Genomic DNA, 65,693 nt, shown 5'->3' with positions numbered 1-65,693 from the left:
GACTCAGCCCCAAGGCTGTCTGTCTGGAGCCCTGCCTGGGTCTCGTTTGAAGGTGTCGGTCCTCTGGTGTGCTTCTCCCTAAGAGGGGTCTCTCCGATAACACGAGCGTGATGCCTTCTGGAGGCAGTGAATGGCATAGAGGGACTCCTGGGGTCACGGCAACACCAGAAGGGGCATCTGCTGGCACCTTTGATGGAACCCCCCCGAAATGGGTGATGGCATAAAGCTTTCCTCCCAGGTACCGAGCAAGGCACCTCACCGTCCCCGGGACTCCCTGGGACGCTCTGCTCCTCGGAGGCTTTGCAGGCGGCCCTGCCCCACTGTAACAGGGAGGGCAAAGGTCGTGGAGAGGGAGAGGGCGTGTGTAGGGAGATAGGGAGATGGGGGGCTGGACGTGCACGTGCATAGAGCCTGCTGCTCACCAGACACCCTGGCTGCCAGGGATCTGCTATTTTGTGTTTCAAAAATCATTTTAACATGACTTCAGAATATTTGGTTAAGAAAAACGTGTGATGCATACGACCACAAAGAGAAACCATCCAGAAGGCAGATGCATGTATTTATAAACATAGCATTTTATTAACAAAAACGTTTACACCCTTCCTACAATACAACAAATTTTGTAGTGATGGAGCACGTTATCCTCTAGAAAAGTTGATGACAGAATATTCAAGCTAAAACAACACATTTTTAAAGCGTGTCAGACCAACCACCATTTGCAAACAAGCACCAGCGTAAATAAAAACAGAAAAGTCTTACGACGAAAACCCAAAGACCTAGTTTTCTCTTGTCAGCATCTACCAACAGTGCAGACACCCTACGGTTCACCTGTCGGCTCGGGTCCAGCCCAAGGTTAAGACGGCAAAAATTAAGTCTTTGAACATCCAGAGAAGCGTGGCAAACCGTCAGCACAACACTTCACTGCAGGGCAGCCAGCGGGGCGTCATGCCGGGCGGCGCGGGCGTAAATCGCGGCTGTTTATAGCGCTACCGAGCGGCTGGGACGGGAAGCAGCTCCGTTTTATTTTTTCATAAAGACACTGTTATAAAAAGGCACAAACATCTCATCCCCTGCACCAGGTCTTGAAAAGGCATGACATTCTTAGGAGAAAGAAGAATTGCTGGTATAACGGCCTAAAATTTTTTTTAACATTTCACGTCTTGGCTCACTTCCACACGCCACAGCCGCTGCTCTCCAAGACGGTGGCCTCGGACCTTTACACCCTGTGACAAGTGCTCTATGACAACCTAAGAAAGTTGTGATAACTGCACGATCCCACCGCCCACGGCAGAAGACACTGTCACCCCATCCCGCTGCCACGGCCTCTGAAACACGGGAGTCCTTCACCTAAAATGAGCCTTGTTCTCAGATGACCCTGGCTGTGATCGCCTCCCTTGCCGGATGTGGCAAGCGCACCCTACCGCGGTCGGCACGGGAGCACAAGGAACGCCACGCAGGGGGTGGGGGTGGGGAGGGGGACGGGCGAGTGCCCCGCGTCTGTGAGGGAGAGCCCACTGCAAAAGGAGAAAAGGAGAAATAAGGCAGGAAGTCCGCTTCGATCACAGAGAAGGCAAGACATCAGTTCTTAAGAAGGTCGGAGGCATGACCGACCGCTGTGTGAGCGGCTCACACAGGGAAATGATGGAGAGACGGGGCTGGATGAGGGAGGAAAGCTCTGCCCACACAGTACGGCAAACGGCTTAGAAATCAGCCATCGGCCAGCCAGCAGTCGCTCCGACCAGCCGGCCCCCGAAAATGTTTCCTGCAGTGAAGTGACCGGTCGCTCTGACATCAGGAGCGTGATCCATAGTAGGGAAGGGTTTCATATACTGTGTAAGACCCTCATGTGTAAAGGAGCAGGATGCACACAAACTCAAGCCCTGCCTTTGAGAATTTTCAGGGGCTGAAACGGACCATTCACGGGGAAAATGAATGAAAACATTCGTAAAGGACGGATGAGATTAGGGCTAAGCCCTGAAGTGAAGTCACACGCTGCCGTGTGCCGACCCTGTTCGCAAGTGGGCACACGGGCTTCCTGCACCCCCCCCCCCCGGCCTTTGTGGGAGTTTCCTGGACGATTTCAGTTCTGCGTAAGAGGATCGGCCTGTGCACAGAACGCTCTCTGGAAAATAATTTTCTCCAAAGTAGCACTGATAGTCAATAGATTGCTTCCGGAAACACGGATAAGTTCCTGAATCAAGAAGTGGCATGGGAACCAGCATGTTTTGTTCTGTTGCCTGATTAAGAAGAACATTAAGTCTACTGTGGAAAACCACCAATTAAAGGAGGCTCTTTCAAAAAGATCATTGCTGTCTTAGGGTTTCCCATTAATTGGCTGAATTCTTGGCACTTGAATTCCTGTTCATAGAGAGCAACCCAGAATTGTTTCAGTTATGAAGCATTTTGACGAGGCACTGGGCACCCTCGTAGCATCTGAAAACGAACTGGCAATAAATTCAACATTGTTTTTGTTGTTACATTTAAGGCTCAATGATCTTAATTCCAGTGTCTACTAATGACACTTTCTAATTTTATTATCTAAAATGTCCAACGTAATAAAAAGATGAAAGGTTTTTCTTTTTATTGAACTTCTGAATCTTTTTGTTTCGAAGCCCCCAATATTCTAGCATATCCATCATTGATTATTCTGTACAGTAAAAGAACACAGATATTAGTTATTCCTACGGTACAGATCACCAAGTTAAAGTTGATCTATTCGTCTGGAGGTCCCTCCTGACTTGGGAGGTAAATCACTTTCCCCTACACTAAGAGAATCCTGAAGGACAAACTGAGAAACCTAGACATTCTTGGTTCTACTTACTCCCCTTCTTCATTATGTCTAATGAAACCTCGTCACACATCTCTCTTACCCTCCTCTCAAAGTGAAAAAGTGGAGGCCCCTGAGAAATGCAACGCCCTTCTAATATTTTTTAGGCTTTCATTTGCACAAAGAACAGGACAAAGGCCCCAGACTTCCATGAATGTTTCTTGCAAATGGATAATCAGATCGCCTGGATTTCTGTGACTGGAAGTGAAGATGGAAGTGAAGACAGAGAAGTCCGTGTCCAGAGGAACGGGCAGAGGTGGTTTCTTCCTGTCCTGTGCTAAGCCCCACCCCCAAGCCCCTCTTCTAAAACCATACGGGACGTCTACTGCCTGGTCAGTCGTTGCCTGGACTATTCTTCTTAGCTCCTGAACATGACCTTGAATCACTTCAATATTGTTGATGGACCGAGCTAAGTGAAGGCAGGTTTGCAGTGACAACTTGACCCCTGAAGGTACCTTCCATTCCTTCCTTCAAAAAACACGAGCTGTTCAGAGGCAGACTGTCTCCTAAGTCGGACAGTAAGCAGAAGTCATGCTGCCAGTCCCTCTAAAACAAACTTAAACACAAGACTGTCCACAGGTTCCCACTGCCCGGCCTATGAGAGGCCTGTGTTTGGGGGCCCTCATTCCCCCAAAGTGTACGAAGGCAGGGTGCCCAGTAGAGACCAGTCAAAAGGCTTCCGCTGATCTTCCCCAAAGGGAACGGACTCTCTCATTGCTTCTACAGCTTCTTGCAAAGGCTCCTGGGTGTGTGATGCATGTTACATGCTCTGCACCTATATCTTACACATGGAGGGGCCATGAGTCATGTTTCCAGTTTTGAAACAACGCCTGAAAAATGCCGATAGGAATGAACATAATCTCTCCTGCGATTCTTTCTTAGGATGTAGCAAATGCAGACGAACAAATGCCTTTTCAAGCTCTGAGGCCGATCAGCCCGCTGGCGCGGCAGGGTCTGCGCTGAGCCCGCGTGGGGCCCCCGGGCAGGTGCTCTGGCCTCCCCTCTGCAGGCCAGCTGCGGCCCAGGTGCCTGCCGCTCCCGGTTCAACTCAGAATGCCTCCTGCACCTACTTCCTTCTTGAGAGCAGAAAAGAAACACATGGAAGACTTAAAAACAAGTTGAGAAATTAAATGTAATTTTTTCCCCTTTTTATATATTTAAAAATAATAAAAACTGATAACCTTAAGGACAGTAGCCCCCAAGCGGAGGGGATCACGCTTCCCACATAAAAGGCTTGATCCTTTCCAAGGTGGGGACGCGGGCCCTTCAAACAAAATCATAAGTGGGCAGCCAAGGAGGGTGTGATTTTAAAGGAACGCCACGTTTCCTTCGCTGTGGCTAAAAAGCAGGTGATGGAGGGTCCATTTGGACCTGCGGGGCCTGCATATAGGTACGTCGCCCCAATCACTTCTTAAAGAGAAATTACAACGAAGGGCACTTGATCATACTCTTAGTTTGTTCTTTTGATCACCAAATGATAGTTAATTAGTTACCAGAGGATCAGAAAAACACTCGTGTGGAAGGAGCCTTCTGGAGACCCACGGTTCCTAGGACCAGACACCTGCGAAGAGCTTATTTCAGTGTCTCTGAGAGGACTCAATATACATTTGCAGCTAATTAATGACATTTCTCTTTTCAGTCCCGAACATTAAAAAAATGGCCCTTTGTCATACAGGAACCAGAAGATGATTTTTACAGATGAGTTATACCTCAATCCTTTGAAATCTAGCCTTCTCTCCTAAGAAATAAGAATAAAGACGCTATGAAATGTGTATTAGATCATTGCTCAGCCGGGTTAATACCTGAAGTGTATTCAAAATAAAACACTGCTTCTGACCTTTAATATTCATCTCTGTATTTCATAAGCAAACAGAACGAATGAAAATGTGTTTTCTCCGTTTCACTGTGTACGTATCATGGAGCTGAGAGCGTTCTGTTGCTGTTACGGATTAAAAAGATACCACATGAGAAAGGGAGTCACGTCAGTTTCTGGACAGGCGGACAGAAGTGAGGGGCGAAGAGGCCCCAGAAAGGCATGGGGACAGGGGCGGTGTGAAGCCACAGGGCACCCGTTCTCTTAATAAACGTGTGGCTACAACAGAGGGAGTCACTCTACAGGCAGCAGGTATCTGAGAAATCCCGGGGCACGGGCTGCAGGGCCGCAGGGCCGGGTCTGTTTGGGGCCGAGGACGGCCAACGTCACAACAGGGTCAGAGGCGCGCACGGGCCTCTCCAGCAGGACGAGGCGCACCGCATTTTGCTCCCCCCGGGCACCCAGACATGAAATTGTCAGCAGGACAGGCAGGTCCGGTGGAAATACTGGGAAGGCCACAGAGCTGCATCATCTCTTGGTAAAATAGGCGAGAAAGGGCCACCCACACACGCATGGCCTCTTCGGTAATGACTCAAGCCACCTCTGTTTTTATTTTGTTGTCGTGGAGATAAGAGGCCCAGAGTGGGAAGGCTGGCGACATACCGGGCAGCGGCCAGATGCCCCAATCCAGCTGGACGTGTAGGAAGTAAAGTTAGGCCACCTTCAGGCTCGAAGAGCTCAGCCCTTGGAATTACTTTTTCTCTCTAAAGCTCCCAGAGAGGGAAGCAAGACGCTGGGAGGGTGGGGGTGGTATAGAGAGTCCACATGTATTTTAAACACAGCGATGTTAGAATTTTCACTAACTACATTCCTTCCATCTGATTTCAGTAAGAAAATAAACAACTTCACATGCTAAGATATCCACCATGGAGTAAGGAGCTGCTTTCTGACTTCATCTGAGTTGTAATTTTCCCATTAAAATCCATATCCATATCAACTGGAGTGCACCAAGAAATAACAATTATTTTTAAAAGTTTCGACTGTTCAGTTTAAGGAGAGCTCTGAAAACAGGATTTAGTTTGAGATTCAGGCTGTTTCATTTCCTACTGAATCTTCTGCGTTTCCTTCCTTTACAATGCTCAGGTTGGCAGGGGCCACACCGGACCAGGCACAAGTTCTCACCAACGTCACGGCAGCGCGCTCTCGTTAGATGACGCTACAGAGCTCACTGGGCTCCCCGAGCGAGAAGAGCGGGGCCCACGAACACAGGCGGGGGGGGGGGGGGGGGGGGGAGGGGACAGGGAAGCTAAGCTGGTAACGAGGACAGCTCTGCCCAGTGGGTCTGAGGCTGCTGCAGAAGCGAAGAGAAGCGTGACGCCGAGAGCCGGCCGAAGACGCTCCCAGCTTCCTCTGTGAGCCAAGGCGGAGGTGGCCGGTCCGCCTTGCCCCAGTGGCAGCCGTCGGCACTACCCTCCCCCGACGGGCGGGCGGGGGAGCCGTTACAGACCAGGCGCAGGCTCTGGGCCTCCACGCCCACTGCGCTCTGAAGAGTCCCCTGCGAGCAGGCCGCAGGCGGGTGGGCATATGCAAGACGGGGCAGGATGAAATGGAATGAAACATAGAATTTATTCATGTATTTACATAATTTATACTTTTTAAGCAATGGTCTCATAAATATAGGCTATAACTTTACATAGGCTAAGCAACAGGTAACTGTTTTCCCACCGAAATACCCGGGTTAAATAAAAAATTGACAGCATTTACACCACTTTCTTTACTTTCTTGTTCCTTTTAAAACCAGTTAGTTGGCTTAAACATATGCAATCCAGCTGATTCCAGGCAGCGCCCCTGCCACCAGCATCCTGGTCCTGAGAGCGATCACACAGGCGGCGGCAGCGCGTCTGGCGGCACGTGCTCTCCGGCGCCGCACGGGCGCCCCGTGTGTGCGATGGGACGTGCGCCGGCGGGGGGCGGCTGTGGTCACCTCATCAGCCCTATAAAGAGCCATGTTTTACCTGCAGACAGTAATTGCCGTCCCTCCGCTTCACCGTGTCCTGCCCCGCTTTCGACGACACGACTCCCCAGAGGTCTGCATTCCTCACGAACCGCCAAAGTGCCCACTTTCTCTTTACAAACGTTACATAACATCTTGATTATAAAACTACTGAACGATTTGATCCCACCAGCCATACAGTTCCATGTTCCCTTTCAGCAAGGTCAGAGCCCCTGACGGGAGCCCCTCTGTACCCCAGAGAGTCTTTACATAACACAAGTCCAGACTGAAACATTCCTGCTGCGGTCTTCACAGGGGAGAAGACCGATCAATTTCTGTGACTCTTTTTTTGCACGAAGAAGACCCCAGACCAGCTCGGCTGAGCCTGGCGGCGGCCCCCCCATCCTGCCGGCTGTCGGGACCACCTACTTCCTCGCCGAGCCCGAGGGGCGGAGGCCCGGTCAGCAGCAGATCCGCTTCGGCTCTGAAGGCTGCCTCCGCAGCTTGAAGCCCTTCCCGCCGCACGGCGGGCTGGAGTCCGTAGACGGGATCCTTCGACCTAAAACCGAGAGGACAGGCGGGAAGGGAATGAGCACTAACTTTCCAGATCTGCTCCTCATCAGACACAACAACTTTGTAGATGCAATTTGACATGTTTCATTAACATAAAGTTTTTGTGGAATGGTTTAAAGTCACAGAAAAGTTGCAAAGATGATACGGAGAGTTGCTGTACTCCCCTCACCCGGGTCCCCTAATGCTAATATCTTATCTGCCACGGGGCACCTGTCAGAGAGAAGACGTCAACACTGGCGCATTGCTAGTTTCCCACTGGTGCTCTGCTTCTCTGCCAGCGTCCACATGGGGATATCACGTGGCATTCAGTAACATTTTTTTAATCGAGAAAAAAAAGTTACCTGTTAAAAAACATCTTGTTTTGAGTAGGTAATACCCACATGGTAAAAAAAATTAGTTCAGCAGCCCCTCTCTATATCGCAGTTCACTTATCGCGGCCTCACTGTATCGTGGGATTTTTAAAAATATGATATTTAATTATTTATCGCGGATTTTTCGCTCTGTCGTGGGATTTTGCGGTCCTGTATACGTATGTTGTAAAAGTGACGTAGGTTTAAGAGTGTAGAATAAACGTAAGGTTCCTACTTCACGGGGGGTCTGGAACGTAATCCCCGCGATAAGTGAGGGTACTGTACAACACGCCCGTCCCTCTGTCCAGGGCTAGGGGTGCACAGACACACACACCTCAACCCGTCCCCCTTCCCAAACCTGACAAGAGCGAGCGGGGTGTGTGGGTGTCCGTCTTGCCGTCTTCGCCCCACACCCCGGGCCTGCCCAGCACGGGGCTCACAGAGCTGCCGCCTCTGTCTAGTGGCTCCCGGCAGCGCGTGGACTGGCCATGACCGCAGTATCCCCTTGTTGACGGGCATTAGTTTGTCTGCAATGTGCTGACGGTACTAACAGTGGCGCAGAAATACCTTTGAACCTGAGCGCACGTGCTGCGCACGCTAACGGAGTGGGAGAGCCAGGCCGCGCTGTTCCACTGCCGGGCGCTGACCCGACGTGTCCCCTGGGGCCCGGAGCCGCCCAGCAGATGCCGTAAGGACGTGCGGTTTGAACTCTGACAGGTGCTGCCACTGTGTCCTGGCACCAACGACGTGTGAGAACGAACAGGTTTCACGCTGCTGCCCCACGAAGCGCAGTGTCAGTTCCGAGGGAAGTCGAAACCACCCATCTGCCCACGTCCCTGCTAAGTTCAGAGGTGCTTCTCGTACGGGTTTTCCTGACAGCCCCCCGCCCCCGCAATAACTCTCGAACGTCTCCGGCACTAAAATGCACCAGGACGCTGGGAGCACGAGGTCACGTACTCGCTCACACAGCGACCTCCCTCAGGTTAGCCCCTCAGCCCTCCAAAGGACGAGAGCCCCCCTTTCCACCTCTGCTTCCGGGATTGCTCAGCACAGGGCCTGGCACGGAGCTGGCCTGGCACGGAACGGGCCCGTGCACCGGGGGGATGAGCAGGCCGGCAGGGAGCCTGCAGGCTCCTGGGGCCTTGGCCGCCAAGCCTGGAGCTTCCAGTCTGCAGATCTGGGTGAGTAGTACCCAGCTCGGCCTCCACGCAACTAGAAAGTGTCCCCCAGGATATCCTGCCAATTTTCCAAATGTCTGTACATGCTGTTGTGAATAAATTGCAAATTAATTTAAAAGCTTACTGAAGCTTCTTGTCATTACATATTTCCCAATAAATGGATACTGGAAATACAGCTGGGACCACAGTCATCTCTGGAACATTTTTAAAGGTTGTATTTACTTCATAGAGAGAGGGAGGGAGGGAGGAAGAGAGGCAGAGAAACACTGATGTGAGAGGGAAACACCGATCAGCTGCCTCTCGTACGCGTGCATGCCCCAACCGTTGACCTTCGCTTTGCGGGACACCACCCAACCCGCTGAGCCACGCCTGTGAGGTCAGGGCCAGCTCTGACATGTTTTCAGAGGAAAGCAGAGAACGTCCTCCTGACCTGGGGACAGGCACCGACTTCTCAAACCGCGGCCAAAGAGCGCTGCGCAGAAAGGAACACAAGGACCAGTGGGACCCTGTTAATTGCATATGGGTGGCGAGAATTCTCGTCTTTTCTAAAAGGCATTTAAATACCCCAGTACGCAACGTGTGAAGATGAAGGCCATCAAAGGAGTTGGTGCAAAAATGGAAGTCAGGCCACAGAGCAGAGACCTGTCACTGCGCAGGCATCAGCGAACCCATCCTCAAAGGGAACTGCAGTCGCTCAGGAGAAGGCGGGGCGCGGAACAGGGACATGGGCCGACTGTCCCTGAGAGCATATGCCAGTGTCCACTAGCACCTGCAAAGGCGCTCAGCGTCAGGGACGGCCACGGAGACACAGACTGCCACTGTCCGGAGACAGAGAGGCGACATGCGCCCTGGTGTGAGCGCCAGCGTGCGAGTGTATACTGAGCACATGAACCCCCGAGGGCCCGTCACTCCTCTCCTGCCACCAGTCCTCCTACCAAGACCGTGCACTGCTGTGGACCCGCTGGACACAGGGCAGAATGCTCAGAGGGGCACCATCTGTCACAGCTCTAAACTGGAAACAGCCCCCAGACGCCCATCAGCAGGACGGACAGCCAGCCCGCGGGTATCTCCCCACTCCCGACTCTGTCACTGACAGATGCAGCACCACAGCGACCACATGGGTCACGAGAGATGCGGATGGACCTAAAAGCGCATGCAGAGATAAGGGAGCCAGACACGAGAGTGAACACAGTATGCTTTAGGAAATAGGAAATACGAAAACGGGCAAAACAAGTCTGAAGAGCCGGTTGTCAGGACGGTGGTTCCCTTGGGGCTGGGTGGGGTGTTCCGGGGGGCCTGGGTCTTGCTCGGGGTGCAGACTGCAGGAGCAAACCTCCCTGGAGCGCTCGGTGGAGAGCAAGGAGGCTGGGTGCGGTGCTAACGCAACTACACGCCCAGGACCACCCCGGTTCCCCCTCACTTGCAGGACCCCCCCCCCCCGGCTCTCCTGATCTGTGCGGACGTGAGCCGAGGCGAGTGCGCGCGCCCCGCTGTCCTCTGCGGGCTCTCACGCCGGCAGTGCCCCTGCCGCCCTGTCAGTGCCACTGGGGTCAGGCCACTCGGAAAGCGTAAGGACTTCCGCGCGCTGGGACACACGGACGTGAACTGTGAGAAACTGCATTCCGTCAGGAGTGCGCCTGGGCACCTGCTCTGCAGCACCTAGGGGACAATCAGCGTCTGGCTTCTCAGTGGTGAGACGAAGGGCCTGGACTGGAGGCTGCGCCCGGCACCGCCCACGGCCCTGCGTTCTGGCAGGTGGGCTCGGGGGGCTGCACAGCGCTCTGAAAACAGCCGAGTTAGTGGCCAAATCTATAAACAGCGGGCGAGTGACACAAAATTCAGATCCCCGGTTCTCTGAACGAACTAAAAACACCAAAAACTAAAACTAACAACAAAACCCACGGCAGCGATGGGCAACGGAGGCTTAGGCTCCGGCGTGGCCACTGCCGGGGCCGGGCCCCTGCGCCCAGCCGGTTCGGGGCCGCCACCTTGCCCAGCGGCCGGCTCCTGTCCTGGACCTGCAGTCTGACATGTTCCGCTGATGTGACGCCGGCCCGGGCACGGCTGCTCTGTCACACCGCACGCCAGCGTCACCTGCTCAGGAGGCCCCCTCGCTGACCACCTGCAGACGCCCTTTCAGGGCGCTCTGTCTTACTGTCCTGCCGCCACTGCCTGTCGGCTGGAAGGACCGCCCCTATCTTCTGTGCTCGCTGTCCGTCTCCTGCAGGGCAGCCTGTGCTCCTGTCTCGTTTGCCGCGGTCCCCCCGGGCCTGGAGCAGTTCTCAGTAAATACTGTGACGGGTTTGAATGAAAGGAACGGGATGGATAAACAGATACAATCTGCAGAGGGTCCCAAAGGCACGCAGCAGCCTCTCCGCCATCACATGTCATCACGCGAACACCGCTGGAAGGGGAGGGGCGCGGCGGGCACACAGGTCTTACCTTTTCCTCGCCTAGCATTGATTTGAGAATTTCCTTACAGAGAAATTCCACATGCACTTCCCCTACTCACTCGTTCATTTCCAATAACCTTGGACGACTGACTGAGACACATATGGAGAGAAAGAGGGGCAGCGACGCCTCCCAGACCCCCAGGCCCTGTGGTTACTTATTCAGGAGCTACGTCTCTGACAGCAGGGCCGCGCTCATCAGGCAGCAGCTGTCCGGCGACTACGTGACGTGAACACCAGCTGTCACGGACACAGTGCCAGAGGCCAGGCAACTCTGCGCACGGAAGGCCCCTACGCAGCGAGGGGACGCCTGAAGGTGCCCTGCACGCGGAGACCCACACAGCACAGACACTCACTGATCTCTATGAACAGCTCGTTGATGTTTATCGCGTTTTTGGCGCTCGTCTCTACGAAAACGGCGTGGATGGAGTCGGCATAGTCCTTAGCATCCCTCTCCGTGACTTCTCTGGAAGGCAATGATCGCAAATCAGAGATGTGACCCATCAAGAGCGTCAAGGGACCCCGCCTACCCCCTAATTCACCGAACTTCTGATGCCAGAGGAAGCCGCGAACGGCTTGTGGCTACGGTTAAAAAACAGACCGCGCCACTCGTGATGGACGCAGTGGGACGATCAGAGAACGGCAGGCGTTCCTTCCCCTCGAGGAACGCCCTGCTCTGGGGATTCTGCCTGTGGTCCGCCGGAAGGGCCCACAACGTGCTTTCCTTAAAGTCTGCGCTCCCGTCCCAGTGTCCCACGTCACGGGAGCTGGGGCTATGCTGAGCTCAAGTAACGTCAGGCCTGATGCCACCGATGTTAAAACGAATTTAAAAACCTGTCTGTATCCGCAGTCTACCTGGCCCCGAATGCCCCAACCCTTCATCTGGCTGTGGAAGTCCAGGCCCACAGCCACCGTGGCAAACAGGTTTTGCATGTCAGAGAGAAAACAGAAGCCAGAGTCTCCTACGGGTCGGGGCTCAGTGAGCAAGGGATCCCACCGCCAACCCTGCGGCCTCCGGGCTAGCGACTCACCTGACATCGATCAGGTCGCACTTGTTTCCCGCGATGGCGACCACAATGTTGGGTGGGCCGTGCTGGCGAAGCTCCTTCACCCAGTTCTTCAGTGTGGAGAACGTCTCCTGGAACATGAGAGAGGAAGGCAGCTGGGAGCCAGGCCACCGAGGGCGTTCTCCGCACAGCCCGAGGGCCGCAGCGCCCGGCTTACCTCCTTCGTGATGTCGTACACGATGATGGCTGCGGCCGACCCGCGGTAGTACATGGGGGCTAAGGCACGGAACTGCGGAGGAGACAGCAGGGCGGGAAAGCCGGTCAGCACGTTTCCCACGAGACCCCGCAGCCCACCGTCCCTGCGCACGGGTGAGCCCGCCCTTCGCCCAGAAGACACACGATGCTTTAAAGCAAACGAGCTGGTGATGCCACAGGCAACAGCTCTTTTTTTCCCCTCACTGTGTGGTTGCCTCTCACGCGCCCCCAACTGGGGACCTGACGTGCAACCTTGTCACATGCCCTGACTGGGAATCGAACCAGCGACAGTTGGCTCGCAGGCCGACGCTCAATCCACTGAGTCACAGCAGCCAGGGCTTCAGGCAACAGCTCTTAATGCTAACACCGAAATCCCTCTCAGAAGCCATTTAGAATACGGTTTTCTAGGAATTAAGCATGGAACTACAAACAACTGTTTCGGCTAAAAGGCATTTTAACTGAACTCAATGTTACAATCCCCACGTTCACTCATCCAGCTGTCCTTTAACCCGGGCTTCCCAAGCCGTCAGGAGAGAAAACGCGCGCTGTGAACGGTTCTCCAGAGACGCGGCCGCGCTGGGGGTCCCAAAGACCCCGCCTCCCGCATGCCGGCGGACCACAGAAGCAGCCGCACAGCCACACGCGGCCCTCGGGTGAGTCCGTGACTCCGTTTCCGGCTCATTCCCTGCAGGCAGCAAGTCCCAGGTGCGGGGAAGGGTCCAACTGCATTTACGTGAGTTGAAGTCTGGGTGCACAGCTTCCCTCCCGCCCACGGCCCACGGCGGGGTGGGGGGCACAGACGGGGGTGGGGGAGGAGCCACTCCAACGGCCGGGCCGGGTGTGAGGTTAACCCAGAGCCCTGTGCCCACTGGCCCTGGCGCCTGGGCACCCGGGGGTGCTGGGCGGAGCGGCTGACGCCGTGGCCGGGCTGCCAGTGCTGAAGGACAGTGACTTCACGTGCGCCTGATGTCTGCCGTGTGCCACGGCTCTGAACCCCGGGCCCACACTGGACGGGACACCACGGCCCTCCCGCCCGCTCTGTGCTGGCCCCCAGCCCCTAACACAGGCAGGAACTGTCCCCAGAGGTGAACGTCGGGCGCGCAGCACAGCTCAGAATGGCGGCCTGCAGCCTCTCGCCCAATGAGCTTAACCTCCGGCTTCTAAACTTCCACGCTGAGTTTTATAAAGGGAGTGAGGTCGTGACTGTTCACTCCAGGAGGGAAGACGGCCTGTCTGTCCCCACCGTTCTCTCCCTGGGGTCTCGTGCCTGGACACTGTAGAAAAGCCAGGATTGGTGGAAACAAAAACCGCTAAGGACTGCTGAGCGACGTCAAACTAGAGCCGGGCCCCGAGGTACACACACAGAAGTCCTGCTAGTCTCTGGGAGAAAGGTCCTGCCTCTGGCGTGGGAGCCCGAGAACTCCCAATGAACTACAGTGTTTTACAGAGAAAAAACCACGAACACAGGTTGTGGGTGAGGAAGCGCTACAGAGAGGAAACTGCACTGCGGGGTGGGAAAGACCAGCCGAGCCCCGCGGGGCGCATGGGGGACGGGGGCGCGCAGGCGGGACGAAGGCCAGGGCGCTCGCGCCTGCTGTGGACGCCCGGCACCAGCAGTGCCCTCTGCAGGCTGTGGCTGCTGCTCCCGTTCGGCCTGCAGGTTTGGAAGGTGACATCCGTGCAGACAAGTGCAAACCCTCCAGTTTGTCGACAGTCTTAGGTCCTGCTCCGGCCGGTGCGGCCCGTGGGCTGGAGCGTGGCCCAGTTGCCCAAGGGCTATGGGTCCAGCTCCTGGCTGGGCACCCGCCTGGGTTGTGGGTTTGATCCCCCGTGAGGCACGTACGAGAGGCAGCAGCTGACACTTCTCTCCCTTCCTCTCGTCCTAAAAGCAACGAAAACACGTCCTTGGGGAGGAATAAAAGAAATAAACGAATAGTCACCAGTCTCCTAAAGAAGCTGAAGGAAGAGCAAGGTCTCTGTTTAGCATCGCCGGGTGCCACTTCTCCTTCCCACAGGCCCGCGTTCCCACCTGGCGCCACCCGCTGCACCTGGAGACCTTCCGGGGCTGCTGCAGCCGCTTCCCGGGACCTATCGCTCCTTCAGCCCCGTGTTAAGCGTGGCAGGCTGACTTTTTCCTGCTCTCAGTGCTTCAGACACCGTTCCACGGCTTTCTGGCATTTCTGTGGGACGCGAGCCACCGCTAACATGGTCCCCTGCACATGATGTGCCTACTGCCTCGCGCTCCTTTCAGGACTCTCCTCTTCAGCCCTGGTTTTCAGCAGTTCGACCAGGCTGCGTCCAGACATGCTTCCCTTTGCACTTCCAGCTGTGCTGCACTCGGATCTGTGAGCTGTATGTCTCACTAGATTTGGGGAATTTTCAGCTATTATTTCTTGAAATATCTTTTTTATTCTGCCCCTCTGCCCCAGCTCCTTCTGGGTCTGTTACATAAACGTCCGTGTGAGTTTGTCCCTGAGGTGCGGAGGCTGCTCATTACGTTCCCACGCGCTCCCTGTGCTCCGGTTGGTTCGTCTCTGTCCCCCGCCCGTGGGTTTTGGCTTCCGAAGTGCCAGCGCTCAGCGTGCCCTCGGGCTGCTCGTGCCCGCTCCGTGCGGCCACTCCCCCTGCACGACGCAGATGAGACTCCTTCTCCTTCCACCTCGGGACAGCTGAAAGTGCCTTCGCCCCGTCTGAGGAGCGTGAAACTGCAGCTCGTCACGGTGAGGTCGGCGTAGGGCTGTAGGGTCTGCCTCCGGCCCCAGACCCTGGCGTCCACTCCGAAGGCTGGTCCTTCTCAAGTTCCAGTGGAAGTCCAGGGTCTTTACCAATCCCTCCGGCATGGCAGGGCTGGACTCCACCCCGAACCCTCCCCTCCTCGTGACCTCTGCTCGGCTCCGGCACCCCTCGGCTGCTGCTTTCTGTTGGGGGCCTCAGCGTCTCCCCTGCGCATTCACAATTCGAGGCCAGACACAGACTCAAGGGGACTTAGAAGCAGACCTCAGGGCTTCCCTCCTTGATGGATCCACCTTTCCTGCAACTTGCCTCTTCTTTTCTCGGCGCGTCCAGCGGCCTTTAACTCTTGTCTCAGAATGCCACAAGTCGAGACGATGGGCTTTCTGCTGGGTGCTCGTCCCCCTGCTGCAAGGACCGGGGAGCGTGCCCTGGGAAAACTGCACACCTGCGCGTCTCACCCGGCGGACTTGCCCTCCCGTCCCCGATTACACCTGGCTCCGTTGTGTCCTGTCACCCAGAGCTTCTCCACAACTGGTGCCCGGGGAGGCGGCTCCATGACAAGCCGCCCCTGTGACTCACACTGAAACTGTCCCCATGTCCTTCTGTGTGAAGAAGGGACATGGCAGCTCAAAGATACTCAGGATGCCAGCACGTCTCTGCTCCCAACCTGGCTCTAGATCAGGGGTCGGCAAGCTTTTTCGGGAAAGGGCCAGGGATTCCGTATGTTAGGCTGCATGGGCCTTTGTTACAACCACTCGACTGTGCTCCCGACAAGTGGAAGTCGCGAGGGACAACCGCTAACAAACAAGTGCATGGCTGTGCTCCGGGGAGGTGTGCTTTGTGGAAACGGGCGGCTGGCTGGGTCCAGCCCGCAGGCCACGGGTCGGCCTCGGCTCTCGCCAGCATGAGGCCACTGCACTCCTCCTGACCTGAAGTTCAACAGCAACTCCTCCCTTGACTGCTGCTACAATCGGTGAGCCTGCGCCTTCTGGGCGCGTCACGGGGGAGAGGCATCAGGAGAACCGCGTCAGCGCGCAGGAACGCGGCTCTGAAGGACCGACTCGCTGCCTCCTGCACGCGGGGTAAGCAGCTGTCTTTGATACGAACACAGGCAACACGTGTCTAAAACGGTGCTCCTCCGTGCGTGGGGCACTGATGGTGCGTGTGTGTGGTGCTTGTCTGTGCACGGTCCCCACATCGCTGTGCAAGTCCTTGTCAGGGAAAGGTGACTGATGGGGAAATGTCGCCTAGAATGAATTCATTAGGGATAGAAAATAGGAATAAAAAGGTCTGACAGGCTCTGTCTTGAGAAAATAAATGTTAAGTTATGAAAACAAGTTTCATTTTATCTGCTATTTGAAAAAACTTAGGTTTATGATTGCAGCCACGAACTGGCTTCCTGAATGAACATGAAATCAAGTTGATTGATAATCTGACTGGGAGTCTTCTGATAAAACTACGTGCCTGCACATGGTGACATCCTTCATTGCGTTTCAACTCCCTGGGTCCTCCTTAAAAAGGGGTAATTTTTATAAGACTATTTGGGGACGCCTGAGTGTTCCTCAGGCCTCTCAACCACCTGAGACACAGATCACCATCCCGTGAAGCGCTCCTGTCATCGTCCTGGTCAGCATCTTTCTCTCCATTTAACAAGACCCCGAACATCAAGGACTCTGCATGACGTTTGCAAAGTTCTCCAAAATCACTTCCGCCGACGTTAACGAAATCACTTTGCAACCGGCTGCACCCAGGCCACCAACACCTACGCACAGCAATGGCTGCAGGGTCAGCCCGGGGTGGGGGGCGCCAGTTCACGCAAAGGGCTTCCATTTTATGAAGACTTTGGTCCGTTCCACAATGAATCTTGTTACTAAAAAGAACAGGATAATAAATGTGCAAGTACCAGAAGGATATAGTTCAGGGCATGCAATACCCACAGGGCAAATTTGGAGCCTGTCCCTTGGTGTGCCTGAGGTGCGCACACGTGCCCGGGGCGGAGCAGGTGTAAACGCGGCCGTGCCCCCAAGGAGCGCACGGCCTAACAGACGGCAGACAAGGGCGGAGGCAGGCGACAGCCCCTCGGATGAGGGCAGTCAGACGCCTCGGGACATAAAGCCCTCCCTGCAGAGCTTGCCCGCTGACCGGGCCCCTGCCCTCTGTGCGTCAGCCCTCTGTGCGAGGGAGCAGCGCGCAGTGAGTGACCGAGACACGGTGGCCCCGGCTCCCGAAGCTTACGGTCTGTGGGGAGACACAGAGACCCACCTACAACTCACACCGAGGGTCCTGAGGATGATAAATGAGGGGCACTGGTGGAGAAGGAACTGTGGGTCAGGGAGACTCCGAGGGTGAAGCTGCCCTCAGACCAGAGGGCCGGGGAGAGCGGCCAGCCAGGCCCCAGGGAGGGAAGAGCAGCCGCAGCTGAAGACACAGTGCGCGCCAGGCCTCAGGGGCCGAAGGGAGGCCGTGGGCGCTCACCGAGGGCGGGAGGCTGGCCCGGGGCACGCGGGGAGGCAGCGGAGCAGGCCGCGTGGGCCGCACTGGGCCGCGGGAGGTGGGCTGCGGGAAGTTCCTGAGGGAGGTCAGCGGGAAGATAACAGGCCTGATCTGTGGTTTCAGAGAGCTCCCCTGGGTCCTGTGAGCAGGGACACTTGAGTGGGGGGCTGAAGGTGGCTGAGAGCAGGGTGCGGGCAGCGGAGGTGGGGAGCAATGACGAGTTGAGAGGTGCATGGAGGGCCTGCTGGTGGAGCAGACGCGAGGGCAGAGGGCGAGGGGGCAGTCAGAGGGAGGCCACGTCCATTCTGACATGGGCACTGCGGACACTCATCTGAGAACGGCAGAGACAGCAGGAAAGCCCCCCTTGGGGTGCCATCGAGGTGAGTTCTCTAGGCTACCGGTGGAAGGGGCATTCCAAGCCTCTAGAGGGTACCCCACTACATGGGGAAGTGCCGACAGAGCCTCTGGCCAAGGCTGGCCTCGTAGGCCCTGCTCAGGACAAGCTGGCAGCCAGAGCGAGCTCCCAGGGGTGCCTAGGACAGCGCTCACAGCACTTTCAGCCACCTGCGACTGGCGTGCAGACGTGCAGCTGCTCTTCGGCCCCGGCGCACTCTCTGGGTGGGCAGAACTGGCGGGGCCACACTTACTGGTGGGCGCTCGGCCCCGTCTCCCGGCGCTGGTTCTGCGGCCAGTGCTCTCGGCCTTCGCCTGCCCGTCTCCTTTACATCCCCTGGGCGAGCCCCTGGCTAAGAGGTGGTCCCTCAGGTAGGGGTGAGGGAGCTGTGCGTCTCAGAGCACCGATTCCTGGTGCAAAATCATGAGAAGCAGGGAAAAGAAGGGGCAGGCAAACCAGCTAATTACAAAACCTAACAGAATCCTGCTGTTGTGGCAGCAGTAAGGGAGAGGCATGAACCCCTATTATTCCTTTCTATGGTGTAGGAAAAGAGATGTTATCTATCACAGTGTAAAGTGACTCAGAGCGTTGGGAAAGCTCTGTCACAGCACGATTCTTTATGATGAGGGTGTTGCTGTATCATCCGATGCGTGGGAGGGGTGCTGACACCTGGGATTTGCTAAAAGGGTATGTACGTTATGAGTATGAAGAGCCACACGAGTTCTTGGCTGATGAAACAGACAATAGAGCTGTGCCTACAGGCATGTTCAGGAAACCTCTGTGGGAAGCAACACCTCTGGAGGAGGAAGGGTGGTGGTGAGCAAAGGCCTTCCTGTCCTAAACGTCCCACTCAGAGGCGCAAGCCGAGGAGGAGTGGGGGATGGAAGGCGAAGCCTACGGATCTCAGGGGAGTAACTGGACACAGGTGTGACATCCGGCACTCAGACGACCAGAAGAGAGCCAAGGGGACAAGCTCGGGACGTCAGATCCATACAGACGCCGCGCGCCTGCGTCCAGGGCCACGGGGAGCTTGTCTGTGGCGACCCAGTCAGACCGGAGGCCGCAGGCAGTACCTCTGCTGTCTTAGCTGAGACCCCGGCAACAGACTGTCTCTCCTGATCACCTCTGGTACACTCCTAAGGGCGTAAGATAGCACTATGCATCCATCAGATGTTCTGCTCTGATAGTGCTGTTTGAAAACAAAATGGAACAGCAGCTGAATAATGGGGTGGCTGCCAGACGCACCCCAACCAGGAAATCCGGTTCAGGGTCCAGAAGGAAAAGGCGGCAGCAGGCCGGCGTCTGTCTGCTTGCCCACCTCCCCGCTCCTGCCTGATCCGGGTGGGCTGCGCCCAGTCCCACTCGGCACCAGGACGCCTCGGCCCCGTGCCCACTCCCGGCTCAGGCCCCTCCTCAGGCAGAGGACCTCCCGGGGCAACTGCATGCTCAGGCACGGACGGCGCACCTGCTGCCCGGCGCTGTGTCAGCACGCCCGTTTCACTTATACCTCAAGGTTCCTGTGCCGCCACGCCCCCTCTTTAGCTTTTAAAAGGCGGCCGCAAACGAGAGGTGTTTAACCCACCCCGCCCCCCCCACTGATTCTTACGTCTCTGCTAGAGGCTGGAGCCCCAAACTGCACACAATTCTCTGAGTGGGACTTTATCAGGCCCATTAGTCAGCATTTACTTTAAGACACTAAAAAGCATAAAAATGCCCTCAGTGCCCATTATCGCTTTCTCCATCAGCGGGCTTTGTGGCGCTAATTAAAAAGGAAAAGGCTGGCCTATGCAAATGGAAATAAATGTGTCTCCGGCCCGCCGGAGAGCAGTGAGAAACATGGCAGGGACCTCCACGGTTCAGTCGGAGCTTTACCTCGGGCCTCAGAAGACAGAGGGAATTAAAGAGTGACTTACGCGCTCTTGTCCGGCGGTGTCCCAGATCAGGAATTTATGGAGCTCATTTTGGTACTGGACCGTCTTGGTCATAAAAGATGCCCTACAAAGAGAGACCTAAATGGTCAGAACAGTTATTTAAAGCACGCGGCCAGCCCAGTGGGACACATCACCAGACCTCACACCCAGAGCCCCGCTCACTCCGTCCTCCCCGTGGTCCTCCCGGGGCACCTGGGTGATGCTCAGACACCGGCTGCACAGTCTGTGCCAAAGGAGAGCGTCAGGCACACCTGCCCGGCACGAAGCAGCAGGTGGCCTTCCGCTTGTGCTGCCCAAGCTTCCTATCAGAAGCACCAAGAGGTACCTGGTAACCCAGACAGCACCCTGCCTGTGAAATACACAAGCTGCTCTTTTAACAGATGGCGTCATGGGAAAACTCTCTATAACAGGAAATGAGTACTCCAGTCAAAAATACTAGTCCACGTGGATTGGTAGTCGCCCGTTCCCAAACCACATGGCCACGTGAACAACCGAACAAAGGCAGGTGTGACACTGGGGCCACTGGGACTAGGACATCAAACAAGGCAGCTGGTGACCGCCCTGGTCACAGCTGACCCGACGGGCCACGCCACTCATGCTGACGGCCACTCTGCCCTGGGCCTTTGAAGGAGGGGTTCCTGTTACCTGGGCGGAGGCCCTCCCCCTTTTCGGAGACTCGGAAAAGCCCCGGCAGCCCAGAGCGCACGCCCGGACAGCGTGGCAGCCCCCAGAGGCCGGGCTCCAATGCTCTCTCTCCCCGCACGGCACCCCGGGCTCCCTCCCGAGAGTCCCGTGTCGCCCAGGCCCCTCAGCACATCGTTGACCCCAGAGCCGGTCATGGCTCCTTTTCTACTGGCCAGTAAGCGTCTGGGCCGAGGGCCCCGCTGCCCTCCCGGAGGCACGCTCTACAAAGCCTCCCCAGGACAGCGAGCGCACGGCTGGGCATTTTCCCGCGTGCTGGGGGCCTGAGGTTCCTCTGAGATCGTGTAACAGCTCCACAAACCTCAAGGCGGTGCAAGCTGCAGTCGACAGAACGACTCTAAAGAACCACTGAGCTTAGCTCAGCATCAGAACTCTGGGTTTCAGAAACCCAAATTCCGCCTCACTTGCGTCCTTGGCGATATCTGTACAAACCTGTGGTTCGGCCGGCAGCCGCGCAGCAGCGCCTGCGACGAGGCAGGGCACGCGAGGCGGGCAGGTCCTGTTTGCCGGGCCCTTGTTTCCTGGGAGTCTGCCCCGGCACCCTTCCCGCGGGGCTTCATGCACAGAAGGTACCCAGGAAATGGTTACTGTCTGGAGACCTTGCGGCAACGCAGAATGATTTCCCACTCAGGAGAGACCCAGGCGCTCACACAGCCTCGGCCCACTGGCAAGGGTGAATGGTGTGGCTGGCGGGAAAGCGCTCCGTACGTTGTTAAGCACTGTGCCTACACCGGGTACTACTGCTGTTATTTACGCAGCTTCTAGAAGTGGTTCAGTTTAGACGTTACAGTCAGCCCCAGAAGTCGGCCACTCCGCTCTCCAGCGGTCACACCGTGGGGGAGTCCGTTTAAGAGGAACAGGAGGCGTCCCTGGAGGCCTGCTCTCCGGCCCAGGTGCCCACACACCCACTGCGGCTGCTCACAGGAGAGGAGAAGGTACCTGGGGTGGAGCTGGTCCCAGTGGCAGCAGAGAGAGACACAGCTCACCCCTGCGCACAACCACATCAAAATTACAACTGAAATATAGCACAGCCGTCAGCCGGAACAGCCAGAAATTGAGTTGAATGGAAGTATGACAACTACGGAATTAAAAAACTGCATCTATGGAGACTGGGCTGGCAAGCTGGTGCCATACCTGAGACGCCAGCAACCTGGCTAACACTGTTTGACTTGCCTTGGAGATCCCATAGACTCCTCCCCACCCAACTTAAGGGCCCACCCAAGCTGCTTTTCCATGTGAAAGGCTGGTCTTGGCTCAGGCTTCACAACTTCCCAAATCCTCTCAAACAAGCAACAGCTGGCCTCAGTGACCCCCCCCCCCCCCCAGGCCCACACCAGCAGCAGCCAGCCTAGATTCACAGCTTGGCCTCGCCTGGGAATCTCCAAGCCCAGCACAGGTAGCAGCCATCTCAGATTGCTCTATAGCTCAGGCAGGGTGCCCCAGGCAAAACACAGGTGCGGGCTGACCTTGGCCTGCACCCCCCAGAAAACCCCAGGGCCAGCCTACCCAGTGGACATCTACAGACCATGTTGGAGCACCGCCACCCTGCCCCTGCACAGCTGGTCCTCCACAGAGGGTGGAGGTTGGTGGTCAGTGGTCACAGCCAGTCCCTGCAGCTGACTGGCCTGGGCAAATCCCTTCCATTGATCTGCCAACAGCAATCAAGGCTCATCTACAAGAGGAGGGTGTACTCAGCCCACAGAAAGGGCACAACTCAAGTACCCAGCTTGGGTGGTAGGGGAGGCTGTGCCCCTGGGCCCTACAGGACACCTACTACCTTAGGCCACACGACCAAGACACAGAGTCAAAGCAGCTCTACCCAATACACAGGAACAAACACAGGGAGGCTGCCAAAATGAGGAGGCAAAGAAACATGATCTAAATGAAAGAACAGAACAAAACCCCAGAAAAAGAACTAAATGAAACAGAGATAGCCAACCTATCAGATGTAGAGTTCAAAACACTGGTGATCAGGATGCTCAGAGAAATGATTGAGTATAGCCACAAAATAAAGGGAAAGTGAAGGTTATACAAAGCGAAATAAAGAAAACTCCACAGGGAACCAACAACGATGGGAAGGAAGCCAGGATTCAGATCAATGATTTGGAACAAAAGGAAAAAATAAACATTCACCCAGAATGGAAAGAAGAAAAAAGAATTGAAGAAAATGAGAAGCTTAGGAACCTCTGGGACAACGTTAAATGTACTGACATCCGAGTCATAAAGGTGCCAGAAGGAGAAGAGGAAGAGCAAGGCACTGAAAACTTACTTGAAAAAGTAATGAAAGAAAACTTCCCTAACTTGGCAAAGGAACTAGACATGCCAAGTCCAGGAAGCACAGAGAGTTCCACACAAGTTGGACCCAAAGAGGACCACACCAAGACACATCATCATTAAAATACCAAAGGTTAAAGATAAAGAGAGAATCTTACAAGCAGCAAGAGAAAAGCAGAGAGTTACCTACAAAGGGGTGCCTATAAGACTATCAGCTGATTTCTCAAAAGAAACTTTGCAGGCAAGAAGGGACTGGCAAGAACTATTCAATGTGATGAAAAGCAAGAACCTACAACCAAGATTACTCTACCCAGCAAAGCTATCATTTGAAATGGAAGGGCAGATCAAGTGCCTCCCAAAGAAGGTAAAGCTAACAAGAGTTCACCATCACCAAGCCATTGTTATGTGAAATGGTAAATCGGCTTATTTAAGAAAAAGAAAATCAAAACTATGAACATTATAACAAACTCACAACTATCAACAACTGAATTAAAAAATAAAAACAAAACCGAACTAAGCAAACAACCAGAACAGGAGCAGAATCATACGTATGGGGATCATTTGGAGGGTTACCAGCTGGGCGTGGGGAGGGGGAGAAATGGGGAAATGGTGCAGGGACCGAGAAGCATAACTGGTTGGTACAAAATAGACGGGGGTGGGGGGGGCGGGGGGGAGTTAAGAATAATGTAGAAAAGGGAGAAGCCAAAGAACTTACATGCGCAACCCACGGACATGAACTAAGGGGGTGGGACTGCTGGAGGGAAGGGGTATCGGGCTGGGGCTCGGCTGCAGCGCGGTCTGTGTCCTCTGTCACTTGCAGCCAGTTCCGCGGCGCTGCCTCGTCCCCACTGTATGTCTGATCTGCACTTGAATCCCAACCCGATACAAGTTCGTAAACTGGACCCCAAGCTTTGAACAGGACTACGACAATTTTCCCCTCCCACTGTCACGCGAACTCTAGGATCACTCCTTACCATTCACGCTCAGTGACGCACAGGGTGTGATAACTTCGCTATCTTGCTTTTTGAAAAACTGCAATGGCTTCCTGCCACCCAAATGATACACGTCTTTTCCAGCCTGCCGCTTATGTGTCTGACCACCTCATTTGTCACTACTAACGCACCCCCCTTCACTCCACCTAGGCACGTCTTATTGCCTCTTCGGTCTAAAACCCCCACTAGCATCATTTCCTAAAGCCCGAGTGTCCATCACAGCGCCTCCGTTTTCCATGACACTCTACACCGACGACTGCACGCACACCTCGCGGTCCGACCTCTGGTCAGCATACGCGCTCCCGAGGAAAACTCGTGCCACGGGGTGAGTTACAGCTCCTCTTCCTCAGCAGCGGGGGGCTTGCCAGGCTCCCTCAGAACATGGGGGCCCTGCCCTCACACCCTAGTGCCTCTCTGGACTCACGCCCTCTTCCTGGAACAGCACACGGGACGTCGTCTGTCACCCCCTAATGACGGACGGTGCCTTTGAAGGGTGAACCACTCGGCCCACTGGAACATTAACAAGGCACCATAACTTCTAGATGACGCTCAGTCTCACGCCAACGACGCCGGCCCCTCCAGGACGCAGACGCCGACAGAAACAGCAGCGTGCGGGCGAGACAACATGGCGTGCGGTCCAGTGTCCCGCTCACGGACACAGCAGAGGCCTCAGGAGCGTCCCGGGGTGCGAGGACTGACCCGGCGCTCAGGGAGGCCTGGCAGAACGTAGCCTGTGCGTCTCCTGCCACGGCGGCCTCGCGAGGACCCATAAACCAGTTGATGAGCGGTTCTGCGGTCACACGCACCTTCACCTTCCGTTAGGCTCTCCCACCTCTGAAACTAAGGAGACCTAAGGGTTAAGGGGCCGCTCTGCGCAGGGCTTCCTTGTACCGTCACTGCCCCCCAAACCAGAGGGCGCACAGCGGACACTTTGTTCCTCAGGTTCGTGGCCATCCCAAGCCAATCCTTCAGTAATTTCTACATTTTTGTCATTATACAAACTTTTGGGGAGATATTAAAGTCACAAAAACACTTCTTTGAATATAAAGTTTAATAACAGAGTTTGGCCTCGTCTTTCCTAATTCTGTCGAGAACAACATAACACGGAGCCTTTCACACGCAGCACGAACGACACACTCCGCGGCCCCGACAGAGGGTTCGTGACCGACAGGGCCCCGCCCTTCCGTGCACCCCACGGCTCGCCCCGTCCTCCCCGCCCTGAGGCTCTGCGGGGTCTGACTGTTCATCCAACAACCCCCACTTGGCACTGGGTGTTCTACCCGCGCAGGCATGCGGGCTTCCGCCTGAGGATGGGAACACCAGGCAGGCACGAGCGGTGTGACCCAGCCCCGCTCTCAGGAGGCGCCCGTGGGTGGACTGGGGGGTAGACACTCAGCGAGACACCCCAGGACGGACAGAGCCGTGGGAGCCGGAGGCGAAGCCAAGCCCGCGTACCCGGGAGCGTGGGGCCGGCAGGCGCAGGAGGCTGAATGGTGGCGCTCCCTCCGCGGATACTCGCGCGCTGCCCCAGGAGCGTGGGACTCGGTCACCTTCCGTGGCAAAAGGGAGCCTGCAGACGGTACCAGGCTAAGAAGCCCGCAGTGGGTAAGGGGGCTGAACTGTCCAATGTAATGCCCAGGTCCTGGTAAGAGGGGCCGGGAGCAGCGGGAGCCAGGGAGGAGGGGTGTCAGGCGGGGGAAGCTGCAGCCATGCGCCCTGAAGGCGGGGAAGGACCACAAGGCCCGGCAGCCAGGGGAGCGGAAAGAGGCCAGGAAACAGGTTCTCCCCTCAGGGCCTCTGTCAAACCCTCCCCTGAGCTCAGACTTCCCATCCCACAGTTACATACTAACAAGCCTGCACTCCTGGGAGCCCCTGAACGGGCTGCAATTCCTTACAGCAGCAACACAGAACTGATACACTAGCAGGACTTCAGAGCCGAGGTCAAGCCTGAGCTAAACCCAGAGGCAAGGAGGGGCAGGCGGGGACAGGGCCTGGGAGGGGTGGGGTGGTGAGTGCCCCCAGGCAGCCACAGAAAGGGCCCAGGCGAGCGGGGGCGCGCGAGAAGGGCAGCCCGCCACCGCAGGGCACACCCACAGGCGGCTCCTTCCCTCGAGGTCCTGTTCGCTGCGAGCCAGGGTCGCACGGCCACTGTGTCCGTGTTCCATCTGAATTACTTCCCACTCTGCAAAAACTTAAACCTTGTCTGAGCAAGAACACTGGTACAATAAAAAACGCACAGGTTTCACGGACTCGTTTTATTTGCCCTGACAGACAACAGAACACTTAGCAATATGAATGTAAAATGTTCACCTGTGCACATCTGAGTGACCTCACAGGTGACCACCTGGAAAGACGGCTAGAGGTGAAGGGGAGCCCGTGAGGGGGAGGGAGGGGTGCCGCCCTCCATCTGCTCTGGAGATGGATTCTGGGAGCGGGCAACGGACCTCAGGGCCCCTCTACTAGATACCAGGCCCTCAGCAACCCATTCAGCAGTGAGATGAATCTATTTTTTTTAAATCCTCACCCGAGGAGAGGTTTATTAATTTTAGAGAGAGGGAGGAAGAGCGAGCGAGCAAGAAACATCCACGTGAGAAACATCGATCTGTTGCCTCCTGTATGCGCCCCAACTGGGGACCAAACCTGCAACCTAGACAGGTGCCTGGACCAGGACTCCAACCTGCAACCTTTCGGTGTATGGGACGGTGCTCTAACCCGCTGAGCCACTGGCCAGGGCTGGGTCTGTGTTTAAAGGACACTGCAGGGGTGGGAGTGCAAACGGGCAGGCAGGCGGAAGCTCGGGCACGCTAAGGACCGCAGGAGCACGGACAGACCGGACGGAAGACAGGAAGGGAAGCGTGTATGCGAGAGCCCCAGGGGCCGTGGGACAGAAGGACTGCCCGGGGACACACGCGGGCCGCGCGTCTCCTGAGCTGCCGCAGTCATTTCCAAACCAAAACTGGGCTCGTTCATGTCTGAACAGGCACGCGCCGGAGCATCCCCCACCCTGTTCTCACAGACACTCAAGTCCTCCCCTTCTCAGCGTCTCAGGCCTCCTTTCGGAAACACTGCGGGTTCATACAGGTGCGTGCGTACAGCTTCCACCGAATCTGTCTTCACTGATTTTTAACACGTGTCTGATTTTTTTCACTCTGCAATACACCTAGGAGATCGTCCAATGGAAGCAGACATAGTTCTCTCCAGCTGTTTGTCCCCTTAGCCTATCACACTGAATGCCTGCACTACAACTTATATAACCCGAGTCCCACGGTCAGCAACGCTGCCATCATTAACCTCACGACTGGGAACACTGGGAGTCTGTCTGCAGGACCGTCCCAGAGGGGGACGGCTGAGCCAGGAGACCAGAGCCCCGGACGGAGCGCAGACCCTGAGTGGGGCTGCGGGACTGCTGAGCTGTGCTCCCGACAGGGTGTCCCTGGACCAGGCAGTGGCTGCTCTCGGCCTCCGCTCTCTCATGTGAAAACCGGGAATAACCTCAGTGCTTAGAACACTGGGCTTCGGAAGCATCACACACATTCATAGAAGGACAATTAATGCGGGGCAGAGCAGGACGGATGAGGCAACGTTAGAGTTTTCTAACGTGAAAGAAACCAAACCACGGATTCAAGGAATCGTGAGTCCAACAGGATAAATGTAAGGAAAACCTCACCTACACAAAGCAAAGATGCTGAAACCCCAAGACAAGGCAAGCCTGTCGCTCGCAGAGGAAACAGTGGCAGGTCACTTTCAAGAGCAACAGGACTGCCAGGTGACTTCCATAAACACCGGTGAAGTCAGGAGAAAACAGGGTATCTGCTCTCAAAGGTCTGAAAGGGAGTGACTGAAAACTAAGAATGCTTTATCCAGTGGAAACAGACCTCAGAAATGACCAGGACCTGCTGAAATAGCTGCAATTCACAACCACCGCTGGTGGGGACGCGGAGCAAACGGCCCTCTCACGCACTGCTGGTGGGAATCAAGAACACATGTATACATACACCTGTGCTGCAAAAGCAGTTTCTTATAAAGTTAAACATGCCTTTAGACCGACGGTGGCAGCCAGCATCCAGCGTGGCCCTGAGGGTCCCCACCCCGGGACTCCCGGCCTTGTGTGGTTTCCTCCCACCGTGAGTGGCCGACCGCTGCAGCCTACGGGCGGGCACAGAAGTGGCCGACGGACACACGCCGGGGGCTCTCACGGGTTCCTCGTGAGCAGGAGGATGGCTCCGGGGCTGAGCGGAGCGCCTTAGTCCCGCCGAGCTGCCCCTGAACCCGACCCACAAAACTGTGAGGGGACACACGCTCACGCTGTGTTATGCTAGTCTGTTAGACCGTGATAAAGAACAGAGATGCCTATTAAGCAGGTAGGCATTCAAGAGTAACACGCGCATGCGTCCGCAACAAGAACTGTGTACAAATATTCGTAGCAGCTTCACTCACGATAGTTCAAAACCGGGCTCCATTTAAATGCCCACCAACAGGAGACGTATGAACAAACCGCTCACACAACGCAGGACTACCCAGCGGTCAGAAACAGCAAACTATGTATGCAAAACATGGATGAGTCTCAAAAGCAGTATTTTGAGTAAAAGGCAGCAGCATCAATGAGTCCCATTCATACCAAGTTTAAAATTACAGAAAGGGGTGTGTTGGTGAGGTGAGCGGGGGAGCCAGGAAGGGAAACGCTCTTTGTCGTGATGGCACTTACACAAGGACAAGCTAAAAATTCACTGAACTACACTTTTTATTACATGCAAATAAAAACTGGATTGAAAAAGAAGATATTAAGATATTTTCAAACAAATAACTGAGTGCCGGAAGAGTATATTAAAAGAAATACAAAACAGTGTTCTTCAAAACACATTAAATAATCCCTGATGAAAAGTTAGAAATGCAGACAGAATATAAAGCAACGGGAAGAGTAAACACGGGGAGGAAAGTGACAGGAATGCTGGCTGCATGACAATAACGAATGTCCTGTGAGGTCTAAGTTACAAAATTAAAACGCACTCGAAGAGCATGAAGGCAGGAGGCAGAGATATTGGATTTGAGATCCTTGCTTTGTTGGAACATGGGAAAAGTAATACCTTATATTAGACTTGGTAAGTCAAAGATGCAAAAGGTAATTTCTACAGCAAACATATAAAAAATAATAAGAAGGTATAGTTACCAAGGTAACAGAGGGGTTTGGAAACACGGGATTAAAACAAAGTTCAACCCAGAAGCGCACAGAACAGACCAAGCACTTCAAAAGCAAAGGGTAAGACTGTAGGTTTAAGCACAAATACCTCGCTAATTATACTACAAGTAAAATAATTAAGAACTCAAATGAGAGTCCAGCCAAGGGGGAGTGCGGGGGGGGCTGGGGTGGTGGTGCGTGGACCGGAAGGGCCCTCGCAGCCGCGGCGGGGAGAGACCCGTGCTCCCGCTGGAGGGCAGGGCCCAGGGTCACCCGTGGGCTGGAAAGGAGGGCGCTGCAGTCCTGTCCACAGACTCCTCTCAGACCACGGCCGGCGGACCCCTCAGCCACACACCATGGGGAGCCAGCCCCCAAGGACAGCCCCCGCTGGAAGGCTGACAAAGCTGAGCGGGGACTTTCGCTGCTGCCGCCTGCAGGGAGGGAAGCGCTGGGAGTGCGCCCTACAAGAGGCAGGACTGACCACGAGGCTAAAGGCAGCGCTCCGCCAGCAGCACCCTAAGAAAGCGTCAGAGCCAGCCCCCAGAACTTCAAGGTGGCTAGCCCACCTACAACTTGACTTTCTACTGGAACAAAACCCAACTGCCCTCAGCAGCAGCCGCACCTCTGCGGTATCTTCTGCAGTGCACTGTCCTGCACACAGGAACAGATTCCTATCACGCAAAAAAGCGACCCAAGGTCGAGAGAGAGAGTCCATAGAACAGATCCTGAGCTGATCCAGATGTTAGCATTAGCAGAAACGTACTTTACAAGCACGTCTTATAAATATAATTAGGACTTAAAGCAAAAGAGCCATATTGAGTGAACAGATGGGAAATCTAAGCATAAAATATAAAAAGGAACCAAATGTAAATTCTAGAATTAAGGACAACATCTGAAGGAAAAGAAGATACACCAGATGTGCCAAACAGTTATAAGGGAGCAACCAGACTCAAAGACAGATCAATAGAAATAATGTGATCCTAAGAATTGAGAGAAAAAGATGAAAAAAAAGAAAAAAATCCCCGCCAGGCCTCAGTCACCTATGAGATAGTATCTAACAGTTTAACGTGTGAAATTGGAATCCCAGAGGAGCAAGACAAACTATTTTAAGAAACAGTAAATGACAATGTCCCAAATAATAGAATTTCTGATTAAAGAAACTCAGTGAACCCAGAGTATATTACGCACCTACAGTATTACAGTAAATTGCTGAAAACCAAAGATAAACAGTGGATCTTAAAAGCAGCCAGATAATAAAAAGACACATTACATATATACTAAGGATGAATGACAGGCTACGCAGTAGAAACCACAACACAGAAAAATTAATGTGAGAGGGCTCCAAGAACTAAATGCGAAGTGGAAACTATGAAGAACACACAGGAGAATATCTCTGAGGCCTCGGGGCAGGCAGAGCCGACTTAGAGAAAAGCAGGTAGGACAGAACTGATAACAAAGACTTCATTAAAACGAAAGCTTCTCTCCAACACAAGACATCATGAAGGAAATGAAAAGGCAGGCCACAGAACGGAAGAAAACATTCACCAGAAATATACCTGCAAAAATATTCCCAATATATACACCTGGCAAAAAACTTGTCTTTGAAATACATGAAGACTTTCTACGAATCTGTAAGATATAAGACATAACCCCAAATATAAGCAGGCAAAAGATACGAACTGAGACTCCCTGAAAGAAATGTGAATGACTAACAGGCCCGTGCAAAGTGCGCGATGGCAGAGTCCCCTGGGAAATGCAGAAGAAAGCCCAATGAGGTGCATGGGACACCCAGCAGGGTCCCAGCGGGGAGAAGACAGGCAGACGGGGGTGAGGGCGGACCGCCTGGCAGACCACAGGCCCGGCGGCGGGGAAGCTGACATAACCACTGTGGACAAGTGCAGGGCAGCGTCCTACAAAGTGACTTACGTCTCACTTCCCCTGGGAGCTGGGAGTGCCAACCCCGGTCATGTACTCAAATGAAATGAATGCCTCTGTCCACAAACAGAGCTGTAAAACCATTTCCACAGCGTCCATATTCATAGCGGCCAACGGCTGACCATGACCTGGGTGTCTCTGACCAGGAGGTGGGTGACTGGCTGTTATCTATTCACACAGGAGAGAGAGCACAGGGGGACTTCCGGGCAAGATGGAGGCGCAGGTAGACATGCTTCGCCTCCTGGCACAACCATAAGAAGGACTACATCTGCCTCAAAACTAAAAACAACCAGAACTACCAGAAAATCAAGCTGCATGGAAGTCCAGCAACCAAAGGTAGAAATAAGCAAGACTCATCCGCACGGGTCGGAGGGGCTGAGCCGGGGCGGAGAGGACGCGGTGTGGCGGCAGCGGCAAGGAGGCAGTGGCTGTGGCCGCGGGGAAACCCGCGGTCGCACGTTGTCCAAGCCTGGAGGGCCCCCTGGGGAGCACTCCCAGTCCCACTGCGGGGCAGTCAAGCCTCCCTGCCCCCGACCGACCGTGCCATCCCGAGGGGGAGGGGCGGAGGCAGAAACTGCCGTCTCTCAGCAGAGTCCGCCGAGGGGCCCGACGTCCTAGAATGTACGCAAACCACCCACCGTGGGAACCACCACCAGGGCAACGGTCAGAGGTGCCAGTCCCATACGGGAAGGAGGTGAAGTGACAGGAAAAGGGGCGAGTGCTGGGCAAGTGGCATTGTCCTCCCCCCTCCCAACAGCGCCACAGGGCAGTGAACCGGGTCACCCGCACTGACGAACCCCTAAGGCTCCGCCCCTTACAGTACAACAGGGGCGACAGCTCTGCCTAAGACACAGAGGCAAACCCAGGAGCCTGTCAAGATGAGGAGACAGAGAGGAACAGCCCCAAGGAGAGAGCAGATCAAGGTTCCAGTGGGAGAACTAAGCAGAGGGACTGCTGGAGGGAAGGCAGGTACTGGGCAGAGGGGGGCAAAGAGGAAAAAAACTGGGACAGCTGTAATAGCATAATCAATAAAATATACTTCAAGAGAAAAAGGAAATATACTCACCAATTCTTTTTTAAAAGGCCTATGCTACAAAAAGCTAGGTCGGATCTCCAAAACACTGTTTTATGGAGCAGAAACTGAACACCAAAGAGTACATCCCGTAATATTTCATTTATGTGAAATTGAAGAACAGACAAATTAATCTACAGGGACCGAGATCACCCCGTGGCTGCCGATAGGGAGGAACTTGCTGAGGTGGCGGGAATTTCTAGTGCTGATTATACGGAGCACACTTGATCAAAATTGGATTCCACGCTGCTTACAAGACCCACCGAAATTATGAAGCCCCAGAAAGGTTAGAAACAAGAGGATGAGAAAAAGGCGCACCATTCAGACGCTGACTGAGGTCAGTGACGACTTGATATTAATAACAAATTGGACTTCAAGGCAAAAGGACACATTTCAGAACGCTGGAAGGTTGGCATTATCAGTAAGACATAATAAAATCCTAAATCTGTAGATACTTAATGTAGCTGCAAAACCGACGAGGGAAGCAAAACTGGGAATGGAAAGGACAAACAGACACATACACACCCGCAGTGGGGGAGTTTAATCTCCTCCTCTTAGTAACCTGAGGAGCGCAAAAGAAGCCCGCAAGGAAACAGAAAAAATAAACAACATGACTGATAAACCCGACCTGGTTCCACTCATAGAACACGGCACCTAATTGTTGCAGAGTACACGATCTTTTCAAACACGTGTAGAACATTTGCCAAAATCAAGATATGCTGGGCCACAAAGGAAATTCTGAGATTTTAAGGCATTTAAATCATACCAACTATGTTCTCTACTCCACTATATTACGCCAGTAACGTTAACAAATTTAACCAGAAAATTTCCCTTTTTTAGAAATTGAGAAACACACATCTAAATAACACTTGGATCAAAGATGAAATCATACTAGAAAATGGAAAGTATTTTGAATTAAATGATAATGAAATTATGATATATAAGAGCTTGGTGCGTCCAGCAAAAGCCATGCTTACGTTTTAAAATACAAGGAATACAGCTGAAAAGAACACCTGAAGACCCAGTCAGGGCGCAGGCCTGGGCTGCGCGCCGGGTCCCCAAGTGGGGGCCCACGAGAGGCAGCCACACAGCGATGCTTCTCTCCCTCTCTTTCTCCCTCCCTTTCCCTCTCTCTAAAAATAATAAAATATTTTCTAAAAAAGAAAAAAGACCGAAAATCAGTGAGATAATCATGTATATCAAGAAGTTAGAAAAAGAACAGGACAGAAACAGTAAATCTGAGTAGAAATTAGTGAAATAGAGAGATCAGAGGCAAAACTAATGTCAGAAATGTAAGAGTTACAATACAGAATCTCAACATCTCTATGCCAATAAGTGGAAAAAAGTATATGAAAGTCAAAGTTTCTTAAAAACAAACACAGAAACCGGCCGCACGGACGCCACGGCGCAGACGGCTCACAGCCAGACGGCGGCCCCGGTGCCTGCTGCTGATCACGGAGGGGGTGCCAGAGCAGCTCTGCAGACGCGTCCACGGAAGTCTCCCGACTGGTGTTAAGAAGCAAGCATAACCCTGACGCCCTTTCTGACATGTATCCCATGATGACGTCACTTATAAACACACACAAAAATCCTAAAAAAAAAAAAAAAAGCAAACTAAAGCCAGCGATATAGAAAAAGAATGCATGTCATAATCTCACTGGATTTATGACATGAAAATGCAACAATGTAATTTACCAAATCAACAGCATGAAACAGAATAATGATGTGCTCAACCCAATAGATGTCGAAAAATCTTTTGATAAAACCGTTTCTCAGGTAAAAAGCCACCCAGGAAACGATGAGAATGCTGCTGCAGTGCGATCAGGGGTGCGCAGAAAACCCCCACCACGCTCGTTTGATGGTAGGACAGTGAAGGCCTTCCTGCTAAGGGCAGAGGAGCCAAGAACACCCAGCACCACTGTTTCTAGTCAACACTGCATTTATTGGCGATCACACCCGTTTCAATAAAATAAGAAATAAAAAGCTTAAAAAGTCAATAAAGAAAGAAATAAAAATACAGCATAAAACTGCATTAAAACATCATATCCCTTGGAGTAAATCTAATAAAAGATGTGCAAGTCCATTACACAGAGAAGTGGAAAAATATTGAAAGAAAATAAAGAAGTCTAATGAATGAAAGCATACAGAAGATTCAATATCATAAAGGTGTCATTTCTGTCCAAACAATTCATAAACTCAATGGAACGCCAATCAAAAGCAGAGCGGGGGAGTGGTTCGTGCGTGTGAGAACAGACAGGGTTTTAAATGTGTGGATGGAAGTGTCACAGGCCAAGAGCAGGAAGACATTCTTGAAGAATAACACAGCAGACTCACGGCACTGGCCATCGGGATTGATTACAGAGGTACAGTAATTAAGAAACTGTGATACTGCTACAAGGACAGAGAAAAAAGATGAATAGTCTCCTTAAAAGATCACTGACTGAGGAATAAAACATGTATGGGGGATTTTATAAGGTGCAGAAATAAAACATGTAGCAGCAAAGCACTGGGGAATGGAAATGAGAGTCTGCCTTGCAAGGAGCTTAATGCTGTATGTGAACCTGTATATTACTTGAAAGTGGGCTGATGAAGAAGTTTACTGTACCTTCCAGCACAGTCACTAAAACAATAAAACAACGAGGCAGAGCCAACAAGCCAGAAGTGGAGACAAGATGGAATCATTAACACGGAGCAAACAGAGCCACAGCGAGGTGGCAGATTTAAACCAAACCATACTGAGGGCTGTACCTTATAAAAGTGATCTACACTAGCATACAACAGGGCTTTCTACAACGAGGACTGCAAGGCAGTGAGTGTGGCTGCAGGAATGAACGTTAAATTTTAACGTAAACTTCAGTGAAGCCCTGCAGTCAATGGGCAACCGCACTCCTAAACGTGCCCATCGAAAGGCAGAGACGCTCAGGTTCTGTAAGAGTCCCACAGCGCTGTCCGTCAGAAGCGCTCCCTAAGCACACGGCTATAAACAGGGTAAATGTACATGGATGGGAAGACACGCGACCACCAGTCAACAGAGTTGAAGAGCCGGGGCTGATGCCGGACGAAGGAGAATTCACACTCAGGACTGTCACCAGGGACCAAGGGCGACATTCACGAGGGCGAAGGGGTCGCATTATCAAGAACAACAACAACACTCGATGTATGCACACTCAGTAATAACAGCTTGAAAAATACAGGAACAAAACCGGATTAAACCAAAAGGAGAAACACCCTCACCGGGCGGAGTCTCGGGCATCTCTGTTCCTGCGGCCCGGGCTTCTGTAAGGACACGGAGGAGGCGGGCGCCGCTGTCAGCCCTGAGGACCGAGCCCAGGCCCACAGAACCCAGGCCCACGAATGCCGCGCCCAGCAGCGGGACAGGCCTGCGAGGCGCGCAGGGGGCGGTCACGGGAGCCACAGTCCAGGCCCAGGAACCAGCGGCAAATGTAAAAGCTCTGACCTAGTCATCAGTACGGTTTTTGGCCACAACGGATTTAAACTATAAACCAAGAATTGAAAAATTTCTGGAAAATCCCCGAATAACTGGAAGTTGGAAAACACATTTCTAAAAACCCAACAAGTCAAACATGCCACAAGAGAAATAAGAAAACTTTGAAATAAGTGAAAATAAAAACACAACACTTGAAAATCTGTGGAATTCACTTAAACCAGTACTTATACGGAAATTTATAGTTCAAAATGCTCACACACACACACACAAACCTTAAAATCAATATTCTAAAGTTCCAGCTTAAAAAAACCCCACAAAGAACTGGTTCTTTGAGAAGACCATTCAAATTGATGTACTTACAGCTGAACAGACCCTAAAGACATTGACAGGGTAACAGAGTAATATTATAAACAGCTTTATTCCAATAAATAAAAACACAGAGACAGAGGGCAAACCTCTAAAAGACACAACCCCCCCGAAGCACACTCAGGAAGAAGCGGAGACGCCCATGCCCACGGAAGAAATGGGACTCTGTCGTCCCAACTTTTCTGACAAAGAAAACTCCTTGCTCAGATGGCTTCATTGGTGAATTATGCCAAATCTTTAAGGGAGAAATAATACCAATTCTAGATAAACTCTTCCAAAAACTTAGAAGAGGAGGAGACATTGTTGTTTATGGGGCCCCTGATTCCAAATCTAGAGAAAGATATAGAAAACTACAGATCAATATACATCAAGAACATGAAGGCAAAAATCCTTCGTAAAATTTTAGTAAATCAAATCCAATGTATTAAAATAATAATAACCAAGTGAAATTTATCCCAGGAACACAACATTGGGTTAACATTTGATTGTTGCACCTCATTATTTTAAGACTAGAAAGAGAGCATAAGAACAGTGACAAAGCTGTAAGAAAAGCGACCTGGTGGCGCAGCACAATTCATGACTGAATCTCACTGTCTCGGGGGCAGACAAGAACACTCGCCGCCCAACAGTGGGTACCCGCAGAAAACCGAGCCTGGCCACTGCACGTAAGGATGAAGGACTGAACGCCTTCCCCTCCCAAGACTGGGGTAAGGTAAGGGTGTCTTCCCTTCCCACTTCTCAACGAAGCACTAGAGGTCCCCGCTCACGGAATCAGCCACGTCGAAGCAATAGAAGGCACGCAGATTGCAACGGAAGAAGTAACACGTGGGTGACTTCTTCACCCCGGCACCCCGAGGAACAGGCTGCTCCCACTGGCGGCCGCAGCTCACTGCTGCGGGGACTGTAACGGGGGCCAGGTCTCCCCCGGCGTGTGCGTATCGTGGGGAGATGGGCGTAGGCTTGAAGACATCTGGACAAAGCTTGGGCTTTGAAGACCCCTGCGGGGGATGCAACCTGCAGCCAGCACACGCGTTACCTCACCCAGCGCCAGTATGAAGTCGGGAAGGTCTAGCTGGGGCCGTACCTAGAAAGGGGGTCACGGGACGGGGAACCAGAGGGGACTGAGGAAGTCCCACGGGGGTGAAAAGGGGAGGGGAGTGTGTGCAGGGCAGCAGGCAATCGGGGCAGCGCACACGGCAGAGGCCCAGGTTCTCCCACGCGCGCCGCCTCCCTTGCCGGCCCCGATTTCCCACCGTGCAGGGGGCCTAAGGGCAGCCCTGGGCCCTAAGTAAACACGCACGTACCAAGGGAAGGAGAAAAGGCCCGCCCTGCAGGCAGCAGAGCCCGGGCGAAGCACACGCTGTGGAAGGGGTGACTTGGGGTGCATGAGCGGGAGGGAGAAGCGGGGAGCAGATGGGACGAGGCGGCGGCCACACGGGGCAGGTCTCCCTTGCCGGGTCCTGAGCAGGGAGCTCAGACTTGTTCTTAAAGAGGCTCGGAACCGACTGAGCGGGAGCCTAGGCGGCAGCGTCCAGGCGGGGCAGGGGGAGGGCTCCGAGCTGCGGGGCAGGGCGTGGTCCCCGCGACAGGGCAGGGCCGGCCGGGGAAGTGGGGTGGGAGGGTGCAGGGGGTGACGACAGAGGGCTTCCGCCCGGTGCTCCCGGAGGGCACCAGCACTCCCGGCACACGCCCCGCGGCACCAAGCCCTCCCGGCTACCCCGGCGGTAGGCATGGCTCCCGGGGAGGCTGTCACCTGTCCGGAAGCCCTCCCAGCCGGCACACGGCGGAGGCCCAGAGTCACGTCCTGGCAGGATGGCTCCTCGGGGCCCACGCCCTCGCCCCACAGGACACGTGGCCCATCAGGGAGAGCCGTGAATACGGCAGGGGCGCCGGGCCGCAGGGGCCGACACCAGCTCCGGGAGGAAGCAGGCCCAGGCCCAGCCCGGGGTTGGAAGCAGGGGCCTGGCCCGAGGCCGAAAGGCTGGAGGGGCTGCCGTGGAGTCTAACCACACGGGCGCAGCTGGGCCGCGGGAGGGGGGTGTGTGTGGGGGGGGCGGCGCACAGGAAGAGACGGCCACGCTTCATCCCAAGGCGCCGTGTGACGTGGAGGCCTCCGCGGACCTCCAGCCCCCGGCCACCCCCACCCTCGCCCCCCAACACGCTCACTTCCGCCTGAGAACCTTTTCACTGAAGGACACGCCACCCATTCCTCACTATTCCAGCGCGACAGGTCCCCGCTGCCCCGGGCACCCCGGGCCCACGGAGCTCCGCTCACGGCGCTGACGCGTCTCGGGGCACAGAGAGCGGCCGCAGACACTGCGTCCCTCCCCCGCGCAGGCCAGGGCCACGGGGCAGGCACGGGGTTTGTCTAAATCGGGGTCCGGCACGTTGCCCTGAAGGGGGCCAAGTGGCAAACATTTCCAGCTTTGCGGGCCGCAGGGTCTCCGTCGCGCAGCGCGTCTCTGCCACTGGGGCCCCAAAGCCGTGCAGACCGGGCGTGACCGAGCGGGCGTGGCTCTCAGGGACCCTTACGGACCGGAACCGGAAGCCGGCCGATGGGGCGCAGTTTGCGGGCCCCGAGTCCAGCCACCAGCAGCCAGGCCGCCCTGGTTCCCCGAAAGTAAGACCTAGTGCCATGTTTTTCAAGCTTAGAAATATACGGCCTCCCCCGAAAATACGACCTAGCGGCAGTCATGGCTGCAGCTCCCCCCAAATTCTTGATGGAAGTCAGCGTTTGGCTGGCTATGCTGATGTTCGTGAGGACGTGACTACAGTGTATTAATAAATGCTGATTTTTTGTTCAAGAATAAGTGTGGATTCTTGTTCATGGAAAAATAAGGCATCCCCTGAAAATAAGACCTAGCGCGTCTTTAGGAGCAAAAATTAATATAAGACACTTATCTTCGGGGAAACATGGTACCATCTGGTGTATAGTAGGTGCTCAGCAAAGAAGGAAGGAAAGAAGGAAAGAAGGAAGGCAGGAAGCCCTGGTCCCGGCGGCCGGGTGGGAGCCGGCCCGGTGACGGAGGCTGTGGTGGCGCGGGGACGGCAGTGGTCTGAGGGCCCAGCAGCAGCTGAGGAAGTGGGCACTTCTCTTTCTGGAGCTCCACAGCCTGAGCGCCGGCGTGGGGGCGTGGGGCCGTGCGGAGCGCACCCGCCCACAGGAAGACGGGGCCGGGAGAAGGGAGGCCGGGGCAGGGTGGGTCAGGAGGAGGAGGGCGCCTGTGGAGCTGCGGACGTGGGGCGGTGCAAGGACAAGGGAGGCAGCCCCGGATTCCCCTCCCTGTGACACGTAGCCGTTTCCCGGGAGGTGGTGCGCGCAGCGGGTTAGGGGCCCCGGCCCGCGGCAGGCTGGGGGGCCGGCCAAGGCCCACGGCAGGAGTGGAGGCCCGGGACGGGGCGTCCGGCCACACAGAGCCGAAAACGCACCCTTGGTGCTTCTCACCTCCCTGGAGGGGGCTCCTGGGAACGCCAGAGCTGTGCCCGCGGCTCAGGCTGCCCGTCAGGTGCGTCCCCCACTGAGTCATAGTGAGTGACCCCCTGGCACCTCCCTTTCCCACGCGGGCAGCAACAGGCAGGCCCTGAGGAGGGTGAGCTCACGCTGCAAACACGTGACTGTACCCAGTTCTTTCCCGAAGGACAACGAAGGGCCCTTGAATTTTGGAAGGGCAGTGGCCGTCCAATGTGGACGCGTCCGCAGGAAGAGACCTCTAGCGAGCGGGACAGCCTTTCTCTTTCAGTGGAAGAAACCATTTGACGGCGGTTTGCAACCAAAGGCGCATTGCAGCTCCTCGGTTTTGCAAGCCTAATACAGCATCAGAACCCACAAAACACAACTCACCGGGAAAGCATTACTCTCGCGACACTGAAACACCCTGAAAAGTCTTTTCTGTGTCCAAAGCCTAGTGCAGTCAAAGCCACTCAGCCGAAGAGCCGGATGCCCTAACCAAGCCTCCGTCTCGGCACTCCCTTATGAATTCATCACTACGCCTAGAGCAGGAACTGAGTGAGAAGGACCTGGGGCCCTCCTCCTGCTCTTTGGGAGGAACGACAACCATCTAAACGGCGTCTGGTTGATGCGCCTGAAAACGCAGACCTGGTCTCGCCAGCCCTGCCCCCCGGTGCGGATATGCAGGCGGAAGGTTGTACATCGCTGCGCTTTTAATTCGTATGCTCATTTTGAAGCTTTCAGTCCTCACGAATAAAGAGAGAATTTTCTTAAAACCCTCACCGTACTCTTCCAAGTCCTCCCAGAAACGACGGGCACCAAAGTCTCTGACCCCACCAGGGCGGCACCGGCGAGGCCCACCCCGGGCCACACTCCTGATTTGCAAGGACGGCCGGTCCCCTGCGCGCGACGCGCACGCAGGAAGCTTGATCTCTTACCCTATAGTTGGGTTGATGTTCGGGTCGAAACTGTCCTCCACGAACCGCCACACGATGCTGGATTTCCCCACACCTGTATCCTGAAAGAGAACGACACAGGGGAGCGAGGTTCACCTGCCTGCAGACCCGAAGACGACCGTGTGCCCCAGGTTCACGATTTTAGAAAACGCATCTTGGGTCAACTGGAGAAGTTGAGGGGCACCAGGGAGGTCGCCACAGAGAGCCAGTGGCAGTGACGAGGTTCTGAAGGTCAGGGTGGAAGAGGGACTCTGCCCTTTTTAAGACACTTTAGGGCCGTTGGAAAGCCTCCCAGTGTCAACGGCGACAACTCGCTGGCTTCGGAGCTGCATCAGGTCAACTGCGGAGTCTTTACTTCTGGGGCGCCCCGGCGGATCCCAGCCCACCCCGCCGGGGAAGGGGAGAGACCAGCTGGGGGGACCCACGCCCTGGGTCCCCGAGCAGCGCAGCGGGCGGGAGGGGGACCCAGGAAGAAGGCGCTGCCCGGGCCTCGCGGCCCCGGGGAGACCGGAAGCGCCGCTTCCCGACTCCACCGGCCCCCCAGGGAAGTAACTGCGAGGAGTGTCCGCGTGGATGCGCAAGTTCCAAAACACCGAACCGACGGGGCAGGAGGCTCCTGCTCCGCGTAGGAGCGAAGAACCGGCGACCCGTCCGACTCGGGGAGAGCCGGCCAACCCCAGGTAGTGCCCCGGTAGGAAAGGGACAGATGCCCTTCGGGGGCGGGGAGAGACCTCCGGGTCCCGGAGGGGCAAGGGGAGGGCCCCCGCCTGCCAGCAGGACCCTCAGCAACGGGGCTGCAGGGCGGGCCCCGGGCAGGGGGGCGGCGTCCCGGGCGCGGCGGGGCACCGGGTCGGACGCGACGTGGGCAAGCCTGGACCCCGGCCCGCCCGGCCTCCCGCGGCCCTCCCGGCCGCCACTCACCCCCAGCAGACACACTTTGAGCTCCCTCAGCGCCATGGCCCGGGAGCCGGGGCGCGGGCCCGCCGCGCCCGCCGCCGCCCTAAGTTGAGAAGGGACAGGCCAGGCCCAGTACGGGCATTCCCCGGCTTCGCCGCCGCACGGCCCAGCCCCGGCCGCGGGGCGCGCAGAGGCGGCGAGCGCTCGTTCGCCCGTCCTCGGCTCGGCCCGTCCGCCTCCAGCCGCGTGGGGACCGTCTCAGCAGCCGGGACGGTGCCGCGGCCTCCCGGGCGCCAACGCCGCCGCCATCTTGGGACGCCGGCCGGGTCACCTGACCTCCCCGCCCACCTCGGCAGCCACCTTCGCGGCGCGGGCGGGGCCGGGCGGGCGCCGGGAGGCTCGTGGGGAGGGGCGGGGCCAGAGGCGGGGCCAGGAGTCTCGGACACGCCCCGCAGCAGGCCACGCCTCCAGGCACGTCCCAAGATGGCGGGCCAGTGGGGCTGGGCTCAGGGGGCGCGGTTGCGGCCCCTTCCTTCTCATAGGCGACTCCCCCGGCGAGGCCCGGCGACCCCCGCCCGCCGCCGAGCGCCCTCGCGGCGGCCGCCCCTCGTGACCTCTGTGTCCCTTGGTTTTCAGAGGTCCCCTTGTACTGCGTGGACTTGCAGGATGACTGAGACGATTGTAAGTAACAGTTGGGGTGTCCCCGCCCCTCCTTGGGGGCGTCTCTCAGAATTCGGGGTGCACGAAGCGCGGGGGTGGTGCTACACGTGCGAGGAGGGTTTGGGGCCATTCTACTTTTCAGGAAGAATGCAGACCATCTAAACAGAGCAGTGGGACCCCAGCCGTCTTGATCCCCTGGTGGCTGGCGGTCCCTCCTTGCCGGGCGGGGCGGCCGGGGATGGAGAGGCCTCCCCCCGGGGGGCTAGGAGTTTGGTTGTTGGGAAGCTTCGGACTTGCTGTCACTTTGTTTCTCTTGCTCCTCCGGCTGCGGCCCCGGGGCCCGGGAGGGGCGGGGTGGGGACCCCCAGGTTCTGCGTCGAGTGCTGGTGAGTTGGAGAGGCCCCGCTCTCCACGTGGCCGGCCGCAGAGTTGCACGGTGTCCTGGGCACAGGCCCCCGCCTTCGCTTGTCCCACGTTGCTCACGGGCGCCCGCCTTTCTCGGTGGGTCTCCTTCCCTCCCCCCTGCCTGTCCCCTCCCCTTTGCAATCCTTTGGAATCCCTTTAAGGACCGATGACCCGGGGAGATGTCATCCTGGAAGCGCCAGTTTGCACGTGTGGCGGTTGAAGCTTTCCTTTCCATTCCACAGACGTTTCTTGAGCGTCTACTTGTTCTGGAACCGCCCCCCACCCCGTGATGAAACAGACTCAGGGCGATCTCTCGGGCAGCCCAGTGCCGGGGGTGGGGCAGGAGGCGTGGACAGAAAGCTGCCTAATTCTGGAGGCTGGCTGGTGAAGGGCGCCTGTAAGTCACCCAACTAGCTCACCTGAATGGAAGCCTTCCCTCCCCACCTACAAGTTTCCTAATCCTAAGAGTTGGTGTCATGGCAGGCCAGGCATAGTTTGCAACTGTGTACACACGTTATTTCTTCTAGAGGGAGGCAACTTTTCCTAAGTAGAATAGTCCCCGAAAGGGCGCCCAAGGCGATGGGAGGAGCCCGGGTCCCTGCGTCACAGGGCGGGAGGTTGAGGTCCCATTCCACTCTGAACCTCACCGGCCTCAGCTGTGGAATGGGCATAATAGTGGTCCAAAAAGGCCTTTGTGAAGGTCAAATTAATAAAAAGTTTAGTTCGGAGCCTGGAACATAAGAAGCAGTGGGTAAAGATTAGCTGCCATTGTTACTATTATTAATGTGATTGTTATTCATATTTGCTTAGCACCCTTGGCCCAGGGGCAGTGCAGGCCCAGGGTTTCCTGAGCCGAAGGTCAGAGTGGATGGTTGTCCTTGAACGGAAGGAATGTAGCACTTCTACTGATCCACCATGGAGAGCTGCTGTTCAGGTCCCTCTCACGCATAGATCTGATAAATGTCCCGGCTGGAGATGCCAACTTCTGGCTGTTTCGTTATCTACCCCAAAACGTGGTGGCTGGAACCAAAAACACTTCAGTGTTCCCGCAGGTCAGGGGTTGGCTGGGTGCTACAGGAGCTTCATGGGATTCAGGTGAGCTCTGAGGCTCTGGCTTCGCTCCCATGGCTGTGGGCCAGGAGGGCTGCCGGGGCTCGGCCCTCGAGGTGCCTCCTCACTCAGCTGGGGGCGCTTCTCAGAGTGGGGTGGCTGCAGGCAAGCGGACCTCTTTGCCGGAGGAAGCCGGCTTCTTTCAGTCTTTTCTGTATGCGGTGTATGTACAAAGAGGAAGTAAGCGCTTACACAGGAAAAGTGACTGTGATTTTACTTGGGCCCTGTTTCAACACATACTGGGTCTTTGAGACTTGGGATAAAGGTGGCCTTAAATACTCCTTAGCAGACAGCGGCAGACGTGCCCCAGTAAGGAAGGAAACCTCCATTATGCCTCCGCACATACCCGTGCCTTGAGTGGGGCAAGTACGGGAGCCTCCTGGGCCTCCTGTTTGAGTGGGAGTGTGGGCCACGGGGTGCTGGACTCATGGCCTTACAACACAATTGCTCTACTAGCCATAAAGGAAGGCCTGTCCCTGCCCCCGCCCCCCGATCATTTAGGCTGCCCTGGGCCCTCCCTTTACACCTTACTGTGGTGGCATGATCCTGCCATGGGTGGCAGCAGGAACCCTGCCTCTAGCTGTGTCAGCTTGGGGAGCTCACTCCCTCACTCCGAAGGTGACGTGAGAACAGCAGGTGACGCCTGCACTGCTCTGAGGACTGGGTGGGCGAGCGCACGTGAGGCATTTCAGCCCCGCGGTCAGTGATTTCATTGCTGTCACTCTGATCATCATTGCTAGGCTGCCACACACGGTTTTCTGCTGCAGTGGTAGCAGCTGCTGCTCCGGGATGTGGGAGGGTGATTCGTCTCCTGCCAATGATGAAACTGAGAGCGAGCTGAAGGGAGTCGCCCCGTGGGGCACGATTCGCACGTGACGGGAGCGGCCGTCAGACTCTGGTCTTCTGTTTGTTTCAGTCCACCACACAGACCTTACAGATATTTCTAACCGAATGACAGGGGCGTGGGTCTTGGTTTGGGCTCTTCTTTGCCTGTGGGGCCTTTTTGTCTCCACGTTGCAATCAACACTCCATTTAGGCTCCAAGTGGCTCTGGGCAAAGACCCAGGTCGTCCTTTCTATACCCTAATGTTTCACAGGGTCTCGTCGGCGGCAGCCGTCCATCTCGAGAGACGATGGTGTAGCTTCTTAAGAGTCTATCTGCACCGCCGAGAATGGTTGTGCAGTCCGACTCGGGAGTGACACGGTATCTGTCTCCTCCCGTGTTGAATCGACATCTTGCGATGTCGCTGGAGTGTCCTCTCCAGTGAAGCTGAAGCTACAGAGCCTGGGCAGGGTGATATGGAGGGTCTGCTGTTGCCCATGCAGCAGACGCCCCCCCCCCCCCTCTTAGCAGCTGAAGGGTCCAAGGGAAAGACGGAGTCAATACAGCTTGGGTTCAGGTGCGCCGTAGGAGTTGCCGGTGTTGACTACAACGTCAAACCGCCTTAGGGACTCCGGCTCCGGATTTTCTGTTGGGGTTTACTCCCTTAGCCTTTCCCCTGAAGAGGTATGCCGCAAGGCAGCGGAGGTTTTTTGGAATCAGAGTTTTCCTTCTCTGATGTGCCCTGACTGGAAGATGGAAACAAATTAAATACTATATTATTCATACTATTAAACACTATAGCTAAAAATACCTTCTAAGTTGTGCATCTAAAATTTGTTTCTAAAACAAGGTTAAGAGTTTTTCTTCAGAAACTTAAAGCACATCATAGACAGCATGCTATAATATTAAAAGTAAAATAGACTTCTGACCAAGATGGAAGCCTAGACAAAACCGCTGCATCTCCCTCCACAACTAAGAAGGAACGCAACTACCTCAAAACTAGAGACAACCAGAAGTTCCAGAAAACTGAGCTGCATGGAAGTCCAACAAAAAAGATATATAAAGAAGAAATACTCATCCAGACTGGTAGGAGGGACGATGCCAGGGCTGAGGATGTGGTGTGGTGGTGGCAGCAGTGGTGGCAGCGGCAAGCCGGCGGAAAGCAGAGTTACATATTTTTAAAAATCAGAAGGGACACCTGGGGAGCTTTTCCAACTCCTCATCAGACCATGCAGCTCACTGTCCCAGCGCCAAGGAAAATAAAGCCTCATTGCTTTTGACTGTGCAAACCAGTGGGGGCTGGGGCAGAGGAAGAAACTGCAGGTCTCTCAACAGAGTCCGCTTGTTTAAAGGCCCCACCCCTCCACCCCCTGGTCCTAGAACATCTGCAGATTCACACTCACCCACTGTGGGAATAGCAGCTAGGGCAACAGCTAGAAGGGCGCCAGTCCCATATGGAAGTAGGAGAAGTGCCTAGAAAAGAGGCGAGTGCTGAGCAGCTGGCATTGTTCCCTCTCGGACCCCTCCCCCACACATAGCGCCACAATGTGGTGAAACAGGTCGCCCTGTACTGACGAATTGCTAAGGCTCTGCCCCTTACAATGTAACAGGAGTGACAGCTCTACCTGAGACACAGGCAAACAAACACAAGAGCCTGTCAAGATGAGGAGACAGAGAAGCATGGCCCAAAGGGGGAACGGTTCAAAGTTCCAGTGGGAGAACTAAGGGATGATGAGATAGCCAACCTAACAGGTGCAGAGTTCAAAACACTGGTGATAAAGATCCTCACAGGCTTGACAGATATGCTTAAGTAAGGCAAATGCATAAGGGAAGAAGTGAAGGCTATGCTAAATGAAATGAAGGGTCTAGGTGCTCAATTAATGTTGTTATTGGTGACAATAACTGATGAGCAGGCGTGTCTGATTTGCTCTGTGATTCTTCATTAAATTTGGGTAACTTCAGAAAGGAGCCTTAATGAATGGATGCCTTGTTTCTTTAAATCACCCCAGGTCTTCAGGCCATCGCAACACAGCGAAGATTTAATTTGAGTGAATTAGCATGCGGAGCAATCTGACTTCCTCCTTTGGAGAGCACAGCCGTGGGTGGCCTGATACATTGATCCTGATACATTGGTCTCGATACATTGGTCCTGATACACTGGTCCTGATACACTGGTCCGGGTGGCAGGTTGCAGGTGGAAGACGGAGCTGTGTGCGTGTCTGCCTGAGGGGCTTAAAGGCCGAGGAAGATCTGGGTGTGCTCAGGGGGCAGGAGGCTGAAGAGGTATTACTCCCGGGAAGGTTTGCTTGGCCAGTTCAGATTAAGTGTGTGTCAGCGGCAGGTGAACAAAATGAGGGGAACCTACCCTAGGTATGAAGAGACCTAAGAGACCTCGCAACAAAATACAGTATGTGGTCAAATCTGGATCCCTAGCTGAACAAACTGGTTGAGGAAAACTGAACTTGGACTGGGTATTAGATTGTGTTAAGGTATTTCGCTGGACGAGGTAGCGGTGTCACAGTTTTGTTCAAAGGAGAAAGGGCTTATCTAACAGAAACGAACACGCACTTATGGGTGAAATGATTTGACGCGTGAGGTCGGCTTTGAAATGCGGCTACAGTGAACAAAATGCTGAGAACGATAAATGGGAAAAATAGCGGGATATTGGTATCTAAAGCTGGTTGCTGGGGATATGGGAGTTTATTATACTGTTCTATTTTGGCATGCATTTGAAAATTTCCCTAACACAGAGGTTTAGAAGATGATACGGAAGTTTCATATAGGATTAACCACCTGCGCAAAGAATTGGGAAGCTGGATTGCAATTCTGAAGTTGGCTGCAAAGTTCCTGTCGGATGCATTCAGCTTCAAAAGACAGACTCAGAATATATTATTTGAGGAACACTGTGTTTCTTTTCAAATGTTTAGTTTTTAAGAGTTACTGTGAAAGACCCTGGAAGTAGGTGGGAACAAGTGATATCTGGACCTTTATTGACAATAGGATTAGCTAAGTCAGAGGAATATAGATAGACTCTTTGAGTCTTAGTGTTGGAGAGAGCAGTGTCTGTTTGAGCGTTAATAGAAGACATCCTCCAGAGCAAAAGAAGTCCATTTCAGCTCCCCACCTTGTTCCAGGTTTGTAACAATGTTCTGCTCAAGGATCCCAACCAAGCCAGGTGCCCCCAAAGCAGAGAAACTATTAATTTGAGCCTAAAACCAAACCGCTGAACTTTTTCTCTTCTCTAAACTTGAATCAAAAAGTGTCAATTTAAACAACAAAAAAAGACCTCCTGTTAAGTGAAATAGTTTGAACGGGAACAGGAACTTGAGTATGTTAATCTCAGGAAATAGAACAAAACCCAGACATCAAACAATTTTCTAAATCAAAGATGGGCGAATTTTTTTCTGTAAAGGACGAGATAATGAATATGAGGGGGGACCCCTGCAAAAATGTGAAATTATCTTCTGAACGGCAGGCCCCTTGTAGTGCAGGCTTCTCCGGCTAGGTGAGTGTTCTGGGCATGCATCTGGGTCAGTGTACCATCTGGTGTTGTTGGGAGAGGCTGCATTTGACTTCAGTGAATTTTTTTTTTTTTTTTTGAGACTTTCAGTGTGTTTGCCCATTTCATGATGAGTGATTTATGCGCACACTGTCCGTGCTAAGTGTTCAGCAGTTTTTGACTAGAAACATCATGACCCTGTACTCCACCCTTCCTAGTCACCTGATCTCACCCCAAACGATACATTTTTTTTTTGGTTCTCAGGATGAAAAAAATTCCTCAAAGGGAAATGTTTTGCCAGTGTGGAAGAGGTGAAACCAAAAACGGCAGAAGCACTAACAGGCATTCAAATCAGCAAGTTCAGTAACTGAGCAGTGGGAAAAACATCTCAATAGCTGTATGCATCTGATGGAGAGTATGTTGAAGGTGACTAAAGTTTAAACGTGTAAGAATAAATACACAGCTTTTTCTACGCGGTCGGGCAAAAAGACCCTTACGTTTTTCCCATAGGATGGCTCTAGTAGCACTTAGTTACCTTTAATGTCACTTGAAACAATTTTGTTAGGTTGCATTGTGACGGCTGTCTGTTGTATCAGCATGCATTTTTAAAAAGAAACTTACCAAACTGGTGAATTTTTCTACAGCCATGTTAATACTGAAGATGGAAGAAGGTGGGCAGCATTTTTGGCGTATTGCGCTTTATTATTTCAGGAAAGGTAAAAACGCAACTGAAATGCAAAAAAAGATGTGTGCCCTGTGTGGAGAAGGTGCTGGGACTGATGGAACCTGTCAAACATGGTTGGCGATGTTTCTCGGTCCTATAGACAATTTGGCCAAATAAGCCTTTGCTGTGTGCCTGCCTCATGCATTGGAAGGTAGGTGTTTAGCAGCCCCCTGGCCTCTGCCCACCAGAAGCCAATAGCGGGAGAGAGCCGATGTATTCAAAATAGCCACATCAGTAAAGTTATTGGTGGAAGTGAAAAATGTGCCTTTTATGAGAAAAATGTAATGGACTTTTTGGCCACCCCAGTAATTAAATTCGGGGTGTTGAGGGTCACCCATTGTACTTCGGGGCTTTTGAGCCAGTTCTGACGTCACCACGGAAGTCGAGTTGGCCGGGAGGCGCCCTCTGACATAATGTGAGCAGAGGGGCCTGGCTGTTACCGAATAAAACTTTATTCCCAAATACAGGGGAGGGGCTGGATGGGGCCCCGGGTGGGGTTTGCCGGCCCCGGTTCTAAGGGAAGCCGCCTTCACCCTGTCGGAGCCCATGAGGCCGTCAGGTAGCTGAGCCCACCCACCCGGCTGCCTTTCCCACTCGCCCAGGGTGACAAGCTGAGCTGTGCACTGCTGCAGCCTTGGCTTTGCTGGTGACCCTTGGCCAGGTGCTCAGACCTAATGTCCCATCTTTCCTGTCGCTGTGCTGAGGATGAAAACATGTCCCCGTTTGCTCCCGGCAGGGCGAGGGTGGCAAGGAACAGAAGCGTCAGGGTCGTGGAAGCAGGATCGACTTCTGCTTCCCTTCCCATAAATCGTAATGTGTTTTACTTTGGTTGTCTGTATTTTCCATTTCCTGCGAGGCAAACATGATCAGAGATTCCCTGAAATTGTCTCTGTTTAAAAAGACTTTAAAATGGCTTTCAACCTCACAAATTAAGATATTTTAAACAGAAAATCCAGCAGAACGCAGCTAATGAAAGACCTTCAGAAACAGTCACTTAGTGTTAACCACGGTGGGGGAGATGAGAGGTGGGGGCCGGTGGCTGCCTTCCCCGTGGAGAGTGAGTCCTGCGTGGCACAGAGGGCTCTCCCGGCCCGCCGAGGCGCCAGCTCTGGGGGCAGAAGCCTCCACGCAGAGTTGTCCCGGCTGGAGGGGTGGTGCCTGTGTAGAGATGGTGCCGGCGGCTGAGCCGGGCACAGAAAACGGGTCCCCTCTGCAGCTGCAGGAGGCAGGTGCCCTTGGAGTTGGGTCACGCCAAGGAAGGCAGTGGGCATTCCGGGCAGAGGGAGGTGGAGTCGTAGCAGGAAGGTCGGAGGCTGGGGAGCAAGGGGGTTCTTGGAGGGGCAGATGGGCAGTGACTGGGGGGGCGGTTGGGGCCATCGGGGAAGAAGGCCTCCGCCACTGTGGGTTTTACGCTTGGCCCGAGAGGCAGCAGGGTGTCCCGGGACGTTTTCCTGGGGTTTCTGTCTTGGGAAGCAACCCAGGCGGTGGTACAAAAACTGCCATTTATTTAGCATTAATAATGTGCGAGACTGTGTTGTGAGGGCCTCTCATATTTTAGCTTAACTACAAAAACCCGATGAGGCCGGTATTTAACCCAATTTTATTGCCAAGCAAGGCTACAAGAAGCACAGAAAGGCTAAGTAACTTGCCCCAAACAACACACCTAGTGAGTGGCCGAGGTGGAGCTCAAACCAGGGAGCCTGGCTGCGGAACTGATACTCAGCCACGGTGCTCCGGAGGAGCTGCCACCCATCCACCCACCCACCCACCCATCCACCCATCCGTCTCTCCGACATACTGAGGTCCTGTGACGTCTGAGGCACCTGCGCTGGGCCTCGTGGACACTTGGGAATAGAACAATCCTGATGGGTGCCCCTCTGGAGCATTCAGTTCAGTGACAGACAGGCAGGAAAAAGGCCACAAAAAGGAGCGAGGTCCGTTCAGGTGTGCCAGGTGCGGCGAAGGACGGATGACAGCTGAGCGTGAGCAGAAGTGCCGGGCCCGGGCTGCTGGGGGGGGGGGGGTGCTGCTCTACTTTGAGTGGCCAGAGAAGGCTCCTCTGGAGCTCCGAGAGCTGCCCCTGACTTAACGTTTGGGTAACAGAATGGAGCTATTCCCTCGAAGGCCAGAGAAGGCATCGGGCATGGCGAACAGCGAGGGCAAAGGCCCTGAGGCAGCGGGAGCTCGGCATTGTCACGGATTTTCGTGTCTGGGCAGCCTGGAGTGGTGGGCGCAGGCGGGAGAGAAGCAGGTGAGGTCATATCATGCATGGCCATAAATAAGGCCACCGCAGGAGAAGCGTCCTTTTCTAGGAGATGTGGGGAGCCACCGGAGAATTCTTACCAGGGGAGCGACTAGAGCTGAATTGAGTTGTGTTTTAAAGAAGGAAGGACTGTGGAGCCACAAGCCAGAACGGGGACACCAGTGTGTTCAGGGCATGCAGGCAGCGGCCGTGGGCACCCAGTGAGGGGGGCGTGGCAGGTGTTTTGGATGGTGAGGGACGAGTCCACTCCGAGACGCGTCCTGTGGGCAGCACCTTGGCTCCCTTCCACCCTGGCTGGGCGGGGCGCCCCCCCTTCGTGTCCCCTGAGCCTGGCCTTCCCCCAGGCACGGCCGGAGGCTGCTCTGCCCGTGAGCCTGCATCTTGGGCACCCCCAGGCCTCCATGGGTCGGTGTAGTGAGCAGCACAGGACAGGCGGGCACAGGGGCGTACTGGGCGAGTGAGGCAGGCCGTGCGCAGGGAGCCTGCTTTGGGGGTGGGGTGCAGTGGGGGGCTTTCCGTCGGAGACAGTTTCCTTTGAGGTGCTTACAGGAGGCCCTGGTGGCACAATCTAGGCGGTGCTGAAAAGCCCCCCTTGTAGGGGTTTCTGAGTGAGGACCTGAGATCAGATTTTCGAGTTGCCAGTGGGGGTGGTAGCCGCAGCCAGGGGAGGGGCCGAGAGCTGCAGGGGGGCAGAGTCGAAGGCGAGAGGGGAAAAGCTGGGGGCCCTGGAGAACAAACACCCAGAGGGAAGAAGCCAGGGGGCCCTCAGAGCCAGGGTTCTGTTTGGGGTGACTGTTCACGCCCCTGGAGACAGAGGGGTCAGGTAAGGGGAGGGCTGAAGAGCGGCTGTGGGCTTGGCAGTGACCTCAGCAGGAATGTCCCTGACACAGCGGGACCGGGAGGCAGACCCCAGTTAGTCGGGAAGGTGCCGGGAGCTCAGTGGTCATTTCCTGAGCCCCCACTGGCCACGGAGCCCTTGGGGTGAGCTGACTGCCTGGCGAGGAAACAGCTTCTCAAGAAACAGCAGCTGGAGGGACTGGGGGTGGGGGGGCGGGTAGGGCGCGGCAGCTGCATCTCTTATTGGATAGATGAGCCCAGAACACGTTTGCCTTATTTACATCTACTCTGAAAAAGCTTTAAAAAACCAGAATTTGAATGGCCCAACAATTCCACTCCCGGTTATATGTCCCACAAAACATGAACATAGGTTCTCAAAAAGACATGGTCGTAGAAGCACTGTTCTTAAGAGTCAGAAATGGAACACACCCAGTTACTCATCATGGGCACAGGGATTATAAACTGTGGTCACGTTTACACCATGGGACCTGCGGCTGTAAGAGCGAGCACACCACAGCTCCAGGTAGCGACACGGATGACCCCACGCACAGTGACGAGTGGAAGAAGCAGCGAGAGGCAGAAGAGCACAGCCTGCCTGCTTCCGTTTGTACAAAGCACAAGACAAGCAGAGCTAGTCTAGGGGCGAAGGCAGGAGAGGGGCCCTCCTGGGGCCAGGTCAGTGGGGTGGGGGCGGGAGCGGCTTTGGGGGGTGCTGCTGGAAGATTTTCTCGAGCTGAGTGCTGGTGACGCAGGCCTGTTTGGTTTGTGAAAAGTCACTATTTGTACACTTTTCTGCATGTTTGTAATGCTTCCTTCCCCCCCCCAAAGTACTGATTTTTAAAGTCAGGCATTGGGGGAGCAGGACTGGGGACTGCGGTGAAGGGTCAGTGAAAAGGGGAAGACGCAGAGCGGGAAGGGGGCACGCACAAGGCTTGCCACATCGGGGAGGGGGGCAGCTGCCTTCCTGGCAGTTCAGGGAGGGGTCCGTGGACAGGTGACTTGACCCTGGTCTGTGTTACTTGATTGCTTCAAGTATTTTGGACGGTGGGAAGATGAAGACCCACATGGACATGCAGGTTGTTGGTTTGCTTTTATAACCTTTTCTTCGTTTCCAATCTGCCTCAAGTCTGACCAGGGAAGTTGCTGCGTTTTTAAGTCTTGTTGTTCCCATTCACGAGTCCACTGGAGACTCCAGCACCCCATCCCCTCCGAGTCTGTCCCCAGCCCGGCGAGGTGGCAGGAAAACAGAGGTTTGTACCGTCCAAATGGAGCTCCCCACCTGCGTGTTCTTCCTGTCAGGTAACCCGAGTAAATGTTCCCATCTGCCGTCCATGCACAAGTCAGCCTCATAACTAATGACGGGCTTTGGGAGCCATGATTAAAGCCATAGACCCAAGAGGAATTTCCACGTGTGCGAGGGGTAGAGAGGGCGGCCGCCCGTGCGTCGAGCTGGGGTTTCCAGCCCGCCCGCTGTGCAGTGCTGGTAAGAACCATCGGCCCTCAAAGGTCTGCCAAGAGCATTACGCCTCGGACGGATCCGCGCGCACAAGAGCTAATAAATCAGCCTGGGTCTTGTTAGAGAACGGCATTTCCACAGAGAAAGTCTGCCCGTGCAACTTGCTGTGGAAATTTAGTTCAGACCACAAGGACCTGCACTGTGTGGGGGTCCGTTTCCCCGCAAAAGCCAGTGAAGAGTGAGGAGTGTCCATGAGCTCTTAGATGGGTCAGAGGTGTGCCTTCTCTGGCTGTTAGACATGGCCCCCGTTTAGGACCCTGCATTTGTACGGGTAAGCAGGAGCTCTGAAATCACTTTGAATAACACGTTAATGGGCGTTTTACTCCGGTTCCCCCTAGTCATTTAAGACGGTACAAAGACTTAGCTACTGTTCATTGCAGAGTGGCTAATGAGAAGCTCTAAAAAATGATCAATTATACAAGGTCTATATTAAGCGTTCTTTTTTTTTTTTTTTTTAAGTACAAATTTGGCAAATAGGCTGCATCACCTCCTCCTTGATGGTGATCCACTAATCTTCTAACATTCTGAGACAGACCGCGGTCCCCATGTGCCGTGTCTGGGACGGAATATTGGAGCAGGTGCAAAACTGGGCTGGCCCGGGGCGGCACATCCCGCACGCAGTTACGGCAGTAGGGTGCCGTGTGGAAGGGAGCTCTGTAAACATCAGGAAAGCCTGGAGACGGGCTTCTTAATGAAAATGCTCTGCTGGGATCAAGGTGCTGTCATGTCCTGCTCCGTCTGAACTTCTGTTCATATCTGGGCCAATAAAGGTATCTCCGTGGGTATGTTTCATTGTGTTTATTTTTCTCACCTTGTGACTTAAAACCAGCTCTAGCGAGGCTGCTCAGCCAGAGGTTGGTGACTTCCTGGCAGATCTCTGACTTCCTGGCCCCGCGGAGAGGAGGCAGGCACTCCGGGCACTTGCCCCGGCGTGTTCTCTCCTTCCTCTAGAATGTTCTTTTCCCCTGTCCCAGATCCTCTCTCTTCCCAGGTGGCGGGTTCCGACTTGACCTTAGGACCTCACTCAAATGTCCCTCCTGTTCTTGGGAAGCATCTCCCGCCACTTCCCTCCTGTTGCGAGCTGGCCTCCTCCGGCGTGTCTGCGCTCGTGTGCCGGAGCGCTGCGGGGCTGTCCTGTGTCCTATGAGCTTGTTCCCTTGGGAGCTTTCGGAGTCAAGGGACCTTGTCCTCCTCGGCCCTGATCACTAGTCCTCTGTTGACTACGGGATTGGTTTACTCCTTTCACCTGCTGTCAGCCTGCCTTCTGTTTTCGTATGGGGTTGGCCAAAAAGTTCTGCCCGTGAAACAAAAGGCACGTTTTTCATCTTCACCAATAAGTTTATTGATCTGGATATTCTGAGTATGTTGGCTCTCTCCCACTATTGGCTTCCAGTGGGCAGAGGCCAGGGGGCTGCTAAACACCTTCCAGTGCATGAGACAGCCCCACAGCAGAGAATCATTTGGCCAAAATGTCAACAGTAACAAGAAACTTTGCAAATCACTTTTGACACCTTCAGTCAGTTCCAGCCGCTTCTCCACATACGGCGCACATCTTTTTTTTGCATTTCAGGTGTGTTTTTACCTTTCTTGAAATAATAAAGCATAATAGGCCGAAAATGTTATGCATCTTCTTCCATCTTCAATATTAAAATGGCTGCACTAAAATTCACCAATTTTGATGTTTTTTAAAAAACACACACCGATATGACAGCTGTCACAATACAATCTAACGAAACTGTTTCAAATGACGTTAAAGACAGCTAAGCACCACTAGAGCCGTTGTACAGAAAAAAAAAAATAAATGAACTTTTTGGCCAGCCCAGTACTAGATCTTGTAATCCTGTTCTTGATGCAGAATGACCTATACACTTCCTTTTCTTTCTCTCTTTTTACTAGCTTGTATCCACTGCACTCTGAACCTGTACACACATCCCGGTAATTAAAACATGAATTTCCGTGCACGCCTGGCCTGCCTTGAGACGGATCGGTGCTCTGTGGGCGCCGCCGGCACAGGCCAGTGCTCACGGGCCGCTGTGTGTCTCCACCGGAGCATCCGCACGCAATTTATTTCAGGCCACAGCCTGTTTTAAGTGATGGATGTTCTGACAGTGTTCGTTATTTTTATTTTATTTTTTCATTATTTTTCGTAGATAACCCTCGAGTAACTAGTTAGCACAGAGTAGGCTAAGTTCTTTTTTCCCCCCTGAGTTACAGGTTCCAGAAATTGTTCTTCTCGTGAGACTTCTAATCAGGGAAGCGTCCCCTTTGTCCTTTCCTCAGTCACCCGACATCAGGGTCAAAGGACACTGGACGGTGCTGTTCCTGCACACCGGCCAGGGCGTCATTGGAGAGGATCCAGGCTTGTCTTCGGCCGTGCGAGCTGAAGGCTACTGCCTCAGGAGCAGGCTGCTGCTTCCTATGTGGTGGGGCAGGTGAGCTGTCTGTCCCTTAGCTTGTTAGCTGGGTTCCTAACCTTGGACTGTGCCCTGGGAGGCCGGTGGCAGCCACGGCCGCTGGGTGTGATGCAGCAGAGCCGCCGGGACGTTGGCCATCAGTTCAGGGGTGTGGGGGTGTGGCAGGGGAGAGGCTGCTGAGCAGAAGGTATCATGGGAGACGCCACCCACCCCTGCGAATCACACTGGCAGCTCTTCCAAGCCCTTCTCCTGCTGGTCTTTGTTGGCTGTGAATTATTAATCATTTTTGGAAAACGGTTGATGATGTCCTGTGTAAACTTGCCAATGAACCTAATATAGGGCAGCAACTTAGTAGCTTCTGGTCACAGACCCATCACAGTCTGGAAATGCACGGAGGCAGGCCCGGCCAGTGTTGCCGTTTTGTGATTTAAAACAGAACCAAGAGGGCTTGAAGGTGTTATTAGAAACTATTTTTTAAAGGTTTTATTTATTATAAATTTTTTTCTTTCTTTTTTTTTTTTTTAGAGAGAAAGGGGAGAGGAGAGAGAAAGAGAGGGAAAGAAACATCAATGAACACAAGATACATTGATTTATTGCCTCTCGCACGCCCCAACCGGGGACCTGGCCTGCAACCCAGGCCTGTGCCCTGACTGGGAATCGAACCCGTGACCTTTTGGTTCGCCGGCCGGCACTCAATCCACTGAGCCACACCAGCCAGGGCAGAAGCTATTTTCTTAAGATAGCTTTGCTTTTCTGCATGATATTAAGCTTTTATGAACGGAGTAGATAACTGATGATTCTCAAGGGAGAGAAAATGCAATGAAAAAACTCGGACACGGAGTTATTTATGTGCTACTTTGTATTTCATTTTGAACTTAAACGCTTAATTAAGGGCCCCGTGCTTCCGGGCGGCCCGGACCTGTTGGGTGTCCGAGGAATCGCCTGCCCGGGATGCCACCAGGCAGACCTCAGCTTACGGTTCTGGTGAGCGGTTGCCAGACCACACGCTCTCCTGGCAGGGGCTGCAACTGTACATTCTAGAAAATCCTTTTTGAGAGCAGGACTCATTCTGTGAGTTACTGCCGCCGCGGTCAGGAGGCACCACAGGCTTGCTTGGCAGACGCTCACCCCCCATTGGTCCGTCCATCCGTTCAGCACGGCTTTTGCCCTGGGGGCAGGTGCAGGTGCAGACGGCAGGGAGTGGACCAGCCCGTGGGCAGTGAGCCTGGGACGTCAACGGGTGCGTGCTAGCAGGTGGGGAGTGCCCAGGAAGACCAGCGTGTCGATCTGGGTCAGGCGGGGCGCAGGTGGGCAGCTGAGAGAATGAATGGGCCGACATTCCCAAGAGGAGAAGGCGGTTATCAGAGGCCCTGCGGTGCAGCAGCCCCCAGCCAGGGAAGTGACTGGAGGGCCATGGCCAGACAGAGGGCACGAAGGCCAGCGGGCAGAGGTGGGCCCGGTCGGCCCACGCAGCGGGGGTTGCTCAGGTACGCACACCTGGTAGAGCTTTCTCCATCCCAGCAGTTCTCAACTGGGCGCACGTCGCAATGACCGGAGACAGCTTGGGTGGCCCTGCCTGGGGAGAGGGTGGCGGCCCTCGGCATCCGGTGAGCTGAGCGCCCCACAGCACAGCGCCCAGCACAGGGCGTGATGGCACCTGTAGTGCTGGGGCAGGGAGCCCCGGCGCTGCGAGGGTGTCGTTGCCCAGCTGCTGACCGACTGTGCTCGCCTTGGAAGACCTAGTGAGAGAAAACCACGGGAACGTCATGGGAAGAGAGTGTCGGCCACTGGGGCCGGTCAGCGCGCCCTCACCGTCGACGGAAAGGCCGTGCTGACCCTGTCGCTCACATCGGGGGTCAGGTGCGTGTCAGCAAACCTGCGCTCCCACGGGGCGGTTCAAAGCAATCTATACGTTGCGTGCAGGTGAATAGTCATAATCTTATGGGTAAGAACGTGGACTCAGGTCGGATTTTCTAATTCTGAAAGGAGATGCCTCACACAGGAGAAGATGCTCCCCTGGGTGTTAAAAGCAAACGAACGAGCGGGCTTCCAGTGCACGCGGCGAAGACCCCGCCACTCCCACGGGGACGTGATGTTGGTGAGGGGCTGCTCCCCGTGGGCCACGCAGACACAGGGCGTTCAGAGGCCGGTCGTCCGTGCCGCCTCCCCTCGTTCCTGCTCCATCTGTGCGCCACCTGTGTTTTCCTTCGTTTCAAGTAACTTCGTGAAATTTAAACACATTTGAGAAGACGTATGTCAGTTGTTTGACGTGAAACTTCACCAGAATGTAAGACAGGAATAAAACAGCCCGATTACAATCTGGACAACAGCCGGAGGGGAGGGCCACCGGGGCCAGACAGGTGCCACGCGCCGGCGCTGGGAGGGGGCTTTCTCTGCCTTGGTGGGAGGCCACGGCAGGCGCCATTTCCCCTCCGCAGGCTTTCGGGATTGCGAATGGACCTTCCTTTCCACGTGTCACATTTGGGGACGTGGGGCCCACGCTGTCCCCCCTCGGAGGCCTGGTGACGGACTGTGGGTTTGCAGCCTGGCTGCTGGGGGTCCGAGCTGCAGTCTGAGAGGGTGAGGCCCCCCAGGGTCAGAAGGATGCTGCTTCTCCTTGGCTCTTGGTGGCCCCCGGCAGCCTGTCACTCCGGAACTCCCCCGGAGCCTGGTTTTTGTCCTGGATGGGACTAAAACTGGAATTCCATCTCTTACAATAAAAGAGAACCCTTGACTTCACAATTCCTACTATTTCAGATGAATTTTACATGTCTTTCCTCTCTCTGCCCCTCCTTTCATATGTAACACGTGTTACCAAAAAGTGTAATTCTACTGTATTCATTGTTAGGAGAATTGAGTAGTTTTGATTAAGTCGTGTACTATGTATTGATGATTAGAATCATTATTTTGTTTTAGCAGTTGTATTATAATTTTTGTCCCGTCTTCTCTCTTTTTTGAAGCTAAGATCTCTCATTTTTTGCCGGCAGAAGTGAATGAATTAACGTCGTGGCTGCTTTGTAACTCACGTGGGTGCAGCCCCAGGCGGCTTTAAGCCACTTACTTGCTGCGCCTCGTATTTGTGGAAATGAGATTTCCTTAGCCTTCTCGGGGGCTGCGAGACTCTCATGAATTGCATCCTGGTAATCAAAGTCTCAGGAGACTGATTTCTATAGAAATCAATGTCGTTATATGACACGGTCCCAGGGTTTAAAGGGCCAACGGGTTTAGCTGTGGAGACAGGAACAGTCTGCTCAGAGTTAATAACGCGCCACTTCATGTAAAACGCTGAAAGCTGGCAGCTCTGTGGTTCCAATCGTTGCCCTCCCACCTGGGGTTAGAGTTTTCATTATACAGTTCATCTGCATAGGTCATGCATTCCACAGCCCAAAGTTATAATTTTTGCTTCGTGTTGCTTTAAACCATCATATATGTTTTGAGGAAAATAAGAGGTAAAATAGTTTTAAAAATATTTACCCACATCCTTGCCATTGCCAGGGCTCCCGAATCCCTTGGAAAACAGGGTGTCCAAGTGTTAACATTCCTTTTCAGCCTGCGTTTCTGTAGTCTGCTGTCGGCTGGCTGGGTGTAAAGCGTGCGTTAAACATAAATTGTTGTTTATTTTTGTTGTTTTTCTTCAGCTCTCACCGTGTTTATATTTCATCTTCGTTCCAGAAGGATATTTCACCGGTTGTGAAGGTGTGGATTGATCTTCCAGTCTTTTAAAGACGTGTTTCCAAGGTCCCGCGCCTCCACTGTTCCTGGTGAGGGGCCAGAGACCGCTGGTCCCTGCCCCTTGTGTGGGATGGTGGTTGTTCCCCGCTGCTTTCAAGATGATCTCTTGTAGTCATCAGCAGTGTGACTCGGAGGTGTCCAGGCGTGACTGCCCGTGTAGTTATCTTCTTGGGGTGTGCTGAGGTCCTGGATTCTGTACATTTATTTCTTTCACCAAATTGGGGGAATTGGGGCCATTATTTTATGATCTGCATTCTGTTAAGCCCATGCAATGAATTTTTAAGGTTCAGGTATTATTTCAATTTCAGGATTTTTATTAGGTGTTTTTTTATAGTTAACATTTCTTTGCTGAGATTCCATATCTTTTCACTCATTATAGGCATACTTTCCTTTACATCCATAAGCATTTTATCATAGTTGCTTCAAACTGCTTGTCTAATTCTGACATGCGGGTTCTTGTAGACTCAATGTGTATTGATTTTTTAGCTAGTTCATGTTTTCCTCTTCTTTGTTTATTGAGTTAATTTTGGATTGTGACCTGGATATTGTAACTATTGTGTGCTATAAAATCTCTGAATTTTGCTATATTCGTTCAGAAAGGGTTGATTTTGTTGTTTTGCTTTGGTTTAGTGGGTACTCCAATGGATTGAGGTTACATCGTCACCTCTGTCTCTCCGCCGGTGGGTCCCGTCCCAGATCCCAGTCTGCTCTCTCAGCCGTAGCCGTGCGGGGGAGTTGGCCACACAAACGCGTGGCCGAGGGGCCAGGACAGAGTCCGGGCTGAGTGCGCACCCGTTCTGTGCGTCACCAGTACAGAGGCCGCCCCCCACCGGTGCCTTCCTTTCCAGGAGTCCCCGTCTTCTCCCTGCTGCCCCACCTCATGGACACCTGCTAGAGCCCGTGGTCGCTCGGAATGCTAGACATAGAAACATAAAAACCATCAGTCGTATAATGTGCTCCGTGATTTAACTATAATACTGGCCGCCGATATTTCCCAAGTGCTTGTGTGTCAAGAGCTGTATAACTGTGTCTACGTGACTGTCTGTCTCATGTTGTTTAGTCGGCACTTCCGTCATCGGAGGGGGGCACCATTTTGGGGGGAGGATGCAGACTGAGAGAGGGGAGGGGATTTCATCCCGGGTTAACATACCTTATAAGAGCCAGAGCTGGGTTTCCAATCAGGTATTCTGACTCAAGACCCCACACTCCTACTGATTGTATGCTATGCTTCTAACATCTTTTAAGTGAGAGAGCTGGGATATAATCTTCAATTTTTCTCTGTTTTCTTTAGATGCTTTTTTACTTTTGCCATTGGTTGTCTACAGTCGGAGAATGGATGTATTGTTAATCATTCAGTTCAGGATTTGTAATTCTTCGAATCGAATACTCGTCTTTTTGTCATTCTGGGAAGTTGTTGGCCACTGTCTCTTTGCACACGGCCTCTTCCTGTTTCCCCGAATCCCTCCGCCTCCTTCCCGCTGGGTTCAGTTCAGACCTCGGCTCTCCATTCTTCACCCGCCTTCACTGGCGTCAGGGGGTTCCCAGCTCTTTGCGTGTCTGAGCGGCGCTGTGGGCGGGGTGTCAGGTCGGTCTTCCAGCTCACGGACTCTCTCTCGAGCTGCGTCTGAGCTGCTGTCTAAGCCAGCTGCTGCATTTTTAATTCAGTCGTCTCTATTTTTGATTTCTACTTGGTTCTTTCTCAAATGTGCCTGTTGCCCCCCCCCCCTTTTTCATTATATCTGTTTTTACATCCTACTCATTCTCTGCATAATACCTCTTATCTTGGGGAGCAAATTCTCATTTGTTGTGTCTGCTAAACTCTTTCTCTTCTTGATGGTTTGTAACCACGTCGTTTGAAAGTTTTTATTGCCTCTTCATCTTCATCAGGGACTGTTTCACGAAATTGCGTGCTTATTGGGTTGTGATGGTCTCTGGAGAACAGCTTCCTTTTTGGCTTCTGCTGGGACGCCCGAAACTGGGGTGAGTCTGGACCGTGACCCCCTCAGCAGCTCGGCGGGGGGCGTAAGTGTGGACCCTGCAGTTGTAGGCCATGCAGGCCTGTGGTTTGGATTTTTCAAGAGTGACTTCCCCTCCTCCCACTCCTGCCGGAACTGGAGTTTTCTCCCCGCAGCTATCTTATCTTGGGGACTCCGTTTCAGATTCACTACCCTTATCTTCACGCCGTGTGGGCTTGAGACACCTCGTGCCTGCGGCCTGTGTCTCCGTCCTCAGCGCTGACCACAGAGTGTGCACTTCTGCCAGCTGCTTTCACTTTGACGTCAAGCTTCCTTTTTCTCACTGGGGATGTCATTTTTGCCTTCCTGTAGTTTAAAATATTTTATTTCATTTTATTTGTTTATTTTAAAGGTTGTGCCCATTTATTAAAAAAAGGTTTTATTTATTTATTTTTATAGAGAGGGACAGGGAGGGAGAAAGAGAGGGAGAGAAACACTGACGTGAGAGAGAGACGTCGCTCGGCTGCCCCCCGCACACCCCGCACCGGGGCCCTGGCCCACAGCTCAGGCCTGTGCCCTGACCGGGAATCGAACCGGCGGCTCCCTTTCCACTTCGTGGGACAACACCCAACCCACTGAGCCACGCTGGTCAGGGCTAAAATATTCTATCGAAGTGTCTGTGAGATTTGGTTTGGTGGGAGGGGCTTCCTTTCTCTGCAGCTCTGCCGTGAGTGCTGGGAATCCCAGCAGCGGGGGAGTTCAGACGTAGCCGTGCACAGCGCACGCTTGTCTGGGAATGTGTGCCGGGCTGGGGTGTGAGTAACGGGGGTGGAAAAGGAGGCTGATGCTGGGAGAGACGTCCGAGTGGCAGCTTGTTTGTCGTATGAGGTGCCTCTTTGCCTAGAAGCCGCAGGTGCCCAGATTGACAGGCCGGTAGCTTCTCACTGGACAAGGTCTAGAGCGGGGGTCCCCAGCCTCCGGGCCGCACACCGGCACAGGTCTGGGCCTGCCAGGGGCGGGGCTGCGCCGCGGAAGGTGAGCCGGCCTGAATGTGCTGCTCTGGGGTCATCCTTGGAGCCGGCCAGAGACCCCTCCACAGGGCTTTGCATGTCTCTGTCTTCCCCCGGGCCGTCAGCAGGTCTTTCTGGAGGGTATAGAGCGTTCTTTTAATTGCCCTTTGAAGATCATTTTCTATGAATTCCCTCATCTCTGATAATTTTTTGGATTATTTCTATTCATTCATTTTTCCTGGTTGTGGTTATGTTGCGTTCTTTGGCTTCTCTCCATGCTTGGCACTATTGGCTAGATGCCAGGCATTAAGAATTTCCGGGTGTTCGGTTTTACGGCACAGACTGTATAAACCCAGTACTGCTGGAGTCCGTTACGCCGTGCAGAGAACGTTCTTGGACTGGGCTGGACTCCTCTGGGGCCTGACTGACAGCCGCTGGGCCGGTCGGAGGGGGCCGTCCTCCCGCTGCGGAGACGGGGCCCCGCTCTGCGGGCTCTTCTGCTCTGGCCGGTGGGACGGGCTGTTCAGAAAGCACTACAGTTCCTGGCTCGCAGGAAGTAACCAATGGAGATCGGTAACTATGCGCTGCTTTATGGCCTTATGGCCTTGGGCACAGTTAGTGTAGTTTTATGTAGTTAGTGTAGTGGAATCATCAGTATTCTCCAATAACAGTCACTCTTTTGTGGGACCAACTGGTACGTTCTTTAGTTCTCTGGGAAACAGAGTTTGCAAAGCGTGCGTTTAAAACAACAGCGCTTACCCTGTGCAGTGTTCTGCTGGGCCGCAGAGGGTCTCTGGAAACCCCTGGTCCTGCACGAGACGGTGAGCGCGTGTCTGTGCGTGACCCCAAAGTGCAGAACCACTGCCTTCACACTGGCGGTTTTCAGGGCCCCGCCAGGCTGGGTCCGCGGTGGGGTGGAGGGGATGCACTCCTCCTGGGCCCCTCTGAGGCGCGCCGAGACTGGCAAAGGGCCTGTGGTCGGGAGTGGGCTGTGGCCCGGGAGGACCTGTCCCCCCACGGCAGGGGTCCTGCAGAAAACAGTGCATTTGATTGCATCATGTATTTCTTGTACAGATGTATATATAATTCTTCATTGAACTTCTGTGAGTAACTGTTACACAACGTAAAATCTTAATAGGCTCTAATTACTAACCTAAAAGAATTAGTTGAGAAAAAATATGGTTAGTGTTTCAAAGAAAAGTCAGCAGCCCGGCACCCAGTGATCACCTCTGATTTGAAACTCACGTTGGTTATGTTGCCTGGAGGAGCCGGGGTCTTCCCACCTGCCAGGCGGGAGCCTCCGCTTGTTGCACCAGGAGGTGCTCCTCTCCAGCAGTTTCAGCAGGTGACCTTGACTCCTGTTCCATGAAGTGCGAGGGCCAGTAGGGAAGCAGGTACACCCTGCAGCGCGGGCGTGCGCGGCTCGGGCCAGGGCCAAGGTGGGTCACGTCACCAGGGACGGGGTCCTGCCGGAGCCCACGTTTCCGACCTCCCGATGGGCAGAGGCCAGGTTTGGCCCCCAGCCTCCGTGTGAGCATGTGCGTGTGCAGAAAGGCTAAGTCCCTGCCTCTAGTCCCACAGCTGGTGGGCAGTCGTGGGAGGCCTCATACCAGTCCAGCGCCCATGGGCTCAGCCACCCTGCTCCATTGCGGGCAGGGGTGCCCACCCTCAGCCGGGGACCAAGGGAAGCCCAGACTGGGAGGAAGGGTCCGTGGCTCGCTGTTGGCCAGAGTGACGCGGATGAGCCTGTAGACACCCACGCGGAGGGTCTGGCTGGGTGTCGCCAGGCCCGGGGTGTGGGTCGCTGGGAACCGGGTCCCAGCATGGATGAAGCTGTGTGACAGGCGCATTTACGACAAGACAGGACGTGGGGCGGGCTTTTTGTGAGGTTCTTGCTTTCAGGGTCAAACTCCATTGTTTCTCTTTCGGCCATTCTGAACTGGCTGGCACAGAACGCCACGGCCATTTCCAGAGGGGTGGGCCCCTGTTCACTCACGTCCGAGTTCCCATCCACGTGGGCGAGCGGGGGCTCAGGCCTCAGACCGACGGCACTGGAAGGGCACTCTGTCATCCTCGTGGCTCTGGCCCTGCCTCCCTTCTCCTGGGCCACGGACCTGCTCCCTCCATTCTGGATGTTGTCAAGTTCGCCGTCCTCGGAGGCTTCCGCTGTGGACGTGGAGAGTGCGCTCCCAGGCCGTGTCTTTGCCCACGTGCGACTTGTCACAGTTGGTGCACACTCACGAGTGCGTTTCCCCCTCTTCCCCTCCAGATGGATTTGAGGACGGCAGTCCCGAGTGGGGCAGAATGCGGGAACAGCCTTCTCAGCCAGGCCAGGCCGGGCCAGGCCAGGAGACCCCGCCTCCCTCCCGCGCCTGGAGGAGTACGCGCTCAGCGAGACCATCTGCGGCTGGTAAGGTTCACGCGTCCCTCACGCACTCACGGCCCCTCTGTCGTGTCTGCCTGAAGCTCTGCCACTGGCGGCCACTTCTCGGTGCCAGCTCCGAGGGCCTCATGCGCGAGGTGGCGTACGCTCCGTCTCCAGGATGCTGGGGTTCTCTCTGCGTGGCACCCTTAGAGGAGGCTTTTCCATTACACTTGTTGCTGTTTTACTGGCCACCTGGTGAGCCCGGGAGGCCGTGGCGACGAAATGTCACGGTGTTCGGACAGCCAGGGTGGCCTCTGGGTTCCTTTCACGCGCGCAGCGCTTGGAGGGGCAGAGCGTGCTGTTGGCCGGGAAGCGTCCCTTGGAGCCTTGCTGCCTCCTGGTTGTGCACGGCACCGTGCTTCGGGGACATCCCTGCGGCCTGTCCTGCCCTGACCTGATGTCCCTGTCCTGGTGCTGGCCGGAACCTACTCCAGGCTCAGACTGCGCTCCGACCCTCAGCAGAGGACCCGGCCTCCAGTTTCACGAGGAAAGCAGAAACGCGGGCGGGCCTTCCAGCTCACGGTCGGCCTACAGCCGCATCTGCACGCCCCTCCCGCCTGTCTCAGAGGGAGGGCGTCCCTCTCCCTGCGGCCCTCCCTCCGTCAGACAGCCTCTGCCGGTACCTGCCTTCCCAGCCCCCGGCACCCCCTTTCCTCCCCCTTGCAGACCTCTGTGTGTCTTGTTCAGATTCCTGCACCTGCGGCCTGCCCACCTCCCAGCAGGGTCGCGGCTTCTCTCAAGACCGGCACTACTCCCTGAGTCTCTTCCCTTCCCTTCCACTCCCTCTTACTTTAAAAAATTATGTCCTGTGTCTTTACGTCTATTAAATCATTGTGGGCTCCCAGCAATTGCTACCGAACGAGTCCAGTTATTATCCCAATCGCGCAGATCGGAAAATGATGGTCCTCTGAACGGCGCCTTCTGATTGCAATTCTTAATGTAAATGTAGTTCGCGATCTATCCATTTTTTCTTTTACGGTAAGTGCTTTTCATGCTGTGCATGAGAAGCGTCTGCCTCCCCCAAGGCCACCAAGATATTTTCTCATTTGCTTTCTCGA

The 65,693-nt window shown here is 54.4% G+C and overlaps 1 protein-coding gene across 1 annotated transcript; it reads right to left on the bottom strand.

Annotated features, from left to right (window-relative positions):
• Positions 1–6,730: 6,730 nt before the first annotated feature.
• On the bottom strand, positions 6,731–41,606 carry RAB22A (RAB22A, member RAS oncogene family). Its single transcript, XM_090286601.1, has 7 exons — positions 41,288–41,606; positions 40,349–40,428; positions 19,980–20,061; positions 12,409–12,480; positions 12,216–12,322; positions 11,541–11,650; positions 6,731–7,192 (listed from the first exon to the last, which is right to left on the bottom strand). Exons 1-7 carry the CDS (start codon positions 41,321–41,323, stop codon positions 7,095–7,097), a joined length of 585 nt encoding a protein of 194 aa, XP_090142727.1. The 5' UTR covers positions 41,324–41,606; the 3' UTR covers positions 6,731–7,094.
• Between the last annotated feature and the right edge of the window lie 24,087 nt (positions 41,607–65,693).

This window comes from Furipterus horrens, unplaced genomic scaffold (genome assembly GCF_987537825.1).
Source record: "Furipterus horrens unplaced genomic scaffold, mFurHor1.1.pri manual_scaffold_8, whole genome shotgun sequence".
Lineage (NCBI taxonomy): Eukaryota > Metazoa > Chordata > Mammalia > Chiroptera > Furipteridae > Furipterus > Furipterus horrens.
The sequence above is the reverse complement of the archived record's forward strand: the minus strand, read 5'-3'. Positions and strand labels throughout refer to the sequence as shown.

Excerpts from the sequence above, each read along its gene's own strand:
- RAB22A (XM_090286601.1), bottom strand. The coding sequence starts at position 41,323 with ATGGCGCTGAGGGAGCTCAAAGTGTGTCTGCTGGGG. Across the intron at positions 12,323-12,408 it reads TGTACGACATCACGAAGGAG|GAGACGTTCTCCACACTGAA; the intron begins GTAAGCCGGGCG and ends CTCATGTTCCAG. Across the intron at positions 7,193-11,540 it reads CGAGCTGTTCATAGAGATCA|GTCGAAGGATCCCGTCTACG; the intron begins GTGAGTGTCTGT and ends TCTCGGTTTTAG.